At 34.1% G+C, this 71,149-nt stretch overlaps 7 protein-coding genes and 1 long non-coding RNA gene across 11 annotated transcripts; 7 read left to right on the top strand and 1 right to left on the bottom strand.

The window, feature by feature from the left end:
• The first annotated feature begins 2,595 nt into the window (after positions 1–2,595).
• Positions 2,596–4,848, top strand: LOC122604540. Its single transcript, XM_043777426.1, has 10 exons — positions 2,596–2,673; positions 2,760–2,873; positions 3,315–3,389; positions 3,483–3,542; positions 3,645–3,719; positions 3,959–4,084; positions 4,306–4,401; positions 4,497–4,616; positions 4,704–4,767; positions 4,844–4,848. The coding sequence occupies exons 1-10, from the start codon at positions 2,641–2,643 to the stop codon at positions 4,846–4,848; spliced, it is 768 nt and encodes a 255-aa protein (XP_043633361.1). The 5' UTR covers positions 2,596–2,640.
• An 839-nt stretch (positions 4,849–5,687) lies between these two features.
• On the top strand, positions 5,688–6,606 carry LOC122602522. The gene is made up of 4 exons (XR_006324294.1): positions 5,688–5,755; positions 5,857–5,931; positions 6,034–6,093; positions 6,352–6,606. It is a non-coding gene; the product is annotated as an uncharacterized LOC122602522 (long non-coding RNA).
• A 3,886-nt stretch (positions 6,607–10,492) lies between these two features.
• LOC122604539 lies at positions 10,493–14,495 on the top strand. The gene is made up of 13 exons (XM_043777425.1): positions 10,493–10,656; positions 11,543–11,615; positions 11,849–11,974; positions 12,190–12,285; positions 12,381–12,500; positions 12,588–12,651; positions 12,773–12,950; positions 13,045–13,175; positions 13,289–13,413; positions 13,557–13,643; positions 13,745–13,819; positions 13,922–13,981; positions 14,241–14,495. The coding sequence occupies exons 1-13, from the start codon at positions 10,493–10,495 to the stop codon at positions 14,247–14,249; spliced, it is 1,308 nt and encodes a 435-aa protein (XP_043633360.1). The 3' UTR covers positions 14,250–14,495.
• A 5,734-nt stretch (positions 14,496–20,229) lies between these two features.
• On the top strand, positions 20,230–24,310 carry LOC122604537. The gene is made up of 16 exons (XM_043777424.1): positions 20,230–20,262; positions 20,351–20,467; positions 20,907–20,981; positions 21,073–21,132; positions 21,234–21,308; positions 21,552–21,677; positions 21,895–21,990; positions 22,086–22,205; positions 22,293–22,356; positions 22,476–22,653; positions 22,748–22,875; positions 23,017–23,141; positions 23,285–23,371; positions 23,473–23,547; positions 23,660–23,719; positions 23,999–24,310. The coding sequence occupies exons 1-16, from the start codon at positions 20,230–20,232 to the stop codon at positions 24,002–24,004; spliced, it is 1,425 nt and encodes a 474-aa protein (XP_043633359.1). The 3' UTR covers positions 24,005–24,310.
• Positions 24,311–28,307: 3,997 nt separating this feature from the next.
• Positions 28,308–31,632, top strand: LOC122606337. 3 transcript variants are annotated; one of them, XM_043779292.1, is made up of 9 exons: positions 28,308–28,546; positions 28,842–28,880; positions 29,085–29,089; positions 30,244–30,361; positions 30,431–30,501; positions 30,687–30,771; positions 30,853–30,935; positions 31,042–31,142; positions 31,346–31,632. In XM_043779292.1, the coding sequence occupies exons 1-8, from the start codon at positions 28,514–28,516 to the stop codon at positions 31,133–31,135; spliced, it is 528 nt and encodes a 175-aa protein (XP_043635227.1). In that variant the 5' UTR covers positions 28,308–28,513; the 3' UTR covers positions 31,136–31,142; positions 31,346–31,632. The 3 variants fall into 3 exon arrangements, with proteins under 3 accessions (XP_043635227.1, XP_043635225.1, XP_043635226.1); XM_043779290.1 differs by having other exon boundaries at positions 29,037–29,089; XM_043779291.1 differs by having other exon boundaries at positions 29,037–29,089; positions 31,252–31,632.
• Positions 31,633–34,943: 3,311 nt separating this feature from the next.
• LOC122606336 lies at positions 34,944–39,260 on the top strand. Of its 2 annotated transcripts, none has more exons than XM_043779289.1 (16): positions 34,944–35,154; positions 35,243–35,356; positions 35,865–35,939; positions 36,033–36,092; positions 36,195–36,269; positions 36,527–36,652; positions 36,872–36,967; positions 37,063–37,182; positions 37,270–37,333; positions 37,459–37,630; positions 37,725–37,852; positions 37,994–38,118; positions 38,262–38,348; positions 38,450–38,524; positions 38,637–38,696; positions 38,965–39,260. In XM_043779289.1, the coding sequence occupies exons 1-16, from the start codon at positions 35,122–35,124 to the stop codon at positions 38,968–38,970; spliced, it is 1,416 nt and encodes a 471-aa protein (XP_043635224.1). In that variant the 5' UTR covers positions 34,944–35,121; the 3' UTR covers positions 38,971–39,260. The 2 variants fall into 2 exon arrangements, with proteins under 2 accessions (XP_043635224.1, XP_043635223.1); XM_043779288.1 differs by having other exon boundaries at positions 34,946–35,154; positions 37,453–37,630.
• Positions 39,261–42,723: 3,463 nt separating this feature from the next.
• LOC122605911 (short-chain dehydrogenase ptmH-like) lies at positions 42,724–46,792 on the top strand. Its single transcript, XM_043778871.1, has 3 exons — positions 42,724–43,066; positions 44,339–44,498; positions 46,344–46,792. The coding sequence occupies exons 1-3, from the start codon at positions 42,724–42,726 to the stop codon at positions 46,678–46,680; spliced, it is 840 nt and encodes a 279-aa protein (XP_043634806.1). The 3' UTR covers positions 46,681–46,792.
• A 4,857-nt stretch (positions 46,793–51,649) lies between these two features.
• Positions 51,650–55,184, bottom strand: LOC122604536 (apoptotic chromatin condensation inducer in the nucleus-like). Its single transcript, XM_043777423.1, is given in 5 exon segments — positions 51,650–52,242; positions 52,245–52,307; positions 53,170–53,321; positions 53,408–53,605; positions 54,422–55,184. Coding segments are annotated over 5 exon segments (1,554 nt in total). The 3' UTR covers positions 51,650–51,864.
• Between the last annotated feature and the right edge of the window lie 15,965 nt (positions 55,185–71,149).

The raw sequence follows: 71,149 nt of genomic DNA, 5'->3' as shown, positions 1-71,149 counted from the left end.
GTGGGATGCTGGTAGTGCTACTAACTTAAATCTTCTTTGCTGCTCGTTATGCAAAAAGGGGCCTGATTCGCACGATCATCTTTTTTTCGAATGTTCATATTCCTTACAGGTTTGGTACTCAATAAGGCACTTGGCTAATATGCAACATATCTCAGAGTGTTGTGTTGGGATGACATTACTGCTTGGCTGATACCGATATCTAAGAGCAAATCGGGTAATAGTGTCACAGGTAGACTTTTGGTGGCTGCTCTTGCTTATTATATTTGGCAGGAACGCAACAACCGCATGTTTACCAACCGGGAACGAAATCCAGACCAATTGAAAGAGGTCGTGGAAAGCACTGTTTGTCTTAAGTTAGTGAGCATGAAGTTTAAACAATCCCAGAAGACGGATCGCTTACTAGAATTGTGGAAGCTACCAAAAGAACAAGATACAAGTAAGTAAAAGTTTTTGAGGTCGACTCAAGGGTTGATCAAGTTGCTGCTCTGTGGATGAATCTTATAACTAGTTTATTTTTATGCACACATATCGTCTCTTTTACAAGACCAGGTGATAGCTTGTTAGATTGTTGATCCTATGTTCACTCATATATGGCATGTCATGTATGAGAACCACATTACTGGTAAATTTTTTTTTTTTGATGTTGAAATATAGTTCAGCGGGGTAAACCCTTACCCAAAAATAACATTTATCAAAAAAAGAGACAAAGCTTTAGAATATGGTTCTTAAAAAATATATGAAGATATAAAATATGATTGATTGATATATGTAATAGGATGGAAGATATATGAAAAGATAAAATTATATTATAACTAAAGCATGTTTTCACTATTAACTTAATTAAAAACGTCGGTCAAGTTCTTTTCGCATTAGTATTGTTTGTAATTAAAACAACGGGTTATTAAACACATAATATTACCATTACCATGAACATATATTTTCAAACGGATTTAGCACAATAACTAAAGATAATGTATAATTTAAGATTATAGTAATTTTAATAATTTAATAAACAAATTTAAAAAAGGAACATGATGTAAGCAAAACAATCTACAAGCTATAATTTAATTTTGCTTTGCATCCAAGGGTTATGGTTTTTTGAAGATTGATTTTAAGGGGCTCTTTTATAATTATTAGAAGATAATAAAATTATCATGTGCTTAAGTTTAGGTATATATATATATGTATATATAAATGAGTAATGAAAATACGTGACTGTCATGTATTTAGTCACGGGTATAAAAGTCTCATAAGTCAGATCTTAATGTTTCAATCTATAAAATATATGATAACCCAATCATTTATTCATTACACAATAGATATTAAAAAATTAATATGTGAAAGATTTTACATCTAAACAGTTTAAGTATATAACTAACCACAAATTCATTTTTCTCTACATGACACCTAAACTTTTAGGTAGTAGATTGCCAACTTAGGTAATTTCTTTTTAATTTAGATATTTAAGAAGAAAAGTAAGATAAGACAACTTGGGTTTCTTTATCTTTCAATAAGGATAAGTCATGTTCAGGGTGTGAAATGGGAAAGAAGAAAAGATCATCTTTCAAGACTAAACAAAGTTTCAGCATCACTGAGCCGCTTCATATGAATTTATTTGGTCATGTGAACGTTCAGACAAGAGCTGGGAAGAAATATACCCTTGTAGTTGTTGACGAATATTCAAGGTATTGTTGGGTAATCTTCCTCAGGACCAAAAGTGAAGCTACTGCTGAAATCATTGCTCTCATCAAACAAATTAAACTCAAACATAAGCGAAAAGTACGTCAGCTCAGAAGTGACAATGACACTGAATTCAGAAATTCTGCTTTAGAATCCTTCTGCACTGACACTGGCATCTCCAAGAACTTCTCCTCAGCTCATACACCTGAGCAAAATGGTGTAGTAAAAAGGAAAATGTCTAAGTTAAGTAGATGCCATAACTAATGCAAGTATGAGTTTTTATGATAGTATATGAAATTTTTTTATTAGATAGGAGCTTTTTTTTTAAAAGCTTGAAGCTCCTAAAAGCTCTTAAAAGTTTAAAGCCAAACAAACCGATTGTTTTCATATATGTTTTGGTTTCTCTAGTTATAACCAAATACATATATCATAGAAATTTTCGAACTCTACCAAAATTCAAATCTCCATGAATCATGTCATTTTAAGGTTCAAACCACTGACAAAGTAACACACCATTCTAAAAAAATATATATCAATTTTGTTTTTTACTGAACGACAAATTTAGATTCAGGGGCATGCTTATTTGTATACCCAACTCCAATTTTAGAAAAAACTCATATTGAGAAACCCCGTCTCCATTACTGGGATCATTTTGTTCACATCAATTCGAGATGGGAATCTCCCGCCACTGGGCGCGCGCGGTGGTTTTTATTACTCATGATTATTGAGAGATGGGAATAATAATTCGAGAGCATAAAATATCCAACAATGACCCAATTCATTGCCGGTTCTTTTCTCCGAGAGCATAATAATTATTACTCCGTTTACAGATTTGGTAACTTTTCTCCGACCCAATTCCGAAAGAAAATAAAAAGTAAAAGGGTAAAACCCCTGTCGTTCAACTTTTAGGGCATAACTCAATTTAATCTTATAATAATAATAATAATTTATTAAATATATATGGCAACTAGAAGCAGCAGGAAGAAATCCCTGGTATTAAAACTCTCCTCCTCGTATATTTAATTCATTAGTTTCTGTTGCATATTAAATTTTTTTTGAACGTTGTTGTTTTGATGCAGGGAGGTGGAGATGGATCTCCTTCTGAAAATGGTGATTCTAATTGGCTACCTGATGGATGGAAGGTGGAATTCAAGGCCCGAAAAAGTGGTTACAATAAAGGAAAGAGATACAAGGTAAGATATTGCTCCGATATAATTTAAGTTTTTTTTTTTTTTTGTTGATAATTCTCAATTTTGATCAACTATATTCGTAACAACAAGCTAGGTATATTATGAAAGTAGACATCTTTGACAAAAAGATTGTAAAATTTATGCAAGTTCACACCGAAGATTCAAGATTGAAACTTTTTTTAAGGGTTATTTTTTTTTAGTTTCACCCGGATTAAATTTGGAGCTTTTGAAAACATAGGCTCTTATAAGCTCCTGCCGATTATCCTTTTTTTGTTTTTGTATTTGTTTGAAAATTTGATGTTTTTGGACACAATTTCAAGGAATTAGCACTTATATACCACTGTCATAGTAACAAATGTTGACGTGTTCTTTTATGTGGTCACTTATTTTCCAGGATATCTTATTAAATCTATATGTACGTTTGTGGTGGTGTTGTTGTTGTAGTGCTACGTTGATTTCCATGGACACAAGTGTTATTCTAAGTCGCAAGTGTTGGCTTATCTTGACAAGATTCGCACTGTAAGTCCTACATCTCAGATACACTTTGCTTTAATATTTTCTATATGGAACTGCTGTTTGCGGGTACACTTAAGTTTCTGTTTTTATTTTAAGGATAATAATGCCTTTATACGGATACCTGATGAAGCTAAGCGTGACTGCATAAAATTTATGGTATTAAAACTCTACTCGTGTATTTATTTCATTGGTTACGGTGGTTTCTGTTGTATATTAGATTATGCTTTTGAACATTGTTTCTTCATTTGTTTTCTATAGGCGCGGTATCAAGAATGGGGGATGAGAATATCTAAGAGAAGAGAGCAAAGTTCTGAAAAAGTTATAGTACGTAAGGTAATTGAAGAAAGATATTGCCGATATATGGTTTGTATTCACTAGCACGTTTTTTTTTTTATTTTTTTTTATTTTATATATATATATAATTCTTAATTTTGATCAACTATAATCTTATTAAGTATAACAATTATACAATTAAATGTATCTTCTAGTTTGTCGCAAATCTACTATCGTACTAGTTGAGATGATAACCCTCTAATTCTCTTAACATTTTCTTGATTGTTCTGCTACTGCAGATTATCAAGGTACTAAACTATCATGAGATATGTGTGGAATCGGAAATGCCGGACAATGACTGGCCGGATTGGCTACCTGATGACTGGGTTTATAGTATCTTTAAGGCCGGTGGAAAAAAAACCAAAGTAAACATTCTTTTTTCTTTTAAGTTTTTTACATTTGTAGAGTTTTTTTTTCAGTTTTTTTAAAAATTTTATTTTGTATTTTTTTTTTAGGTTTAGTTTTATTTTTTATCTGAAATTAGTACCTGCATGTTGATTTTTGTAAGTGTAAACGTGTTCTTTTATGTTGTAACTTATTTTTGGGGATATTTTATTAAATCTATATATGTGTGTTGTTGTTGTAGTGTTACTCGACTCAAGGAGCACCCTCGTTTAGGTATAGATATCAAGTGTTGGCTTATCTTGAGAAGATTGGTAGGAAAGAAGCTCATGAGAACACTGTAAGTCCTGCATCCCGATACACTTTGCTTTAATATTTTCTGCGTGGAACTGCTGTTTGAGGGTACACTTACGTGTATGTTATTATTATTATTAGGATGATGCCAATAGATCAACTTTAGACTTGTCGATGGAGCCAGAAAATGAAGTTATTGGATCTTCACCTGGAGAACCGCCTGCGAAACTGGCAACTAGAAATAGCAAGAGGAAATCCCTGGTATTAAAAATCTCCTCATGTATTTATGTCATTGGTTCTGCTGTATATTAGGCTATATATAATAAATATATGCTGTTTCTTCATTAGGCGATGCAGGGAGCCGAAGGTGTTTCAGCCAGAGAATCTGGAAGTAGCAGTGTGAAAGAATCTGGTATTTTGCATTTCCCATCTATTCCTTATTTTTTTTGCCATTTTTTTTTATTATTTGATGGCCTGCTATCAATTAGTATAACAAGTTTGAAAGTATTTAAAATTTTCTATTTTATTTTTAGGAGCAGTTAAACTGCCCTGGATTATATTTTGTTGTGCCGTCGGGGCCCTTTATTACAGAAAAATCTGGGAGGAAGACCCAAAAGATGAGAAGCTGAAGGAAAAATTGGAAGTGGCCGAGGAAAATGTTCATCATATGAGGGAACGCTTCCCGAAAGGCGTGCCAGAAGACTGGAATTAGTACGTTCCATGCTTTAATTCTAGAAGCTTCTAACCTGTGAAAGCGAGTTTCTTACGTTGCCTTATACATCATATTATCCCTTTTTATTTGCAGCCACCATGAGACTGCCAGCAACATTGTCTGCAGGAGAGATGGAGATAGTGGAGGAGAGCTGATTTCTATTGCTACCGCTCTGGAGGAAAAGATAAATGAGAAGCATAACAGAAGGAGAATAATTGTTGTTGTATGCATTGCCTGTCTTTTAGCCTTGTCCTTCTTGACGTTAAATTGCAAATTTAGCATGTTCTTTAACTTGTTTTTGTTATTGGTTAATATGCTCACCGTTTCTTCTTCAGTTAAGAGATCTGAGCGAGCGAACCGCCGGTTCGGGGCCGCGCTACGTTGTCAATGGGCAGAATATCGTAAGACACTGCGTGTTGAAAATTTGCATTTTAGCACGGATGAAGCGGACTTCACGAAGGTACACTGTCTATCCTTTTATCTGGAAAATGTTTGATTAAATAGGCGATCCCAAGTTCTACCGGAACATAGGTTCCAATTTTTGCTCTTCGACTGTGTACGCATTCTTGTCTCTGAGTATCCATTTCTTGATGCTTATGCAGATATTTGAAGCTTTTGGCCGGTGTTGGATGTTGAGTTCCCGAAGGATCCTGAAAAAGGACATTGTAAAGGACTTGCGTATATTGAAGTATGTGTTCCTTTTGATTCCCTTCTGTATCTTTCTTGTTGGTCACTTGCTTTGTTTTCTTTGACATTAATGTGTAACCGGTTTCTCTTTTATCGTTTAAGTTTGATAAACTTGAGCATGCAAAGACAGCAGCACAACGTTTAAATGGGACAGAGATAGCTGGGCAGACTATTAAGGTAAATTTTGATGCTTGTGACTTTTATTACTAACATACATTCTGATGAGTTATATTTAAAATTCATAATGTTCATATTATATTTAATGTTTGTTGTGTGTAGATATTATCATGTGCTGATTATTTTAAGGCACAACGCCAGGGAAAAAAAGCAGCAGGTTTGGTGAGTCCGATTGCAAAATACATACTTCGTACATTCATTTGAGATGGCCAAAAATCTTGAGACCACCTAAATCACAAATGATAAAGTGGAGAATGGTTGTTGACATTCTGTTTTATCTTTGTGATTATACACAAACTGACATTTGATAAATGTTTTATCTCTGTGTTTCTTATTATAAGCTGTTTCAACATTTGATGAATGTTTTGTTTATTTCAATTGGATTTTAACTTTTTTTTTTTTCTCCTACATAAAATCCAGCTACCCTAGGAGTAAGATGCCAAATTCAAAAGTGCAGTTTGATCATGTTGACATCTCTCTGCTGCACGATAATTTCAGCCTCAAATTCATTGCCAACTTTTGCTTTTATAGGTTATTTCCTTGTGTGGGGTACATACTACAGTTCTGCTTCATATGTATGATGATCCCTAAGTTGTTCTTTTGGCCTCAGCAGATCATATCTAATGTTTATGCATCTATCTGAATTTTAATTTAGATGAAGTCAAATATTTTGAATGGTTGTGGTTTGAATTTTCTCTAATACCAATTCAACTTTGTGTTTCATTGTGATTTAATTTTATCCCCTCGAGTAAAGTTAAAGTGTGGTGAGTTGGTTGCTATAAATTTCTCTGTATAAGGGAGGTATTCAGGAGTGTATATTTAAGTGTTTATGACGTACGACAGCCCCTTGAGGCTAATGCCTTCCCTCTGGTTCTCTTTTTGGTCCACATTTGGTTGTTTTGGGCTGTTCCATCGTTTGTTTGGAGTTTGGACATGGCTTGCACAATGACATATTGTGGTTTCTGGCCGGTTCAGAGATGTTTTCAAATCAGCTCCGTCTTGAGGATGGTTTTAGGCCAGACTTGATAGTTGGAGACTTGGAGGTGATATTGAGGTTTTGTGTCTATTTGGTGTAGGGGTGTCGATGGATAGGATCAAAATATATATATATATATATATATATCCATTAATCCATTTAACTATCCAATAAATAGATCCATTTATCCTTTTAAAGACTTGGATTGATCCATGATCCATCCGAATTGATCGCTACATCATAATTTCATCAAGTCAACAGCTCAAGGATTCAAGTTTATTCATTCAAAAAACTATGCCTTCGATTTAGTCGTTCTTGTTCATCAATGCTCTACTTTTTTTTTGATTCCACATCCAATCTCCACCCTCAAGATAATTTACTTTAATGATGAAAGTACATTCTCTAATTTTTGATAATATATCCGAATGTCAGCTTACATTGGTCTTAGATAATATGTATGAATGAGTTTAGTTTATGATTTTTAGTTTAGATATTGTAAAAAAATTTAGATATTTACAAAGTGTTTAATGAAATGCTTCAATGAAAATTTTAAATTCAGTTTGTTGTTCCTTTTTTACTTCTTATTCGTGCAAGTTTTGGCACCTATTAGTATGCAATGTTTAATTTTGACGCCTATTGCAATGTTTTGCTATCTATTATTATATCATTATATGTATGGTATTTAATTGTACTGGGCAGTTAAAAGGTATGCAATATGTTCATTATACATAAAAAGTCTTCATTAAATTACTCGCTATAGCCATTTGAATCTCTTTAGACTTGTCTCTAGAGCAATTAATTTTAGCCATTTTATTATTGTGTTGCATGTATAAAAAGATACGTATGGTAATTGATATTTGCCATTTAAATGAAAAAATTAAATGGATCGATCCGGATAATGATCCGTTCATTTAAAATTATTTGGATATGAATCAGATCATCATGATCATATATCGGATCACGATCCATTTAAGTTGGCCGGATCACTAAATTATCCATCCATTGGGTCATTTTTTTTCCCTATTATGAACTCCCAAAATGACGTTACACTAAAATGATTATTGGGGATGACTACATACACTAGATTAGTAAGTAAGAAATCATTTAATAATACAAATTAAATAAATATAATAAAAATGATTTGTCCTAGCTACTTCACATTACAAGCTTACTTAGCTTATTATACCTTGATTATGATCCGCTTAATGATACTTACAAACTACAACATACATTAATAAACAATAACAAAGTATAACTATTTCAACAAAACTTGTCTCTTTCCTTCTTCTTGCAACCGTAGACAAGGATCAAATAGTAATAAAATAATAATAATAATAATAATAATAATAAATAACTAGCTTATTCACCCTTTAAGCACCTCCTTCTTCCTTGATGTTGACAAGGAGCTTAGGGTGGACGGGGTGGGGCGGGGAGCAAATAGGTACCGGTTTGGTACCTTAGGGAACACCGCCCCGTCGTACTGGTACCGGTTGGGTGGGGAGAGAGTGGGGAGGGTCATGCCCGGGTCTCTCACCACCTAGCTATCCATTTTTCGACCGTTACTGGGGAGGGGAGGGAGGGTTGGCGAGGTGCTCCTAACATTAGGGGAGGGGAGGAGAGAGAAGAAAAATCGGGGAGGGGAGGGGAGGAGTGGGCAAGCCTTCCCCCCAGCCTTACAGGCAGCTCAATCATCATCTATTTGTACTACAAGAACACCCGCGCGATGCGACGACTATAATTAGAAAAAATAGTTAAATGTGTAATAAATAATAGTAGCAGACATTTTGTTTTTTAGTAATAAATAAAAATAAGAATTGATATCAAACAAAATAATATGAAAGTTTATTCTATGAACAATACATTAAAAACACCTTTATTAATAACCAACATTTTATAGTTAGAATGTCACAACCCAATACTATCCAAAATAATTATAGTAGAGATTATCGGCAATTTCTTTCAAGGTATAATTGCGTTAAACAATTAACCTGAATCCCTTTTGATGATCTTCAACCAAATTGATTTCATCATTTTATGTTAAACATAAGCTCTTTTCAAATCAGCTTCGTCATGAGGATGGTTTTAGGCCAGACTTGATAGTTGGAGACTTGGAGGTGATATTGAGGTTTTGTGTCTGTTTGGTGTAGGGGTGTCGATGGATATGATCAATATCCATATCGAATCCAATCCAATTAAAAGTATTACTGGATCAAAATAAATATCCATTAATCCATTTAACTATTTAATAAAATAATAAATAAATAAATCTATTTATCCATTTAAAGACTTGGATCAATCCGAATCGATCCGGATCGCTATTATATAAAATTGTTTTATATGGCTACATCATATGTTCATCAGTATATTTTATTCTTCAAGTCAACATCTCTTTAATTGTGATTCCACATTCAATCTCCACTCTCAAAGTAATTTACTTTAATGGTGAAAGTACTTTTTCTAATTTTTGATAATATATCCGAATGTCAGCTCACATGGTCTTAGATAATATGTATGAATGAGTTCAGTTTATGATTTTTGGTTTAGATATTGTAAAAAAAAATTAGATGTTTACAAAGTATTTGATGAAATGCTTCAATGAAAAATTTTAATTCAGTTTGCTATTCCTTTTTTACTTCTTACTCATGCAAGTTTTGGCACCCATTAGTATGCAATGTTTCATTGTGACGCCTATATGCAATGTTTTGCTATCTATTATTATAAGTACAATATTTAAATGGTATGCAATATGTTCAATACTACGTATTAAATACTTCCAAATATTTTATATGTCTTTATTTTATTGTAGTTGTTATGATATTATTTGTTTGTCACAACTCGTACATGATGTTTCAGTAATTAATGTCATCTAAATGGTTCTTTAATACCACCTAAAAGGCGTTTTCTCTCTCTTTCTCTCTTTTTTTAAGTATTTTATTTCAATGAATGAAGTTACTTTTTTAAATTTAACTTTTTTGTAATTCAAAGATGATATAAATTGGAAATGTTTATTGTATATTTAGTGAAAAACTAAAATAAGCATTTGAGAATTGAGATGGTCTAAAATTAATTTGGACCTTATCAACAACAATAACTAAAACCGAATGAAACTGTTGAACTAAATGTTGTACCGCCGTACCGAACCTACTTCTAGCACCTGGGGCCCCGACATTACTAACTCTATATATAGATACAGATACAACGCCCTGTCTCTATAGTTTTTACCACCAATCCCCGATCACAAATTTTACAATGTAAACTTTAAACAAAAACAAGTAGTTTTAATAACAGGTGTTCATCAGGGGCATAGGATATTAATGTTTCATTTATAAAATATATGATAACCCAATCATTTATTCATTACACAATAGATATTAAAAAATTAATATGTGAAAGATTTTACATCTAAACAGTTTAAGTATATAACTAACCACAAATTCATTTTTCTCTACATGACACCTAAACTTTTAGGTAGTAGATTGCCACTTAGGTAATTTCTTTTTAATTTAGATATTAAGAAGAAAAGTAAATAAGACAACTTGGGTTTCTTTATTCTTCAATAAGGATAAGTCATGTTCAGGGTGTGAAATGGGAAAGAAGAAAAGATCATCTTTCAAGACTAAGCAAAGTTTCAGCATCACTGAGCCGCTTCATATGCTTCATATGAATTTATTTGGTCCTGTGAACGTTCAGACAAGAGCTGGGAAGAAATATACCCTTGTAGTTGTTGACGAATATTCAAGTATTGTTGGGTAATCTTCCCCATGACCAAAAATGAAGCTGCTGCTGAAATCATTGCTCTCATCAAACAAATTAACTCAAACATAAGCGAAAACTACGTCAGCTCAGAAGTGACAATGACACTGAATTCAGAAATTCTGCTTAAAATCCTTCTGCACTGGCACTGGCATCTCCAAGAACTTCTCCTCAGCTCATACACCTGAGCAAATGGTGTAGTAGAAAGGAAAAATCGACGCTGAAGAAGCAGCCAGAAGTATGTTGAATGAATCTGTATTCCCAAGAGTTTCTGGTTGAAGCTGTCAACTGCTTGCTACAACCCAGAACATATCTATTTATGTTAAAAGACACAAAAAGACTGCCTATGAAGTTCCACCGAACAGAAAGCCAAATTTTAGATACTTCCATTTATTTGACCCAGTATAAATTTGAAGACTCCAGCCAGCTAGGAAATTTATGCAAAAGTTTGAAAAAGAGAGTTTTGGAGTAATTGGGTGGTATGTTAAGTATATGTGTATACATTTGCTTATATATTATTATTATTATTATTATTATTATATTTTAAATTATATTATTTTTATATTGTTGATGGAAAGGTATTGGCCATTGAACAATGTGTACTAACCGTCTAATTTGGCTCATCTTGGTAAAATTTGCAATTTAAGTCCTACATGTCATAGTTATTTTGTTGCAAACTGTCTATCGGCACTACACCCTTGTCCCTACACCAATATCTTCTTTATTTATACAGGATAGTTCTATGCATGCAACCAATACATAAAATATATCCGTTCATTTCATCGGTTATAAAGTATTTACAAACGAAAAGCTTGCAGCTCCTCTTTTACGTTGGGAAGAGTAGCGTTTAATTATGCTTTTTGTTTCTTTATTTGTTTGAAGCGCGGTAACAAAATGGGGGATGAGAATATCTAAGAGAAGAGAGCAAAGTTCTGAAAAAGTTATAGTACGTAAGGTAATTGAAGAAAGATATTGCCGATATATGGTTTGTATTCACTAGCACGTTTTTTTTTCTCTTTTTTTACCAAATATATATATAATATAATTTTGATCAACTATAATCTTATTAAGTATAACAATTATACAATTAAATGTATCTTCTAGTTTGTCGCAAATCTACTATCGTACTAGTTGAGATGATAACCCTCTAATTCTCTTAACATTTTCTTGATTGTTCTGCTACTGCAGATTATCAAGGTACTAAACTATCATGAGATATGTGTGGAATCGGAAATGCCGGACAATGACTGGCCGGATTGGCTACCTGATGACTGGGTTTATAGTATCTTTAAGGCCGGTGGAAAAAAAACCAAAGTAAACATTCTTTTTTCTTTTAAGTTTTTTACATTTGTAGAGTTTTTTTCAGTTTTTTTAAAATTTTATTTTGTATTTTTTTTAGGTTTAGTTTTATTTTTTATCTGAAATTAGTACCTGCATGTTGATTTTTGTAAGTGTAAACGTGTTCTTTTATGTTGTAACTTATTTTGGGGATATTTTATTAAATCTATATATGTGTGTTGTTGTTGTAGTGTTACTCGACTCAAGGAGCACCCTCGTTTAGGTATAGATATCAAGTGTTGGCTTATCTTGAGAAGATTGGTAGGAAAGAAGCTCATGAGAACACTGTAAGTCCTGCATCCCGATACACTTTGCTTTAATATTTTCTGCGTGGAACTGCTGTTTGAGGGTACACTTACGTGTATGTTATTATTATTATTAGGATGATGCCAATAGATCAACTTTAGACTTGTCGATGGAGCCAGAAAATGAAGTTATTGGATCGTCACCTGGAGAACCGCCTGCGAAACTGGCAACTAGAAATAGCAAGAGGAAATCCCTGGTATTAAAAATCTCCTCATGTATTTATGTCATTGGTTCTGCTGTATATTAGGCTATATATAATAAATATATGCTGTTTCTTCATTAGGCGATGCAGGGAGCCGAAGGTGTTTCAGCCAGAGAATCTGGAAGTAGCAGTGTGAAAGAATCTGGTATTTTGCATTTCCCATCTATTCCTTATTTTTTTTGCCATTTTTTTTTATTATTTGATGGCCTGCTATCAATTAGTATAACAAGTTTGAAAGTATTTAAAATTTTCTATTTTATTTTTAGGAGCAGTTAAACTGCCCTGGATTATATTTTGTTGTGCCGTCGGGGCCCTTTATTACAGAAAAATCTGGGAGGAAGACCCAAAAGATGAGAAGCTGAAGGAAAAATTGGAAGTGGCCGAGGAAAATGTTCATCATATGAGGGAACGCTTCCCGAAAGGCGTGCCAGAAGACTGGAATTAGTACGTTCCATGCTTTAATTCTAGAAGCTTCTAACCTGTGAAAGCGAGTTTCTTACGTTGCCTTATACATCATATTATCCCTTTTTATTTGCAGCCACCATGAGACTGCCAGCAACATTGTCTGCAGGAGAGATGGAGATAGTGGAGGAGAGCTGATTTCTATTGCTACCGCTCTGGAGGAAAAGATAAATGAGAAGCATAACAGAAGGAGGAATAATTGTTGTTGTATGCATTGCCTGTCTTTTAGCCTTGTCCTTCTTGACGTTAAATTGCAAATTTAGCATGTTCTTTAACTTGTTTTTGTTATTGGTTTAATATGCTCACCGTTTCTTCTTCAGTTAAGAGATCTGAGCGAGCGAACCGCCGGTTCGGGGCCGCGCTACGTTGTCAATGGGCAGAATATCGTAAGACACTGCGTGTTGAAAATTTGCATTTTAGCACGGATGAAGCGGACTTCACGAAGGTACACTGTCTATCCTTTTATCTGGAAAATGTTTGATTAAATAGGCGATCCCAAGTTCTACCGGAACATAGGTTCCAATTTTTTGCTCTTCGACTGTGTACGCATTCTTGTCTCTGAGTATCCATTTCTTGATGCTTATGCAGATATTTGAAGCTTTTGGCCGGGTGTTGGATGTTGAGTTCCCGAAGGATCCTGAAAAAGGACATTGTAAAGGACTTGCGTATATTGAAGTATGTGTTCCTTTTGATTCCCTTCTGTATCTTTCTTGTTGGTCACTTGCTTTGTTTTCTTTGACATTAATGTGTAACCGGTTTCTCTTTTATCGTTTAAGTTTGATAAACTTGAGCATGCAAAGACAGCAGCACAACGTTTAAATGGGACAGAGATAGCTGGGCAGACTATTAAGGTAAATTTTGATGCTTGTGACTTTTATTACTAACATACATTCTGATGAGTTATATTTAAAATTCATAATGTTCATATTATATTTAATGTTTGTTGTGTGTAGATATTATCATGTGCTGATTATTTTAAGGCACAACGCCAGGGAAAAAAAGCAGCAGGTTTGGTGAGTCCGATTGCAAAATACATACTTCGTACATTCATTTGAGATGGCCAAAAATCTTGAGACCACCTAAATCACAAATGATAAAGTGGAGAATGGTTGTTGACATTCTGTTTTATCTTTGTGATTATACACAAACTGACATTTGATAAATGTTTTATCTCTGTGTTTCTTATTATAAGCTGTTTCAACATTTGATGAATGTTTTGTTTATTTCAATTGGATTTTAACTTTTTTTTTTTTTCTCCTACATAAAATCCAGCTACCCTAGGAGTAAGATGCCAAATTCAAAAGTGCAGTTTGATCATGTTGACATCTCTCTGCTGCACGATAATTTCAGCCTCAAATTCATTGCCAACTTTTGCTTTTATAGGTTATTTCCTTGTGTGGGGTACATACTACAGTTCTGCTTCATATGTATGATGATCCCTAAGTTGTTCTTTTGGCCTCAGCAGATCATATCTAATGTTTATGCATCTATCTGAATTTTAATTTAGATGAAGTCAAATATTTTGAATGGTTGTGGTTTGAATTTTCTCTAATACCAAATTCAACTTTGTGTTTCATTGTGATTTAATTTTATCCCCTCGAGTAAAGTTAAAGTGTGGTGAGTTGGTTGCTATAAATTTCTCTGTATAAGGGAGGTATTCAGGAGTGTATATTTAAGTGTTTATGACGTACGACAGCCCCTTGAGGCTAATGCCTTCCCTCTGGTTCTCTTTTTGGTCCACATTTGGTTGTTTTGGGCTGTTCCATCGTTTGTTTGGAGTTTGGACATGGCTTGCACAATGACATATTGTGGTTTCTGGCCGGTTCAGAGATGTTTTCAAATCAGCTCCGTCTTGAGGATGGTTTTAGGCCAGACTTGATAGTTGGAGACTTGGAGGTGATATTGAGGTTTTGTGTCTATTTGGTGTAGGGGTGTCGATGGATAGGATCAAAATATATATATATATATATATCCATTAATCCATTTAACTATCCAATAAATAGATCCATTTATCCTTTTAAAGACTTGGATTGATCCATGATCCATCCGAATTGATCGCTACATCATAATTTCATCAAGTCAACAGCTCAAGGATTCAAGTTTATTCATTCAAAAAACTATGCCTTCGATTTAGTCGTTCTTGTTCATCAATGCTCTACTTTTTTTTTGATTCCACATCCAATCTCCACCCTCAAGATAATTTACTTTAATGATGAAAGTACATTCTCTAATTTTTGATAATATATCCGAATGTCAGCTTACATTGGTCTTAGATAATATGTATGAATGAGTTTAGTTTATGATTTTTAGTTTAGATATTGTAAAAAAAATTTAGATATTTACAAAGTGTTTAATGAAATGCTTCAATGAAAATTTTAAATTCAGTTTGTTGTTCCTTTTTTACTTCTTATTCGTGCAAGTTTTGGCACCTATTAGTATGCAATGTTTAATTTTGACGCCTATTGCAATGTTTTGCTATCTATTATTATATCATTATATGTATGGTATTTAATTGTACTGGGCAGTTAAAAGGTATGCAATATGTTCATTATACATAAAAAGTCTTCATTAAATTACTCGCTATAGCCATTTGAATCTCTTTAGACTTGTCTCTAGAGCAATTAATTTTAGCCATTTTATTATTGTGTTGCATGTATAAAAAGATACGTATGGTAATTGATATTTGCCATTTAAATGAAAAAATTAAATGGATCGATCCGGATAATGATCCGTTCATTTAAAATTATTTGGATATGAATCAGATCATCATGATCATATATCGGATCACGATCCATTTAAGTTGGCCGGATCACTAAATTATCCATCCATTGGGTCATTTTTTTTCCCTATTATGAACTCCCAAAATGACGTTACACTAAAATGATTATTGGGGATGACTACATACACTAGATTAGTAAGTAAGAAATCATTTAATAATACAAATTAAATAAATATAATAAAAATGATTTGTCCTAGCTACTTCACATTACAAGCTTACTTAGCTTATTATACCTTGATTATGATCCGCTTAATGATACTTACAAACTACAACATACATTAATAAACAATAACAAAGTATAACTATTTCAACAAAACTTGTCTCTTTCCTTCTTCTTGCAACCGTAGACAAGGATCAAATAGTAATAAAATAATAATAATAATAATAATAATAAATAACTAGCTTATTCACCCTTTAAGCACCTCCTTCTTCCTTGATGTTGACAAGGAGCTTAGGGTGGACGGGGTGGGGCGGGGAGCAAATAGGTACCGGTTTGGTACCTTAGGGAACACCGCCCCGTCGTACTGGTACCGGTTGGGTGGGGAGGAGAGTGGGGAGGGTCATGCCCGGGTCTCTCACCACCTAGCTATCCATTTTTCGACCGTTACTGGGGAGGGGAGGGGAGGGTTGGCGAGGTGCTCCTAACATTAGGGGAGGGGAGGAGAGGAGAAGAAAAATCGGGGAGGGGAGGGGAGGAGTGGGCAAGCCTTCCCCCCAGCCTTACAGGCAGCTCAATCATCATCTATTTGTACTACAAGAACACCCGCGCGATGCGACGACTATAATTAGAAAAAATAGTTAAATGTGTAATAAATAATAGTAGCAGACATTTTGTTTTTTAGTAATAAATAAAAATAAGAATTGATATCAAACAAAAATAATATGAAAGTTTATTCTATGAACAATACATTAAAAAACACCTTTATTAATAACCAACATTTTATAGTTAGAATGTCACAACCCAATACTATCCAAAATAATTATAGTAGAGATTATCGGCAATTTCTTTCAAGGTATAATTGCGTTAAACAATTAACCTGAATCCCTTTTGATGATCTTCAACCAAATTGATTTCATCATTTTATGTTAAACATAAGCTCTTTTCAAATCAGCTTCGTCATGAGGATGGTTTTAGGCCAGACTTGATAGTTGGAGACTTGGAGGTGATATTGAGGTTTTGTGTCTGTTTGGTGTAGGGGTGTCGATGGATATGATCAATATCCATATCGAATCCAATCCAATTAAAAGTATTACTGGATCAAAATAAATATCCATTAATCCATTTAACTATTTAATAAAATAATAAATAAATAAATCTATTTATCCATTTAAAGACTTGGATCAATCCGAATCGATCCGGATCGCTATTATATAAAAATTGTTTTATATGGCTACATCATATGTTCATCAGTATATTTTATTCTTCAAGTCAACATCTCTTTAATTGTGATTCCACATTCAATCTCCACTCTCAAAGTAATTTACTTTAATGGTGAAAGTACTTTTTCTAATTTTTGATAATATATCCGAATGTCAGCTCACATGGTCTTAGATAATATGTATGAATGAGTTCAGTTTATGATTTTTGGTTTAGATATTGTAAAAAAAAATTAGATGTTTACAAAGTATTTGATGAAATGCTTCAATGAAAAATTTTAATTCAGTTTGCTATTCCTTTTTTACTTCTTACTCATGCAAGTTTTGGCACCCATTAGTATGCAATGTTTCATTGTGACGCCTATATGCAATGTTTTGCTATCTATTATTATAAGTACAATATTTAAATGGTATGCAATATGTTCAATACTACGTATTAAATACTTCCAAATATTTTTATATATGTCTTTATTTTATTGTAGTTGTTATGATATTATTTGTTTGTCACAACTCGTACATGATGTTTCAGTAATTAATGTCATCTAAATGGTTCTTTTAATACCACCTAAAAGGCGTTTTCTCTCTCTTTCTCTCTTTTTTTAAGTATTTTATTTCAATGAATGAAGTTACTTTTTTAAATTTAACTTTTTTGTAATTCAAAGATGATATAAATTGGAAATGTTTATTGTATATTTAGTGAAAAACTAAAATAAGCATTTGAGAATTGAGATGGTCTAAAATTAATTTGGACCTTATCAACAACAATAACTAAAACCGAATGAAACTGTTGAACTAAATGTTGTACCGCCGTACCGAAACCTACTTCTAGCACCTGGGGCCCCGACATTACTAACTCTATATATAGATACAGATACAAACGCCCTGTCTCTATAGTTTTTACCACCAATCCCCGATCACAAATTTTACAATGTAAACTTTAAAACAAAAACAAGTAGTTTTAATAACAGGTGTTCATCAGGGGGCATAGGATATTAATGTTTCAATTTATAAAATATATGATAACCCAATCATTTATTCATTACACAATAGATATTAAAAAATTAATATGTGAAAGATTTTACATCTAAACAGTTTAAGTATATAACTAACCACAAATTCATTTTTCTCTACATGACACCTAAACTTTTAGGTAGTAGATTGCCAACTTAGGTAATTTCTTTTTAATTTAGATATTTAAGAAGAAAAGTAAAATAAGACAACTTGGGTTTCTTTATTCTTCAATAAGGATAAGTCATGTTCAGGGTGTGAAATGGGAAAGAAGAAAAGATCATCTTTCAAGACTAAGCAAAGTTTCAGCATCACTGAGCCGCTTCATATGCTTCATATGAATTTATTTGGTCCTGTGAACGTTCAGACAAGAGCTGGGAAGAAATATACCCTTGTAGTTGTTGACGAATATTCAAGGTATTGTTGGGTAATCTTCCCCATGACCAAAAATGAAGCTGCTGCTGAAATCATTGCTCTCATCAAACAAATTAAACTCAAACATAAGCGAAAACTACGTCAGCTCAGAAGTGACAATGACACTGAATTCAGAAATTCTGCTTTAAAATCCTTCTGCACTGGCACTGGCATCTCCAAGAACTTCTCCTCAGCTCATACACCTGAGCAAAATGGTGTAGTAGAAAGGAAAAATCGAACGCTGATAGAAGCAGCCAGAAGTATGTTGAATGAATCTGGTATTCCCAAGAGTTTCTGGGTTGAAGCTGTTGCAACTGCTTGCTACACCCAGAACATATCTATTTATGTTAAAAGACACAAAAAGACTGCCTATGAAGTCCCCAGGAACAGAAAGCCAAATATTAGATACTTCCATGTATTTGGATGCCCAGTATACATTCTGAATGACTCCAGCCAGCTAGGGAAATTTGATGCAAAAGCTGAGAAAAAGAGAGAGGTGGAGTAGTGGGTGTGTATGTGTAAGTGATATGTGTATACATTTGCTTATATATTATTATTATTATTATTATTATTATTATTATTATTATTATTATTATTATTATAGATGGAAAAGGTATTGGCCGATTGAAACTAAATGAGTACTACACCGTCTAATTCGGCTCATTTTGGTAAAAATTTGCAATTTTTTCTCTGCCACATGTCATAGTTATTTTGTTGCCAAACTGTCAATAATCGGCACTACACCCTTGCCCCTAACCAATATCTTCTTTCCATTTATACAGCGAGAGTTCTATGCATGCAACCAAATACATAAAAATATATCCCTTCATTTCCATCGGTTATCAAAGTAATTTACAAACGAAAAGCTTGCAGCTCCTCTTTTAACGTTGGGAAGAGTAGCGTTCTAATAATGAGCTTTTTGTTTCGATTTAAAAGTTTGAAGCTCTTTTAACCAAACGAAATTTTTTTATTAGATAGGAGCTTTTTCTTTAAAAGCTTGAAGCTCCTAAAAGCTCTTAAAAGTTTGATGCCAAACATACCGATTGTTTTCATATATGTTTTGGTTTCTCTAGTTATAACCAAATACATATAGCATAGAAATTTTCGAACTCTACCAAAATTCAAATCTCCATAAATTATGTCATTTTAAGGTTCAAACCACTGACAAAGTAACACACCATTCTAAAAAATATATATCAATTTTGTTTTTTACTGAACGACAAATTTGGGTTCAGGGGCATGCTTATTTGTATACCCAACTTCAATTTCAGAGAAAACTCATATTGAGAAACCCCCGTCTCCATTACTGGGATCATTTTATTCACATCAAGATTTGAACTAATACCTTTCCGTCTCAGATTTCACAATATAGCAATTCAAGATGGGATTCTCCCGCCACTGGGCGCGCACGGTGGTTTTTATTACTCATATGATTATTGAGAGATGGGAATAATAATTATGGAAATAGCAATTCGAGAGCATAAAATATCCAACAATGACCCATTCATTGCCGGTGGAAACTCCGTTTACGAGAACATAAAATATCAAACAAATCAATATATACCTCTCATTCGCTAATAAAAACCCCTGTCGTTCAATTTTTAGGGTTCGAAACAATGATAATAGTAAATTATAACTCAATTTAATCTTATAATAATAATAATAATAATTTATTAAATATATATGGCAACTAGAAGCAGCAGGAAGAAATCCCTGGTATTAAAACTCTCCTCCTCGTATATTTAATTCATTAGTTTCTGTTGTATATTAATTTTTTTTTTTGAACGTTGTTGTTTCGATGCAGAGAGGTGGAGATGGATCTCCTTCTGAAAATGGTGATCCTTATAATTGGCTACCTGATGGATGGAAGGTGGAATTCAAGGCCCGAAAAAGTGGTTACAATAAAGGAAAGAGATACAAGGTAAGATATTGCCCCGATATAATTTAAGTTTTTTTTTTTTTTTGTTGATAATTCTCAATTTTGATCAACTATATTCGTAACAACAAGCTAGGTATATTATGAAAGTAGACATCTTTGACAAAAAGATTGTAAAATTTATGCAAGTTCACACCGAAGATTCAAGATTGAAACTTTTTTTAAGGGTTATTTTTTTTTTAGTTTCACCCGGATTAAATTTGGAGCTTTTGAAAACATAGGCTCTTATAAGCTCCTGCCGATTATCCTTTTTTTGTTTTTGTATTTGTTTGAAAATTTGATGTTTTTGGACACAATTTCAAGGAATTAGCACTTATATACCACTGTCATAGTAACAAATGTTGACGTGTTCTTTTACGTGGTCACTTATTTTCCAGGATATCTTATTAAATCTATATGTATGTTTGTGGTGTTGTTGTTGTAGTGCTACGTTGATTTCCATGGACACAAGTGTTATTCTAAGTCGCAAGTGTTGGCTTATCTTGACAAGATTCGCACTGTAAGTCCTACATCTCAGATACACTTTGCTTTAATATTTTCTATGGAACTGCTGTTTGCGGGTACACTTAAGTTTCTGTTTTTATTTTAAGGATAATAATGCCTTTATACGGATACCTGATGAAGCTAAGCGTGACTGCATAAAATTTATGGTATTAAAACTCTACTCGTGTATTTATTTCATTGGTTACGGTGGTTTCTGTTGTATATTAGATTATGCTTTTGAACATTGTTCTTCATTTGTTTTCTATAGGCGCGGTATCAAGAATGGGGGATGAGAATATCTAAGAGAAGAGAGCAAAGTTCTGAAAAAGTTATAGTACGTAAGGTAATTGAAGAAAGATATTGCCGATATATGGTTTGTATTCACTAGCACGTTTTTTTTTTGTTTTTTTTATTTTATATATATATATATATATAATTCTTAATTTTGATCAACTATAATCTTATTAAGTAAAACAATTTTACAATTAAATGTATCTTCTAGTTTCTCGCAAATCTACTATTGTACTAGTTGAGATGATAATCCTCTAATTATCTTAACATTTTCTTGATTGTTCTGCTACTGCAGATTATCAAGGTACTAAACTATCATGAGATATGTGTGGAATCGGAAATGCCGGACAATGACTGGCCGGATTGGCTACCTGATGACTGGGTTTATAGTATCTTTAAGGCCGGTGGAAAAAAAACCAAAGTAAACATTCTTTTTTCTTTTAAGTTTTTTACATTTGTAGAGTTTTTTTTCAGTTTTTTTTTAAATTTTATTTTGTATTTTTTTTTAGGTTTAGTTTTATTTTTTATCTGAAATTAGTACCTGCATGTTGATTTTTTAAGTGTAAACGTGTTCTTTTATGTTGTAACTTATTTTTGGGATATTTTATTAAATCTATATATGTGTGTTGTTGTTGTAGTGTTACTCGACTCAAGGAGCACCCTCGTTTAGGTATAGATATCAAGTGTTGGCTTATCTTGAGAAGATTGGTAGGAAAGAAGCTCATGAGAACACTGTAAGTCCTGCATCCCGATACACTTTGCTTTAATATTTTCTGCGTGGAACTGCTGTTTGAGGGTACACTTACGTGTATGTTATTATTATTATTAGGATGATGCCAATAGATCAACTTTAGACTTGTCGATGGAGCCAGAAAATGAAGTTATTGGATCGTCACCTGGAGAACCGCCTGCGAAACTGGCAACTAGAAATAGCAAGAGGAAATCCCTGGTATTAAAAATCTCCTCATGTATTTATGTCATTGGTTCTGCTGTATATTAGGCTATATATAATAAATATATGTTGTTTCTTCATTAGGCGATGCAGGGAGCTGAAGGTGTTTCAGCCAGAGAATCTGGAAGTAGCAGTGTGAAAGAATCTGGTATTTTGCATTTCCCATCTATTCCTTATTTTTTTGGCCATTTTTTTATTATTTGATGGCCTGCTATCAATTAGTATAACAAGTTTGAAAGTATTTAAAATTTTCTATTTTATTTTTAGGAGCAGTTGAACTGCCCTGGATTATATTTTGTTCTGCCGTCGGGGCCCTTTATTACAGAAAAATCTGGGAGGAAGACCCAAAAGATGTGAAGCTAAAGGAAAAATTGGAAGTGGCCGAGGAAAATGTTCATCATATGAGGGAACGCTTCCCGAAAGGCGTGCCAGAAGACTGGAATTAGTACGTTCCATGCTTTAATTCTAGAAGCTTCTAACCTGTGAAAGCGAGTTTCTTACGTTGCCTTATACATCATATTATCCCTTTTTATTTGCAGCCACCATGAGACTGCCAGCAACATTGTCTCCAGGAGAGACGGAGATAGTGGAGGAGAGCTGATTTCTATTGCTACTGCTCTGGAGAAAAAGATAAATGAGAAGCGTAACAGAAAGAGGAATTGTTGTTGTATGCATTGCCTGTCTTTTAGCCTTGTCCTTCTTGATGTTAAATTGCAAATTTAGCATGTTCTTTAACTTGTTTTTGTTATTGGTTTAATATGCTCATGCTTTTGTTATCAGTTTGATATGCTCATCGTTTCTTCTTCAGATAAGCAATCTGATCGCGAGTTGCGCTGGTTCGGGGCCATGCTAAATTGTCAATGGGCAAGTTTTCGTAAGAAACTTCGTGTTGAAAATTTGCATTTTAGCACGGATGAAGTGGAGTTCACGAAGGTACAGTGTCTATCCTTTTATCTGGATAATATATGATTTATTAGGTGATCCCAAGTTCTTCCGGAACATCGGTTCCAATTTTTGCTCTTCAACTGTGTACGCATTCTTGTCTCCTGAGTATCCATTTCTTGATGCTTATGCAGAGATTTGAAGCTTTTGGCCCAGTGGAGGAGGTTCAGTTCCCAAAGGATCCTGAAACAGGACATTGTGAAGGACTTGCGCATATTGAAGTATGTGTTTCTTTTGATTCCCTGCTGTATCTTTCCTGTTGGTTACTTGGTTTGTTTTCATCGATATTAATGTGTAAACGGTTTCTCTTTCATCATTTAAGTTTTATAAACTTGAGCATGCAAAGGCAGCAGCACAAAGTTTAAATGGGACACAGATGGCTGGGCAGACTATTAAGGTAAATTTTGATGCTTCTGACTTTTATATTAACATACATTCTGATGAGTTATCTTCAAACCTTGTGCTAAATTCATATTGTTCATATCATATTTGATGTTTGTTGTGTGTAGATAGAGTCATATGCTGATCATCTTAAGGCACTACCCCAGGGAGCAAAAGCAGCAGGTTTGGTGAGTCCGGTTGCAAAATACATACTTTGTACATTCATTTGAGACGACCAAAAATTTTGAGACCACCTGCTAAATCACAAATGATAAAGTGGAGAATGGTTGTTGACATTCTGTTTTATCTTTGTGATTATACACACAATGACATTTGATGAATGTTTTATCTTTGTGTTTCTTATTATAAGTTGTTTCAACATTTGATGAATGTTTTGTTTATTTCAATCGTCTGACGGATTCTAACTTTTTTTTTTTGTGCTCCTATATACAATCCCGCAACCCTAGGAGTAAGATGCCAAATTCAAAGGTGCAGTTTGATCATGTTGACATCTCTCCGCTACACGATAATTTCAGCCTCAAATTCATTGCCAACTTTTGCTTTTCTAGGTTGTTTCCTTGTGTGGGGTGCATACTACAGTTCCGCTTCATATGTATGATGATCCCTAAGTTGTTCTTTTGGCCTCAGCAGATCATATCTAATGTTGATGAATCTATCTGAATTTTAATTTAGATGAAGTCAAATATTTTGAATGGTTGTGGTATGAATTTTCTCTAATTACCCAATTCAACTTTGTGTTTAATTGTGATTTTATTTTATTCCCTCGAGTAAAGTTAAAGTGTGGTGAGTTGGTTGCTATAAATTTCTCTGTTTAAGGGAGGTATTCAGGAATGTATGTTTATGACGTACGACAACCCCTTGAGGCTAATGCCTTCCCTCTGGTTCTTTTTTGGTCCACATTTGGTTGTTTTGGGCTGTTCCATCATTTATTTGGATATGGCTTGCACAATGACATTTTGTGGTTTCTGGCCGGTTTAGAGGTGTTTTTAAATCAGCCTCGTCATGAGGATGGTTTTAGGCCAGACTTGATAGTTTGAGGTTTTGTTGTCTGTTTGGTGTAGGGGTGTCAAATGTCAATGGATAGGAATAGGATCAGTATCTATATCCAATCCAATCCAATTAAAAGTTTTATTGGATCAAAATAAATATCTATTAATCCACTATCTAATAAATAGATCCATTTATCCATAGACTTGGATCAATCCATGATCGATCCAGATCGCTATTATATAAAAACTGTTTTATATCGATACGTTCAAGTCAACAGCTCAAAATGATTCAGGTTCATTCATTCAAAAGACTATGCCTTTGATTTAGTCGTTTTTGTTCATCGATGCTCTACTTTTTTTGTGATTCCACATTCAAATATTCAATCTCCAATCTCATGGTAATTTACTTTGATGAAAGTACTTTTTCTAATTTTTGATAATATGTCCAAATGTCAGCTCACATGGTCTTAGTTAATATGTTTAGTTTATGATTTTAGGTTTAAATATTATAAAAAAAATTAGATGTTTACAAAGTGTTTGATGAAATGCTTCAATGAAAATTTTAAATTCAGTTTATTGTTCCTTTTTTCCTTCTTACTCGTGCAAGTTTTGGCACCTATTAGTAAGCAATGTTAATTTTGACGCCTATATGCATTGTTTTGCAATCTATTATTATACCATCATATGTACAGTATTTAATTGTACTGGAGAGTTAAAAAGTATGCGATATGTTATATGTTCATCATACATAAAAATCTCCATTAAATTAGTCCAGTATAGTCATTTGAATCTCTTTAGCTATTTTGCTCCATGCTTGAGCAATTAATTTTAGCCATTTTATTATTGTGTTGCATGTATAAAAGACTAGAAAAAATCATGCCGTGCTAAAATTATTATTTTAGATAAATGTGAGAGATTTTTTTTACGACATATAGAGACGTATGCGACCATCATGAACCATAAATTAAAAAAAAAGGTTCTTTTTAAGTTATGGAATTTAGATATTTAAAGTTTCTATGTACTTCCTAGTTAGTTCAAGTAGTTGAGCACCTGTCTTACAAGCAGGAGGTCTTAAGTTTAAGACTTCGGAAGTACATAGGAAGTCTTCCTATGAAGATTTGACTTGGGTATACCCAGGTTCAAGTGTGAGGAGGCACGGTTTACCCCTATTGATCGTCGTGCCTTCGGGCGGATTAGTAGGGGCCCCCCCATCGGGTATTTGAAATAGACATTTCTACTTCGAGGGAGCTCTCTAGCGCGGACCCGGTTAAGACAACGTATGCTAGACCTCCCGCTGTCGAATCGTGACACGAAGTTCTCAAACGAAATTCATCTTTCAAAAAAAAGATATTTAAAGTTTCTATATAAATATTTGATCATTTATACTTCTATATTTTGTATAAAAATTGTTCATCCCATTATATGTCCAATGATCATTATCTTTTTATTGTTTATAATTTAAACAGTTTCACTTAAAATACCTATAATATCAAATATAAAACCTTCAAAACTTAAAATAACTATACGATCTCTTTCGTCTATTTTACATCAATGCCAGGCAAAATAATTTTTATAAGGGGACAATTTTAAAAGTTGTTTGTCATACTTATAATATTGCAATCACATCATTCGTCTTGTTTTATCAAGGTGGATGATTAAACGTTTAGCCACTCATGATCAAAGAACAATAATAATCAAAATAATGGAAAAACATTTTGTACTAATCGTTTGAGAAAACAGAATATTGCAAGACAGTAAGTATTACGATCTAGATGGGTGCCCGTGAATCTTCGATGAGTCCGCCTAAGAAAAACTTGCTTGGAGATCGAAGAACCCTTGTAGAATAGCTCCTAGAAAAACTTTTGATAAGTTGAGAATTAGGTCATGGTTTTCTATTTATACTCTTCCAAAATCTGATGCAAAAATCGTCCAAAACCTTCAGGCCCCGTGCAGCCACTACGGCGCAATGGGCAAGTGATACACCCCACTGTGGCGCAGTCATCAGCCTTGACTAGGGACTCCGTTGACTTTCAAAGGACTGCAGCGCAGTGGCTTATGAATACCTTCACTGCGGTGCAACCCGAATCTACGTCTTAAATTCTTGTTCTATTGACTGCAGCGCAGTCTCTCTGTTGCAATCCCCAATGCGGCGCAGTGGGGAACAATCAATCTGAGGCCGTGGATATGTACTGCGGCGTAGTGGACATGGTTCATCCCCACTGCGGCGCAGTCATAAGCATATGTACAATAATCTTCTTTCGACCTTGAAACTTGCTGATCCTAACCATCTCTTCACTTAAAACAACTCTCGATATTACAAATCAACTTCTGGCCAATGAATCTTCCGAAAATGTACCAAATGAATGCGTAACCTATTTAGAGCCGGAAAACACTAACAAACACCATAAACGCGCCAAATGCACATAAAATCGACTTAAAACACATAAATAAATGGCCAATAATGATGTGGGCGATGAGTATAAATTGGTCACATCAATGACCACCGCCACCACGACTTACACATATGTAAGTTATATGAACCTTTTTTTACTCAAATTAATCTGGACTCAAAATAAATGAATAAATGTTAAATTAAAGGCTCAAAGCTAAAAGCCTTAATGTTACTAGAAAAAGTTTATGCTTTGTAAACTCTTATTTAGTCTTTGAATAACTAGTTGATTCTTATATTAGAGTATTTGTTTGGTTGTTATATATACTCCCTAATAAAGCAAATCCTCGCCCATTCCTATTAATTAATTCTGTCTTTGAAATATCTTATTTGCCATTGGACACTTTTTATTCTCATAATACTCTCTCCACCTTAAAATCAGACACGCTCCAACCATTGTTCTTCTTTTGTAACCCGCAATTTTGTTAATGCTGATATGAGTATTACTAACATCAACCGCTGTCAGTTTTCCCTTCGCCGCAGTATACCGCCGCTGCATCGCGCGGGTATTCATCTTTCAAAATAAATAAAAATATATACAAATTATTTGTTAGAATTAAATTTTAACATACTTACCAAATAAGTGAATGACATGGTAATGATTTAAAATTTGAAGTACGATGGATGATGTATACATATACATTATCATATCATGACTTGATAAGTTAAATTAAAGTTTGAATACAGTCTAAAAAATGCACTTCATTAATTTACTTGTCTATTTTGTACTTTCTTTCAAAGGAACCGAATCCTACTTTAGTTTTAGTTATATTATTAAATCTTCAACGGTTTATGATAACAAATATTTTATAAACCTCAATCCTACATCTTTACATTTTGTTTTTCTAAACATATATGAGCATATATGAGATGCTGAGAAACTTAGTTTTCACATTTGGTCTTTGCTTTTCATCATTCAAACTTTAAAATTTACCCAATATTCATACTTGAAACCAAAATGTCGATACGAAATGAAAGGTCACATTATATCATATACTATCATAAATTGTCCCTGTGGTTTACCAAAATTTGCGGTTTCCATCCCTGTCAAGAATTTTTAGTCTTTTTCATCCTTTTGGCAAGAATTTTTAGCGATTTACGTCCTTATTATTAACGCAATTACCTTTTTGCCGTTAAAAGGAAGCACGTGCCTCCCACGCAAGGACTGTTCTGTCATTTTGCTTGTCAGAGGGACGTTTTCTGCCAAAACTCTTGTATTATGAAAAAACTCTTTGAATTCTCATTTATCCCCAAATTCGCGTAAATATATACCCTAAACCCTAAATATATACCCAGATACCCAATTAAACCACCCCGTTCATTTTCAATCCCTAAATCGACAACCAAATCATTCAATGAAATTTTAGGGTTTATAATTCACGATGACAACTACATGGAATATACGAACAAACAATAGATTCAATCCTACATGAAATTTTAGGGTTTATAATTCAATGAAATTTTAGGGTTCGAAACATTGATAATAGTAAATTATTATAACTCAATTTAATCTTATAATATATATGGAAACTAGAAGCAGCAGGAAGAAATCCCTGGTATTAAAACTCTCCTCCTCGCATATTGAATTCATTAGTTTCTTGAATTCTTGAAGTAGGTGGTATTTGTAATTTTGTGGGTTCTGTTCATTTGAATGGTCTTTGCATTGTTTTTGGTCGAGTTATGTAGCATATCACCCCTTAAGGTCGAGACTGCAATAAAAACATCACAAAATAGTATAGATATTACTTTGTTTTTGAATGTGCGTTTTAATCAATTTTTTAGATGGTTGATTTGTTAATTAATCGAACTATAGATATTAACTTACTAACAATTATATTAATAATTGTATAGGCACCTGTAGCTATGGAGTCTGCGGGATCTTCAGATAATGTATGTACTTAATTTTTCATATACTATCATACTTGAGAATTAATAAATACAACTTGTATGTTCATTTGCAACTATTTAATAACCTCAAATTATCGTTATTAATTTTTTTTTTCTTTCCTTTTTTGTAATTTAATAACTTGTATATTTTTTGTGTAGGATAAAAGTGTAATTATGACGAACCTCCCTATGTTTTTGTTTTTGAAGGCACTGTAAGTTTTTCTCACCAAGGCCGAGTTTTATGAATTTTTAGGATATTTGTGATCTTTTGATAATGGTTTCCGGGAGAACAAGGGTTTCTCTATGAATGACTTCTCTAATATGAAAAGGATTGTTTAAAATGGATTTTGTTGATATTCTATGCGTTCGAACGCCCGTTGTTAGGACATCCAATTTTTTGAAGGACAGGGTGTGTGTTTCTTGGTTGTGGGTGTGATTGTGAGCCTCTTTTTTTTTTTTTTCTTTGGGGGGTAGGAGTGACAACTACAAGAAAAAAACTGTAACCAGTAGATATCCATCCTTCATGGACGAGTAATTTTGGAAAATTTACCCTGGATACTAACTGTCCCGTTTGCGCGTTGCGGATGGATAATGAATATATCATATCCGTCCTGGATATATCCGTCTCGCGAATACGTCATATCCATAAGTAAAACCCATTGATATATTCATTAGATAACTCGTCAAACCCGCATATTATTTATTTATATGTAATAAGTATTGGTAAATTATAAATTTATTTAAATCAAATCTTTTCCACTTTTAAAAGTTTGTTTTGAATTCCGATTATTATGTTAAGGATATGTTTCCAAATTCTAATTCCAATCTACATGACATTATCAGTGACACATAACATTATCACTGTCAACTTGCTGTGGCTTTAACATTCTACCATAGTCCATTACCCTTTTCAAGCTCTCCAAGTCTCCAACGTACCTGTTTGCGAGTTAGCCGGATTGTCTTAGGCCCAACTAGGCCGCCATTTTCCAGAACCATATAGAAGGCCATAGGCCTTATTAGATGAGCTGCTGAGTCAGGCCGTATTATTAGGTCCGGTTATTGTTAACTTGGGGAGCAAGTTTGCTTGCCCTAATATGTAGTCTATAAATACTATTGTTAGGTCCGGTTATTGTTAATATGGGGAGCAAGTTGGCTAACTCTATTATGTAGTCTATAAATACTATCTCTTGTACATGTATATTTTGCTTGATTACACTAAAGAAAATTACTAGCCCCCCTCCCCCCTTCTGGATTAGTTCACACACAGCCGTGTGTGAGATTCCACATTAAAATCTTGGTGGTGTTCTTTAATTTCTGCATATGTTGTTGAAAAGATAGCCAACTCACATATTGGGTTCTCTCACAGGAAGAGGGGGTTAGTAAATTTTGACAAGGTCATCAAGGTGCGGTTTCTCCACCGCATGGATTACACATATACTAGGGCATGCATTCTTGTGATGGAATCCCGTGATGCGGCAAAAAAGGTACAACTAATCACTTGATTTTTTTTTATTCTGCTGCTAATTTTGTTCCACATTTTAAATGTCCATCAGATCGTGAAAAAATGGGAAAAATCTCCGGTCCATTTCAAGAATAATATAGAGGTCAAACTGGAAATGTACAGGTTGGCTAAACTTCATTTGGTTGAATATCATAGTTTTTTGTTATAAAACTTATTTAGTACAAGAAGCAAAATTAGGCAGAAAAACTCTTGAGTAAAGATGTTGCTCCAACTTAGGTTACGCACAATCGTTTCATATATTTAACTGCTAATGACTATAGTAGTTTGAGTGACAAATGTTTTTACAGTGAAACTCTCCATGAGCTTGTGAAAGAAAAAGGAAGGTATAAGGCATGGGCTAAGCTAAAGAGTAAACCGGGTGAGGCGTACCAGGTAACTTTTAGGTTAAACCTTGCTCTTAACGTCCCTGGTTATTTTATGTGCTTACTCATTTATTACATTCATGTGAGGTAGGTTTATGAAAAGCTGGAGTACCTCTTACAAAGTTGTTCTCCCACAGATTACCGAATCTATAAGATGAAAGGCAAATGCACGGGGTATGTATAATAGTATTGATATTCTTCTCTTAGGGATTGACAATTATATGTAGATAGTGGCAAGTAAAAACTCGAAAGTACTTAAATTTCTGCAACTTACATGCAGGCATGTTAAGCTCCGGTTCAAAACGCAGGATGACAAGGACAAAGCGGTTGAGATTTTTGAAATGACAGGATCAGAATGGAAATTTCGCGGTTAAGATAAAGGTAACATATTCACTCTAGTATTAGTTTAGCCAAAAAAAAAACTATTTCACTCAATGTTACATGGGAATATGGGACCTGCATAATGTTCACATCTTTCTTGATTATCCAGGGCCTTGTTAGTCGTATCATCTATGATATGCCTTACGGTGAACTTATGATTTTGTTGCCGCTTTTATTCCAAAAAATTGCTGCTGTGTTGCCAGGGGTGGAGACTCTTTATTTGACATGATTTTGGAATCTACAACAAATACGAACCAGTAAGATCAGCAAGGCGGAGGCTGTGCATGCTATAAACTTCAACTAGTCACATTCACTTCTAATTATTGGATTTTGGAACATTTCTTGCGCCTTTTATTTCTTGATATTTCGATGTGATTTAGACTAAACCTTTATTCCTTAGGTTTGTTAATGGGTGATGAAACCGGCATTCTGTTATTTGGTACAACACCATATGCATATTATGGTATATAGATCTAAGTTTTCCTTGAAACAGATTATTAAACGCTCTCTAGTTACTATGAGGAACGCGGGTGAGATTAGAACAAATACGTTATGTAAAGTCTATGGGGTTGCAGTTGGATGAGTCGGCCAAAAACTGGTGAGACTGACCGGAAAGGAATCGGTTCGGTTTTTGGCTTTAGATCATTTAAGAAAACTGTCCGTTTCGGAAGTCCCAAGGCATTCGTGTAGCTTAGAAGTAGGATGTCGTTTTATAATGAGTAAATAAATAATCGTATTGAGCCGCTTTGATGCTTTAGCATAAACACAAGCTGACATTCTGAAAGCCCTTTTGTTAACTACCTTAAAGACGGATTGATCCTGATAAATGACCTTATGCTAAAAATCATCCAAATTTCATGCTAGCCAAGAAAATATCAAATTGGCTCCCTGTTCAATCAATGCAGTTTAGTAAATTGTTATTCTGCATTCGTAAATGTGCTCAGCCAAGGCTCAATTGGAAAGACTCCTGATGAATTTCAAGCTCGCAAAAATGCCACATCACTCTTAAAAGAATTTTTTTTTTTTTTTTTTTTTTTTTAAGGTTTTATAAGAATGTCTTCTCATTGAATGACTTAGAAAACTCAAAGCCTTTGTATTAACAATCTTTGAATAAATCTCGGCTTTTGCAATTTGCTCCCTCTAATTATTTGAACCTCTTTTCTTGTCGAAAAATTAAGGAAGCTATGGTTCTTTGGAGAATACAAATCTAGTACTGTTTTTATTATATAGTAAACTTTATCTTTTTTCGTTCTTGAAAAAGAAAGGTCTTGAGTTCGAAGAACGGTCTTGTCGTTCGTCCTTTCCAAGACCTCCATCAAGCTAGAGGTGTACAAAAAAACCGGGTTGGAACCTGAAAACGAACCCAAACCCGAATCTGGTCAACAACCGGGTTTGACCCAACCCGGTTCGGGTTTGACTCAACCCGGCGGTTACTAACCGGTTTGGGTTTTCGGTTTTATTTTCGGTTAGAGACCGGGTTGAGATCGGGTCGGGTTCGGTTTTTTGTCATAAAAACCTGGTCAATAACCGGTCAAAGTCTGACCCCAAACCGGTTTCAAACCGATTCGGGTTGGGTCAAACCCGGTTTTGGTTCCGTTGACCAAAAAACCGGTTCGAGTTCAGTTTCGGGTCGGGTTGGGTAGAAACCGATTTTTGTTCACCACTACATCAAGCACATAAAACTCTCCACGTTGACCGGTTGCTCAAGGTCCGAAAAAGAACAATTACAAAAGAAATAAAGTTCACACTAAGAGCATTTCCAATGATGTTAAGCTATTAAAGAATTTTTTTTCAATATCCCTACTATTAATTTATAATATTAAATTATAAGTATTAGTTAAAGGTATGAAAAATATTTTAATAAATGAAATTCAAAAGTTAATGTGAGTGTATAAAAAAAAGTCATTGATCAAATAGGTTGAGTATTATCAACCTTTTGAAGAAAAAAGCTATTGACTCCAATGATAATAAGCTATTCAAAGACTTTTTTATTCAAAAAAAAAACTTTTTATCAATCTCACGATGCCCTAACTTAAAAAGCAGCTATATGCTTTACAATTTAACAAGGGCACAAAATCAAAATAATTTAAACTCCAATAAAACTAACCTTTAAAATTAATTACAAATTATACATTATTATCTATATACTATTTACTAAAACCAACTCATTTTTTTTACCTATTTTAAAGCTATAGGTACAACTACTTTATGCATATACTTGGTACAATTCTATAAAACATAAAATACAAGTTTTGACTTTCTCAGATACATTTGATTATTTGGTACAACACCATATGCATCTATCTTCGTCTTCGACTAATCTATCTTCATCTTCTTCCTTTGAGTTCATCGACACTCACCGGAAAACACCGTCTGTACATTTTTTTTATGCATAGTACAAATTTTCTATGCACAAGTTTACTAACTTTTCCTTTGAATGTGTTTACATTCTTTTTTGCATCCGGTACACCCGACCAAATTTCCGCTTCCCCATTGTCGGAACCGTTGTCTTTGATTACCAACAAAAACAATAATCAAAGGTAAAAAGGTAACTTAAAGTACCCGAGAAGCTTTTGGATAAATCAAATGCTAGAGAAAAATATCAAAGGAAACCATTTTTCTAATTAGTACAAGATCAAATAAAAATATATGTGAAGATTTCGTAATATTATTACTTACAAATACATTGACTATGAACAAATAAGAATATAAAGCATAAACCAATAAGTTTCCCCATAGAAGTCAATCTATAATATAACTAAACGATGGGTTAGAGGTACACTTGGCACCCCTAATTTCCCTCTTAGAGTCTAATCCTCTCTTCTTATTAATACTTTATGTTTTCAATATTAATCTATATTAATTTACACTTTTTGGTTTTACATCATCAATTTATACTTTAACCCGATCTAAAATAATTAATTTACATTTGTTGGTTTTCCATCACCAAACTATACTTTAACCCAATTTAAAAATAATTAACTTACACTTTTTGATTTTCCATTACAAATTTACACTTTAACCCAATTTAAAAATAATTAATTATACTTTTTGGTTTTCCATCATCAATCTACATTTAAAAGTAATTAATTTACACTTTTTGGTATCCCAATTTACATTTTCACACAATTTAAAATAATTAATTTACACTTTCCGGTTTATTGGTAATCTATAATATAATTCACGTACGACAAAAAAAAAGAAGCTACGATCAACTATAGAAAGGGTTTTCTTTTCATATACTTTGCATATAATAAATTGTTATTATTATTTAACATTGAATTCTTATGTTATTGTTATTATTATTTCTTTTAATTTAGTTTGTTGTCTATTATAAGTTTGTTATGATTTCTTTTTCAACAACAAAAATTATGACCACATTAGTTCATCTTGAAGATCATAAGCCAACACATGTTAACCATCATTTACGATTCTGAGTTGTGCATGTATGGTCTTTAAAATAAACAGTGGTTAGAGTAACAGATAATCGAAACTAAATTATAATAAATAGTTATAACAAATATAATATATGTTTAGTTAGTGTTTTGGATTTATCTTAAATTTAGAATCACATTAAATTCGGAACTTGTAAATATAGTAGATGACGACAAATAACCTTATGATTCCGAATCATCAACTTAAAATTTTAAAGTCTGCATATTAATAACTTATTATAATTATGGAAATAGCAATTCATGAGATGACGAGAGCATAATTATAAAATATCCAACAATGACCCATTCATTGCTGGTGGAAACTCCGTTTACAGATTTGGTAACTTTTCTCCGACCCAATCCCGACCCAATCCCGACCCACTTCCGAAAGAAAATAAATATATACCTCTCATTCGCTAATAAAGACCCCTGTCTTTCAATTTTTAGGGTTCGAAACAATGATAACTCTATCCGAAAGAAAATAAAAAGTAAAAGGGTAAAACCCCTGTCGTTCAATTTTTAGGGTTCATAACTCAATTTAATCTATGGCAACTAGAAGCAGCAGGAAGAAATCCCTGGTATTAGAACTCTCCTCCTCGTATATTTAATTCATTAGTTTCTGTTGCATATTAAATTTTTTTTGAACGTTGTTGTTTTGATGCACAGGGAGGTGGAGATGGATCTCCTTCTGAAAATGGTGATTCTAATTGGCTACCTGATGGATGGAAGGTGGAATTCAAGGCCCGAAAAAGTGGTTACAATAAAGGAAAGAGATACAAGGTAAGATATTGCCCCGATATAATTTAATTTTTTTTTTTTTTTTGTTGATAATTCTCAATTTTGATCAACTATATTCGTAACAACAAGCTAGATATATTATGAAAGTAGACATCTTTGACAAAAAGAATGTAAAATTTATGCAAGTTCACACCGAAGATTCAAGATTGAAACTTTTTTTAAGGGTTATTTTTTTATAGCTAAGCATATTATAAGGTCAATCGAGTTTTAGAAGCTTTATTTTTAGTTTCACCCGGATTAAATTTGGAGCTTTTGAAAACATAGGCTCTTATAAGCTCCTGCCGATCATCCTTTTTTTGTTTTTGTATTTGTTTGAAAATTTGATGTTTTTGGACACAATTTCAAGGAATTAGTGGACACAATTTCAAGGAATTAGCACTTATACACTGCCATAGTAACAAATGTTGACGTGTTCTTTTATGTGGTCACTTATTTTCCAGGATATCTTATTAAATCTATATGTATGTTTGCGGTGTTGTTGTTGTTGTAGTGCTACGTTGATTTCCATGGACACAAGTGTTATTCTAAGTCGCAAGTGTTGGCTTATCTTGACAAGATTCACACTGTAAGTCCTACATCTCAGATACACTTTGCTTTAATATTTTCTATATGGAACTGCTGTTTGCGGGTACACTTAAGTTTCTGCTTTTATTTTAAGGATAATAATGCCTTTATACGGATACCTGATGAAGCTAAGCGTGACTGCATGAAATTTATGGTATTAAAACTCTACTCGTGTATTTATTTCATTGGTTACGGTGGTTTCTGTTGTATATTAGATTATGCTTTTGAACATTGTTTCTTCATTTGTTTTCTATAGGCGCGGTATCAAGAATGGGGGATGAGAATATCTAAGAGAAGAGAGCAAAGTTCTGAAAAAGTTATAGTACGTAAGGTAATTGAAGAAAGATATTGCCGATATATGGTTTGTATTCACTAGCACGTTTTTTTTTTTGTTTTTTTTATTTTTTTTATTATATATATATATATATATATATATAATTCTTAATTTTGATAAACTATAATCTTATTAAGTATAAAAATTTTACAATTAAATGTATCTTCTAGTTTGTCGCAAATCTACTATCGTACTAGTTGAGATGATAATCCTCTAATTCTCTTAACATTTTCTTGATTGTTCTGCTACTGCAGATTATCAAGGTACTAAACTATCATGAGATATGTGTGGAATCGGAAATGCCGGACAATGACTGGCCGGATTGGCTACCTGATGACTGGGTTTATAGTATCTTTAAGGCCGGTGGAAAAAAAACCAAAGTAAACATTCTTTTTTCTTTTAAGTTTTTTACATTTGTAGAGTTTTTTTTCAGTTTTTTTTTAAATTTTATTTTGTATTTTTTTTTAGGTTTAGTTTTATTTTTTATCTGAAATTAGTACCTGCATGTTGATTTTTTTAAGTGTAAACGTGTTCTTTTATGTTGTAACTTATTTTTGGGGATATTTTATTAAATCTATATATGTGTGTTGTTGTTGTAGTGTTACTCGACTCAAGGAGCACCCTCGTTTAGGTATAGATATCAAGTGTTGGCTTATCTTGAGAAGATTGGTAGGAAAGAAGCTCATGAGAACACTGTAAGTCCTGCATCCCGATACACTTTGCTTTAATATTTTCTGCGTGGAACTGCTGTTTGAGGGTACACTTACGTGTATGTTATTATTATTATTAGGATGATGCCAATAGATCAACTTTAGACTTGTCAATGGAGCCAGAAAATGAAGTTATTGGATCGTCACCTGGAGAACCGCCTGCGAAACTGGCAACTAGAAATAGCAAGAGGAAATCCCTGGTATTAAAAATCTCCTCATGTATTTATGTCATTGGTTCTGCTGTGTATTAGGCTATATATAATAAATATATGCTGTTTCTTCATTAGGCGATGCAGGGAGCCGAAGGTGTTTCAGCCAGAGAATCTGGAAGTAGCAGTGTGAAAGAATCTGGTATTTTGCATTTCCCATCTATTCCTTATTTTTTTTGCCATTTTTTTATTATTTGATGGCCTGCTATCAATTAGTATAACAAGTTTGAAAGTATTTAAAATTTTCTATTTTATTTTTAGGAGCAGTTGAACTGCCCTGGATTATATTTTGTTGTGCCGTCGGGGCCCTTTATTACAGAAAAATCTGGGAGGAAGACCCAAAAGATGAGAAGCTAAAGGAAAAATTGGAAGTGGCCGAGGAAAATGTTCATCATATGAGGGAACGCTTCCCGAAAGGCGTGCCAGAAGACTGGAATTAGTACGTTCCATGCTTTAATTCTAGAAGCTTCTAACCTGTGAAAGCGAGTTTCTTACGTTGCCTTATACATCATATTATCCCTTTTTATTTGCAGCCACCATGAGACTGCCAGCAACATTGTCTGCAGGAGAGATGGAGATAGTGGAGGAGAGCTGATTTCTATTGCTACCGCTCTGGAGGAAAAGATAAATGAGAAGCGTAACAGAAAGAGGAATTGTTGTTGTATGCATTGCCTGTCTTTTAGCCTTGTCCTTCTTGATGTTAAATTGCAAATTTAGCATGTTCTTTAACTTGTTTTTGTTATTGGTTTAATATGCTCATGCTTTTGTTATCAGTTTGATATGCTCATCGTTTCTTCTTCAGATAAGCAATCTGATCGCGAGTTGCGCCGGTTCGGGGCCATGCTAAATAGTCAATGGGAAAGTTTTCGTAAGAAACTTCGTGTTGAAAATTTGCATTTTAGCACGAATGAAGCGGAGTTCATTAAGGTACAGTGTCTATCCTTTTATCTGGATAATATATGATTTATTAGGTGATCCCAAGTTCTTCCGGAACATCGGTTCCAATTTTTGCTCTTCAACTGTGTACGCATTCTTGTCTCCTGAGTATCCATTTCTTGATGCTTATGCAGACATTTGAAGCTTTTGGCCCAGTGGAGGAGGTTCAGTTCCCAAAGGATCCTGAAACAGGACATTGTGAAGGACTTGCGCATATTGAAGTATGTGTTTCTTTTGATTCCCTACTGTATCTTTCCTGTTGGTTACTTGGTTTGTTTTCATCGATATTAATGTGTAAACGGTTTCTCTTTCATCATTTAAGTTTTATAAACTTGAGCATGCAAAGGCAGCAGCACAAGGTTTAAATGGGTCACAGATGGCTGGGCAGACTATTAAGGTAAATTTTGATGCTTCTGACTTTTATATTAACATACATTCTGATGAGTTATCTTCAAACCTTGTGCTAAATTCATATTGTTCATATCATATTTAATGTTTGTTGTGTGTAGATAGAGTCATATGCTGATTATCTTAAGGCACTACCCCAGGGAGCAAAAGCAGCAGCTTTGGTGAGTCCGGTTGCAAAATACATACTTTGTACATTCATTTGAGACGACCAAAAATTTTGAAACCACCTGCTAAATCACAAATGATAAAGTGGAGAATGGTTGTTGACATTCTGTTTTATCTTTGTGATTATACACAAAATGACATTTGATGAATGTTTTATCTTTGTGTTTCTTATTTCAACATTTGATGAATGTTTTGTTTATTTCAATCGTCTGACGGATTCTAACTTTTTTTTTTGTGCTCCTATATACAATCCCGCAACCCTAGGAGTAAGATGCCAAATTCAAAGGTGCAGTTTGATCATGTTGACATCTCTCCGCCACACGATAATTTCAGCCTCAAATTCATTGCCAACTTTTGCTTTTCTAGGTTATTTCCTTGTGTGGGGTGCATACTACAGTTCCGCTTCATATGTATGATGATCCCTAAGTTGTTCTTTTGGCCTCAGCAGATCATATCTAATGTTGATGAATCTATCTGAATTTTAATTTAGATGAAGTCAAATATTTTGAATGGTTGTGGTATAAATTTTCTCTAATTACCAAATTCAACTTTGTGTTTAATTGTGATTTTATTTTATTCCCTCGAGTAAAGTTAAAGTGTGGTGAGTTGGTTGCTATAAATTTCTCTGTTTAAGGGAGGTATTCAGGAGTGTATATTTAAGTGTTTATGACGTACGACAGCCCCTTGAGGCTAATGCCTTCCCTCTGGTTCTCTTTTTGGTCCACATTTGGTTGTTTTGGGCTGTTCCATCGTTTGTTTGGAGTTTGGACATGGCTTGCACAATGACATATTGTGGTTTCTGGCCGGTTCAGAGATGTTTTCAAATCAGCTACGTCTTGAGGATGGTTTTAGGCCAGACTTGATAGTTGGAGACTTGGAGGTGATATTGAGGTTTTGTGTCTATTTGGTGTAGGGGTGTCGATGGATAGGATCAATATATATATATATATATATCCGTTAATCCATTTAACTATCCAATAAATAGATCCATTTATCCTTTTAAAGACTTGGATTGATCCATGATCCATCCGAATTGATCGCTACATCATAATTTCATCAAGTCTAACAGCTCAAGGATTCAGGTTTATTCATTCAAAAAACTATGCCTTCGATTTAGTCGTTCTTGTTCATCAATGCTCTACTTTTTTTGTGAGTCCACATCCAATCTCCACCCTCAAGGTAATTTACTTTAATGATGAAAGTACTTTCTCTAATTTTTGATAATATATGCGAATGTCAGCTCACATTGGTCTTAGATAATATGTATGAATGAGTTAGTTTATGATTTTTAGTTTAGATATTGTAAAAAATTTTTAGATATTTACAAAGTGTTTAATGAAATGCTTCAATGATAATTTTAAATTCAGTTTGTTGTTCCTTTTTTACTTCTTATTCATGCAAGTTTTGGCACCTATTGCAATGTTTTGCTATCTATTATTATATCATTATATGTATGGTATTTAATTGTACTGGGCAGTTAAAAGGTATGCAATATATTCATTATACATAAAAAGTCTTCAATAAATTACTCGCTATAGCCATTTGAATCTATTTAGACTTGTCTCTAGAGAAATTAATTTTAGCCATTTTATTAGTGTTGCATGTATAAAAAGATACGTATGGTAATTGATATTTGCCATTTAAATGAAAAAATTAAATGGATCGATCCGGATAGTGATCCGTTCATTTAAAGTTATTTGGATATGGATCAGATCATCATGATCACATATTGGATCACGATCCATTTAAGTTGGCCGGATCACTAAATTATCCATCCATTGGGTCATTCCCCCCCCCCCCCCCCCCCCACTATTATGAACTCCCAAAATGACGTTACACTAAAATGATTATTGCGGATGACTACATACACTAGATTAGTAAGTAAGAAATCATTTAATAATACAAATTAAATAAATATAATAAAAATGGTTTGTCCTAGCTACTTCACATTACAAGCTTACTTAGCTTATTATACCTTGATTATGATCCGCTTAATGATGCTTACAAACTACAACATACATTAATAAACAATAACAAAGATAGTATAACTATTTCAACAAAACTTGTCTCTTTCTTTCTTCTTGCAACCGTAGACAAGGATCAAATAGTAATAAAATAATAATATTAATAATAAATAACTAGCTTATTCACCCTTTAAGCACCTCCTTCTTCCTTGATGTCGACAAGGAGCTTAGGGTGGACGGAGTGGGGCGGGAAGCAAATAGGTACTGGTCCGGTACCTTAGGGAATACCGCCCCGTCGTACCGGTACCGGTTGGGTGGGGAGGAGAGTGGGGAGGGTCGTGCCCGGGTCTCTCACCACCTAGCTATCCATTTTTCGACCGTTACTGGGGAGGGGAGGGGTGTCGAGGTGCTCCTAACATTAGGGGAGGGGAGGAGAGGAGAAGAAAAATCAGGGAGGGGAGGGGAGGAGTGGGCAAGCCCTCCCCCAGCCTTACAGGGAGCTCAATCATCATCTATTTGTATTACAAGAACACCCGCGCGATGCGACGACTATAATTAGAAAGAATAGTTAAATGTGTAATAAATAATAGTAGCAGACATTTTGTTTTTTAGTAAAAAATAAAAATAAGAATTGATATCAAACAAAAATAATATGAAAGTTTATTCTATGAACAATACATTAAAAAAACTTTATTAATAACCAACATTTTATAGTTGAATGTCACAACCCAATACTATCCAAAATAATTATAGTAGAGATTATCAGCAATTTCTTTCAAGGTATAATTGCGTTAAACAATTAACCTGAATCCCTTTTGATGATCTTCAACCAAATTGATTTCATCATTTTATGTTAAACATAAGCTCTTTTCAAATCAGCTTTGTCATGAGGATGGTTTTAGGCGAGACTTGATAGTTGGAGACTTGGAGGTGATATTGAGGTTTTGTGTCTGTTTGGTGTAGGGGTGTCGATGGATATGATCAATATCCATATCGAATCCAATCCAATTAAAATTATTACTGGATCAAAATAAATATCCATTAATCCATTTAACTATTTAATAAAATAATAAATAAATAGATTTATTTATCCATTTAAAGACTTGGATCAATCCAAATCGATCCGGATCGCTATTATATAAAAACTGTTTTATATGGCTACATCATATGTTCATCAATATATTTTATTCTTCAAGTCAACAGCTCTTTAATTGTGATTCCACATTCAATCTCCACTCTCAAAGTAATTTACTTTAATGGTGAAAGTACTTTTTCTAATTTTTGATAATATATCCGAATGTCAGCTCACATGGTCTTAGATAATATGTATGAATGAGTTCAGTTTATGATTTTTGGTTTAGATATTGTAAAAAAAAATTAGATGTTTACAAAGTATTTGATGAAATGCTTCAATGAAAAATTTTAATTCAGTTTGCTGTTTTTTTTTACTTTTTACTCGTGCAAGTTTTGGCACCCATTAGTATGCAATGTTTCATTATGACGCCTATATGCAATGTTTTGCTATCTATTATTATATCATTATAAGTACAGTATTTAAATGGTACGCAATATGTTCAATACTACGTATTAAATACTTCCAAATATTTTTATATGTCTTTATTTTATTGTAGTTATGATATTATTTGTTTGTCACAATTCGTACATGATGTTTCAGTGATTAATGTCATCTAAATGGTTCTTTTAATACCACCTAAAAGGCGCTTTCTCTCTCTCTCTTTTTAAGTATTTTATTTCAATGAACGAAGTTACCTTTTTTAAATTTAACTTTTTTGTAATTCAAAAGTAAGATGATATAAATTGGAAATGTTTATTGTATATTTAGTGAAAAACTAAAATAATGTCTAAAATTAATTTGGACCTTATCAACAACAATAACTAAAACCGAATGAAACTGTTGAACTAAATGCTGTACCGCCGTACCGAAACCTACTTCTAGCACCTGGGGCCCCGACATTACTAACTCTATATATAGATATAGATACAAACGCCCTGTCTCTATAGTTTTTACCACCAATCCCCGATCACAAATTTTAACTCAATGGAAACTTTAATGAAAAAACAAGTAGTTTTAATAACAGGGTGTTCATCAGGGGGCATAGGAAATGCCCTCGCACGCGCATTCGCAGCACGGAACTGTCTGGTTGTTGCGACTGCGCGTGCGATCAGTTCCATGTCTGATTTAAATGGAGACCCAGATGTGTTTTTTCTACAAGAACTTGATGTGTTGTCGGATCATAATGTTTTACAAGTTGTATCGAATGTTATTGATAAGTTTGGACGGATTGATGTTGTTGTTAATAATGCTGGTGTTCAATGTCTTGGACCTCTTGCCGAAATTCCTTTGGATGAAGTTCAACACACGTTTAACACGAATGTTTTCGGTATGATTTGTTGTTGATTTTGTTATGTTTGATTTGATAGAAAAAATGGTAATTTGTGCATATATGCCACTTTTATAGAAAGTTTGATTTATATATGTTATTATACTCACTTGTTCTTTCCCCTGTTGGCTGAATGTCTTTATCGAAGCAGTTGTTTTACCGTTGGCTAGAGGCAAGACTGTTTACATCCCACCTTCCCATACCCGCTTATGCAGGGATTGGGTATGGTATAGTAGCTGTTGTTGATTTATACTTGTTAAAAGAAATTGATGCACATCTATCTTGTGTCGCTTTCTTGTTCGTATCTAATTAATTTATTTTATGATAATTGAATGATTATTTGATATTAACGGTATATAGTGTATTTTTGTTGTATATTTATTGTGCAAAAACCGATCCAACATGAAAAGAAAGAAGGGAAATTTGGTAAGCTTATAAGGATCATGGGCTCGATATTAGGAGGGAGTTTGAGTAATTGAGTCTGTAACTATACTTGTCTTATATGGAAAGAAAAGTTAAGTGTGATCACCTTATGAAGCTTGATTTGTGACTTGTAATACCTTCCTCTATGGTACTAGACCAAATCATGACTTTGAGTTTTTAGCTTTAAGGTGTTATGTTGCATCTATATATTTTAATTTCTTAGTTTCTTAATGCTTTTCATACCGCATATCCTAGATGAGAGTTCATTTCCCAAATTAATACTTTCAACGATCTGGAAGGACAACTTGATCAAATAGTGGATGGAACTGAAAGTGAGGTAATCGGCCAGGGCTATGAGAATGATGTACCAAGTGCAATCTGACAGCTGGGACAATTCTGCAAAAATCTATATTTAAGTGAGTCCCTTTCCCATATAGTGGGGAAGGTTGTCGTGATAAATGATTAATCGGTTATAGGATTCAAGTAAGATGAATCGAATAACGATAAGTTTTCGTGTGATAGTAAAAGTTGAAAGATAAGTTCTATAGATTAAAGTAAGATCTGCATTCATGTACAAAGCAGAACCCAAGATAATGTATGCACAATATTTATAACACAAATGTTAATAAAATTTGTGGCAATACAGTAAGGGCTATGGATTAAATATAAAAGTTATGATACTGTTAGGGTGGACTGGCACTTCAGATAGTACCATTTTGTAATTTATTTTTTGTGTCACTTTTTACCCCCTCATCATATAGTTTGGGAATAGTATATATGTATGAACGTATTAATGTTGAGTATTACTTTAATTACTTCATAACGACCATTTTCTTGGATTGAATGTAGGTTCAATGAGGTTGATCCAAGCAGTTGTTCCTCACATGGCATCAAGAAAAAAGGGAAAGATTGTGAATATTGGAAGTGTGACTGTTATGGGACCTGGACCGTGGTCAGGAGTCTACACTGCATCTAAAGCTGCTATACATGCGCTAACGGATACATTAAGGTTTGTTTTCATACAACTTCTACCTCATGTTTCGCCTCTCCCTCAATTAGACAGATTTAGCTTCTTTTTTGGATTTAGATTTTAGATTAAAACGATCATAACCAAAACCATTCAAGTCACTCTCATGTATTAGAATGCAAAAGCTAAGTTGAATCTATGGCAGATGTAATTCTAAAGGTTACTGGGATGTGATCTTCCAAGTCACTTATGAGTAGCCCTCTCATTTTGATTACATATCTAAAAGAGATTTACCCACTTAAGAATCGTGAAATTTATGTCACTCTTGTTCAGTTCAAGCTGTGCGATTGGTCAAAGTTAGGACAAGAATACACCAGATGAAGATTGTAAAGGATCAAAGATTAAGATCCCAAATTTCTATGATGACTTTTGCACATAGATTGATTAATAGGGGATGGAAATGATCTAATTAATACTATTACTAGAGTACAAGTAGGTGATTTATTAGTTTTTAGGCAGGTATTTAGTTGGAAAAAAGCGTGAAATAACATCTATGTAAATCTATGTTCCTGTGAATGACGGGTGAGAAGTAAACTCAATTTGGATTGCTTGTATACTTCGTTACAAAGATCCAACACACACAAAACGTACTTTTTGGTTCTATTTCCATGGCCATATCCATCTATTTCTACCTAAAACATAGAATCAATGGCATTGTTTCGATGTTTACACTTCCAAGTATAGTTCCTTTGGGTTGTCAGAGAAAGTGGCCATACTTATAAGATCATAGGCCTAAGAGATACAACCTCTCAAAGCCTCTAAACCTTGGTGGTTCCATCGACAGTGGAATTTGAGGTAAAGCAATCATCTAAGAATATATCGTGCTGGCAGGGTTGCTCTGCGGTATCACAGCCAAAGGTCTTAGTCTCAGAGGTAGAATCTTGTAATCAGTTGGTTAATGCCCAAAGCAAATTCAATCAATCACATATGTTTGTTAGTAGGTGACATTAAATGACACAACCATCCATCCATCAGCCATGGGATACCACCTATAATTATTTAGTTTTATTTTATGTACATTTTGTTGTGCTAGTTATTAGATTGAAAGTGCTTGTAGAATATACTCCTCAAGTCATTTTGTGGTTTTTTACAACAACTGGCCCAAGTATTTTATACTTGTGATACCAGCAGATACATTGATGGAACGTCATATGTATCATACATGATACTTGTAAGCTTTAAAATGTCATATAAATTATCAAGGGCCAAGCCTATTACCATTATCTGCTGAAACGTTTAACCATTTACATCTTTTGAAGAGTAAACTTGAATGTATTCTTTCATTGGCATCGAAATTTTTTTTAGAAACTACTAAAGTTTGTAAGCTTCTAGGGCTGTAGGACTTGAGCCAATAACCTAACAAATTACTCAGAATTCTGCATTTGGAAGTATTAAAATGGGCATCAATTCCTTGTTTGTGTAAGAAATAAAGGAGTTAGCACTTGCAGGCAATCTTTTATACTTTTTCCCCTCTGTACTTATAGGCTTACATGAGATACATTAACTTATGGGCTTCGGTTGATTAAAGTTAGCAACCAGCCTCGGGTAGCTTATGTGAATTTCATTTTTTTTCCCTTTAATCAACTGAAGGTGAATACACCAAGGAAGTAAAATTTATGATCTTTGCTTGTTGATGCGCCTTCTATTATCACTGTGGAATGGCCTGCCTTGGACTTATATTGCCTACCGGATCATTTCAAATTTTATTAATTTATTGAAAATCATAACTAAAATCATAACCAGGTAATCTCTTTCAATAGTTGGAGTGGGCATACATAATCAGTTGTCTATTTTAGATAACAACTAACCAACTTTTGAATTGAACAGGTTGGAACTGAAGCCGCTTGGTATCAATGTAATCAACGTTGTACCTGGAGCAATCAGATCAAATATTGGAAATTCGGCTGCAGCAAACTACAATAGGTTTCCTGAATGGAAACTGTACAAGAAATATGAAGCTGCAATCAAAGAGCGGGCCTATTTTTCACAAGGTCCAAAGGCAACCCCAGCGGAAGAGTTCGCAAAGAAAACAGTAGATGCAATCATGAAAGAAGATCCTCCTTCTTGGTTCTCTTCGGGTCAATACTCCCCTATAATGGCTATCATGTACCACATGCCTATATTTGTTAAGGATTTTCTTCTAAAAAAGGCTATGAAATGTTAGTTTCTATTTCTGTAACATGTTTTGCAGCATACTTGTACATTTCTGTAACATACTCTAGTGTCTGGATAAATGTGTTGCTAAAAGTTGCATTTTAGCAGGTACATTGCTCAAACGTAATGACGTGTTCATTGTTTCGTAATGTTACTCTGGAAATCAAGTTGTAAAGAAAATATTTTGCATAATTGAACATTGTCCCCATAAAATTTATGTTTCTTGCCAATGAAACTTATATCCAACACTTTTTATAGTTGTTCATTGTTGATCACATAGTAGTGACATAGACATTCGTCCCATTTATATAAAATGGGTCAAATTTTCATCTAATTTTAACAGAATAAACTAAAAATTCCATCTAATTTTACTAGATATTTATTTAATATTTTACAACTATCTTTTGGAAGCATGGTCGAAAGCAATCACTGATCGAAGAGGTACCATGACTTTTGTGCTGGTGGATGTGCCATGAATATGATTTGGTGTAATTTTCTTTTAATTACTGTAAAGTTTTAAAGTAAACCCTTAAAAACAGATCTCAAATCTCATGAAAAAGACTTCTGGTTCGTTTTTTAGTCATTAATCTGAGTGTATTAAGTGTACAAATGTATACTTAATGTCTGTATTAAGTAGTTATTTTTGTTTATTAAGTGAAAAAAGAAACATGAAATTTAACATAATTATTAAGTTTTTAACTATTAAGTTTATCAAATAAAAAGTAAACGAGGCCTTTGTGTTCTTAACTCATTATTCTTGTAAGTAAAAGATTGGACTGCTCGTCAAAAGAAACAATAATGAATCATACTCTCACGATACTCGGACCGAGGCACTCGCAATTCATCCACGAGTTATGTAATCTTATTTGGTTACTTTTTCTTGTAGAGCACCTAATAATAATTATTTATGCATCAATCTTAATTTGCGATCTTAATTTGGATAGGCATACATAGGTTGTCTTTTATTTTTAATAAATATAAAGATCAATGGTAACATAACATGGGTTAATTTGTTTTCAAGTTAGAAGGTAAGTTGTTAAACTCTGAGTTGACTCATACTAGTAGAGTCAGAACAAGTTGAAGGTTATAACCAATGACGGATCCAACCCTCTAGCAAGGTGGGGAATAGACCGCCCTCAAAACTTGTTTATTAGTGTTAAAGAAAATTTATTTTTATTAGACCCTTTAAAGAAATAGCTGGAAAAAAAGCTATAACATGATTTTTAATGGAAAAGAAAAAAATTACAGATGGTTTTTGGTAAAAGAGATGACATGTTTTATGAGCTTTTTGTTTACACCCCTTATAGTTTATGACAATATCAATCTGACTCTCACTTTATTAGACATTTGACGTATATTACCCTTGCCCAAATCTTTTACCAAAATCAAATGTACAACCTTATTTATTAACAGCAGTTTAGGCTAACTAAACCTCTTTAAGTCACTGATTATTTTTGCTCGCTAGGGTTTTTTTTTACACATAAAAGTCATACAAAAATGATTTAGAATTAATGTCAAAACATAATGTAGAATTTGTATAATATATAATTTTATAATCAATAAAAAATCATGAAACAAAAAAGTTAATATTACTGTAATAAATATTATAGAAATCAAAATCTTATGAAAAAAAAGTAACAAAATTGTCGAAAACTTTATGTAAAGTATGTGTAACTTTTGACATAGTGTTTATCTCCACATTTTGTAAGTATACAATTTTTTTTCACGACACAATTTGTAAGTATAACTATATCATTGTGTTGTTTGTCTAAAAATATAATAGGGCATATATTTTCCGTGTCGCCCAGAGCATCAAAAAGTTCAGGACCAGCCCTACGATTTTGGTGTTGATTGGTAAAAATTTTTGGTGCCCCTTATACTCAGATCCGTTACTAGCTAGTGACGGATCCAACCCTCTAGCAGGGTGGGGAATAGACCACCCTCAAAACTTAGCTATTAGTGTTAAAGAAAATTTATTTTTATTAGACCCCTTAAAGAAATAGTTGAAAAAAAAGCTATAACATGATTTTTAATGAAAAAGAAAAAAGTTATAGATGGTTTTGGTAAAGAAAATGACATGTTCTATGAGTTTTTGTTTACACCCCTTATAGTTTTTGACAATATCAACTCTTACTTTGTTAGACATTTGATGTATACCTTGCTCAAATCTTTTACCAAAATCAAATGTACAACCTTATTTATTAACAACAGTTTAGGCTAATTAAACCTCTTTAAGTCTATTTTTGCTCATTAGGTTTTTTTTAAAACATAAATGTCATACAAAAATGATTTAGAATTAATGTCAAAAGATAATGTAAAATTTGTATAATATATAAATTTATAAATCAATAAAAATTCATGAAACAAAAAAGTTAATATTAATGAATATTATAAAAATCAAATCTTATGGAAAAAAAGTAACAAAATTGTCGAAACCTTTATATAATTTGGTATGTCTAACTTTTGACATAGTGTTTATCTCCACAAATTGTAAGTATACAATTTTTTTTTGCACCACACAATATGCAAGTATAACTATATCAATGTGTTGTTTGTCTAAAAATATATTAGCATCAAAAAGTTCAGGATCGGCCAGGCTGTTTTGTTGTTGATTGGTAAAAAACTTTGGTGCCCCTCATACTCAAATACCTAGATCCGCCACTGGATCGATCCACCCGTTCCTTAGCATTTCCCTATGCTTGGTAAAAATCTTGATCATCGCTTCACTATATGCATCCTCCAGTTTATCTTCAGAAACATCATGGTCGTTGTCGCCATTATTGTTAATGAACCTATCAATGACAACATCATGGTGATCATCCGCCATCGTCAGTATAAAGAGGTATACCCCCTTCATCACGTAACCTGAAACTGGCAATTCTAACACAGGAATGGAAAACCGATTCATCCTCATAAGTGGTAAGCCGGCCCTCACCATCTGAATTAGATGTTCACTGGGATAGCATTCCCCCTTCCTCTTGAGCTCGGTAAGTTTTTCACGACCAAAAGAAACCGTCCCCTTTTTATCAGAAGAATGCGTAACGCAAACCTTTTCCAACAACGGAAAATCAACACTGCAATTTATTAACACCCAAATCCTAATATCATATCAGTAAAACAAGCATGTGCAAGGCTACGTTTCTTCGAATATAACCCCAAACTATAACTTTCTTCCGGACTCCCAGTATATAATCCTCTTCCTCTATATAACAAAAGTCCATTATTATCGTAAATTGAATTCGGAGACAGGAATACAAATGAATCGACATTGTTTTTTCTGTACCCGACCTTCCACTTGAACAAAGTACGACTAGCCTCAATACCTTTGACGCATGCAGGAAGCTGGATGTGTAGATTTCGGAGTTAGACGAAAATTACACATAAACATATATGCAAAGCGAAAGGATTTGTTTCCAAAAAGATCAATACGCTTTATACCCGAGAGGAACTTAGAAGGTTTCAATAGCAAAAGTGACTTCTTAGTAGATGATGATGATATCATCAATGGTTTCCGATAGGACAAAGAAACAGCTTCCACCTTAGTATTATTTACTATGCTATAGAAACGTCTCGACACAAGTTTGCAAAAGCATAGGCTTTTCAAATCTATTAGTTTGCTTTTCGAATCTATTAGTTTGCTTAAAATTTCGAGTAGGATATCGTCTGGCAAAAGAGAGAAAAAATCAGTTGGTTCGTCTGCTGCTGGAATATGCGACATTGTCTCCATTCTTCAGATGATTAATTTTTATGTGCGTGTGTGTATACATATATGGAGACAGAGATAAGGATGTGTTGGACATGGATACGGATGTTCAACATAAACAAAGTCCCAGTATTAGTAGAATTTGATATTATATCAAATTCTTTCTTTCATTCTCATCGACTCATCGTACTTGGGTTTTTGGTAGGAGTGAATCAAAGAGAATGAAAATATAATAGAGAATGAATATAGTGGGAAAGAGAATGAGTGTTTGGAAAGAGAATGGATTCCGTCGTTTGGTATAAACAGAGAATGAATATAAAAAAAACACAAAATTTTGAATAATAATTAAATTTAATATAGGGTTATTTACTGAAATGATACCTGGATTATCCACCATATTACTGGTTTCATACCTATAACTTTAAAATTACTCTCATCATACCCCAACTTATCAATTTTTTACTCGGACGATACCTGACTTGACGGGCGTCAGTTTGGCCGTTAAGTTGGGGTATGACTACCGTAAATTTTAAAGTTTTAGGTATGAAACCAGTAATATGGTGGATAGTCCAGATATCATTTATGTTATTATTATTATTATTATTATTATTATTATTATTATTATTATTATTATTATTATTATTATTATTATTATTATTATTGTGTTACACTTACACATTTTTCGAGGGTTGGGTTTACAAATTTTGTATTTTTTGTATATTCATTCTCTGTTTATACCAAACGACGGAATCCATTCTCTTTTCAAACACTCATTCTCTTTAATAGTTGTTAATATATATATATATATATATATAACATCTCTAAACCAAAAAAAAAAAAAAATTTCCATTCCCATCAATTCTCTACATTTTATAGGGAATTGAGGGAATGGAATCGATTCCCATTTCTCGATTCTCTTTCTCATTCTCCATTGCAACCAAACATGAGAAGTCTTTCTCATTTTCTTTCCACCCTTTCCATTCCATTGTACCAAACACCCCCTTAATTTTATGTTTATCCAAAATAAAACTTTTTTGACACAGTTTCTATAAGATAAAAACGTTTTTTAATTTTATTGAATGATGATACATTACGTCACACCTCAATTTCACACATGAAAAAAGAAAAAGTTCAACGTGCAAATAAACCAACTTGATTGGTCCAAGGTAATACAGATTGGTCCATATAAAAAGAAACAATCTCTAGTTCGAATTGTAAACATTGTGACTTTGTGAGACAACGCTCAAAAAAAGGAAAAAAAAAAAAAAAACCTTAATAGAGAAAATGTTAATTGGCTCCGCTCAAACAAAAAGTCTCAGAAAAAGGAGATCCAGATCCAAACTCATTTTGGCCTGGATAAAACTTGTTCATATTACTGAACTAGCTCCTCATGGACCACCTTTGCTCGAACAGTTCCTTCCTAGCATCACCTGCAGACCTGCAAACACGTGATTATATCATACTACTACCATTATCTTACATTGAACTAATCTAATGCTTCACAGGTTTCCCCTGAGCATTCAGCTTTGCTGCAACTTGTTCATCAGAAAGCGGTAAGTAGTAGATACGAGGAGTGGCTCTCGTCTTTTTAAACAGATCATCCAATGTAACAATTGGAGGATCAATTTTCTCGGGAGCAGGAGGCACACGGGCTCTTGCTAGTGGTGCATTGGACAATGGTGGCGGCGGTGGAAGGGTGGGTGGGGGAGGGAGCTGTTGTTTCTGTCTGGGTGAGGGCTGTGGTGGCTGCTTGGTGGTGGCTGGAGGTATAGTGGTGATAGGAGGTTCCGAAGAAGGTGGAGGTGGGTCAACCCGATTCTTAACCTCTTGTGGATCCACAAAGTCAGCCATCAGAAGACGTCCACCATACACGCAGGCCATTGTAGGTTGCATACAGCATTTCGTGTCTCTATAGCTTCTTCCACAGATGCATACTGTACAAGAAAAAACATATATCGAATCAGAACAGCCAAATTTTGTTTGTTGCTGGGTATTTAGCCATTTGACAAACTTAACTGTATTTACTTAGTATGAAAGTCCTGACTAAAACACAGGACGGGTTCCTGCTGTCCAAAACAAATATACACAAAAAAACAAAGCACTGAAAAATTGATAACTGTCCAAAACAAATATACACAAAAAAAAACAAAGAAACGCTGAAAATTGATAACAACAAATTACAAGCATTAACTCTCTCGAACCAGAAATAACAACAAATATAAAAACATTTATAGGAAATTTCACCGAATTTATAATTATATTTATAATATATATTTTTTTTTTCTTCTAACATATTGACATTCAAAGGACTTGACATGCATGAGTTAATGCTAGAGGTTGAAGATGGGTAGAGGTTTCATAACAGGCCCAGAATGAAAGCAAGTAAACATTAAGTCATTAACACAAACTGCCCAAAACTTAAAAGTCCGGTGTCTTTGAACTTCATGAAAATTTACTGCACGAGGTTGCATTCTTACAAAAAAATTCCTATTTCAGAAAATGGTAAAAATGCTTATAAATTTTATAATTGAGCATTTTAAATCTACAATATCAACGTAACATTGAGATTAATATCACAATTGAAGAGTTTGGTAACATTTTAATGCATTAAGTTCTACAAAATCAAAAATTTTATATCTATGCATCTATTGGAGAGGCATTTGCACCAAACAAGCACAAAAAACTACTTTATTAATAACATATAAAAAATCAAACCCAATTATCTATATACATAAAAGTGTTACTTTTGAAAATTTCATGAGAGCATGCTAGATCAAGAGAAATGCTAGGACTTACTGTAACATAGCAGTGAGTTTTGATCTGATCCATCCAAAAACTAACAACTGTACCCGTTTGGCCAAGAAGTTCTTGCACGGCCTTTAACGTGAAAGGACGCAGAAAATGATTAATTCGAAGAGATGTAGTTGGAGGATTCGATGTAGGGGGAACTGAAAGTATTACAAACGAAAAAGTTTAGAGATCAAAGCTTATGATTAATATCAATGTGCAAAAAAAAGGCAAGGTCATAGCATACCAATGCGTTCCTTGGGCGAATCTTGACTAACTATAGACTCGGATCTTGAAAAGGTGCGTTTCGCAAGAGTCTGAAATGCATCCTTAGGTGTAGCAGAGGCAGAATGGTTAGGTAATACTTGTTCAGGCACCTTGAGACTTTCAGAATTCCATCTGCGCTGCCTTTTCACCACTTCGCTGTTTTCTGAACCTTCATGATCTGTCATGATAATATAAAGAAAACTTGGCAATTAAACTAAGATTTTCTTGAAAAGTATAAGCAAGATATCAAAAGCTGAACATCATCCCGGCCTATCTTTGGGCATTCATTTTAGGTTTTTCTCATGCCAGCCAATTGCATCTAGTTAAAATACACTTCGCACTAGGTGGGCTGTCGACTTGAGCCAAGCCACATAAAAATGAATTTTAAACATCATAGTGAATTGAAAACATAAAAGTCTCAATCACCAAATCTACGGTTACAATCAGGAGATCAATTTACAAGTCCACACATGTGAAGCAGAATATATTTCAATCTTCAGCAGACAAAGAGCAACTGAACGGAGACAATAAATACACGTTGAGATGCATTTTGAGCCATTTACTTAAGAATAGATGAATTGTTCACTTTGGCTTATGTATATCTCTAACAGATACAGTGAGAATAAAACATCGGCTTAAAAAGATGCGGGAAAAATGGGCCATACATCATCCAAAGTGTGTTTCTGATGCATAAAACCTCAATTACATTCTAAATTTCTAATTAAAAAATATATTATGTAGTCGACAAGCCACCTATTTATAAGATTAAAAAAACAATATATTGGACTACAGTTATTGTGGGTCAACCCATCATGATGACCCAAACAAAAACTAAATGGTTTCAACCTGAATCCAATTTGACAAATTACACAACCAGCCAAACCAGTCCATAATTTCACCTATAATATTGAATTTAGAAGAGTATGTACGATAATCACAATCCCATTCCATAGGAATAAAAAGGAATATTTTGCTTATATAATGAAAAACATACCATAAGGCTTTCTTTTTGTGGAAGGCACACTAGGCTCCATTTTATCTTCACCTGCAGCAAAGCTCTTATCAGCATTTTCATCCTCCACCATACCATGCACAGAACCATCTTCTTTTACTCCAATTTTCTCACTTTTGTCTCCCACTTCATCAGAACTGAACTTTGAATCAATTTGCTTACTCTCTAGGATATCTTCCTCCATTGAATCATCACCATCCAAATTCAGCTTTTCCGGAGATCCCACATCTCCACTGTCATTTTTCTTGCAAATATCTACATTTTCAGTATTGAGATTTTCCTTGACTGGCTCATCAACTCCAGTTGATTCTGTTAATGGCTGCAGCTCCTCAACCTTAGCATCCAGCTCGACATCATCAGCAATTACATCATCTTTCTCGTTGTGAATATCTGTGCTGTTAACAATATTGGCATCTTTCTCTTCCACGGCAGGCTTGTCCTCATGTTGCTCATCAACTTCGACCGATTCTGAATTGTTACGATCTAGGATCGTCTCAGGCTTAACATCTATCTCTAATTTGACATCATCATCAATTACATTATCTTTTATTTCATTCTTTTCAATATTTGTGATAGTATCAATAGAATTAGAATCAGATTGTACTTGGCTGACCTCATCTACCTGGTTGCCACTAATGAGATCTGATGAGCCAAGCTCAGGCAGTTCTTCAGGAGATTGTTGTTGAGGCTTTGGCTCCCCATTCTCTTGATTCAGACCCACATCCGTGTTCTTGATTTCAGTCATCTGTGATTCTTGACCACCCAAATTTTCAGATACTAAAACAGTGGTTTCTACTGAAATCTCTCAAACTACGCTAAAAGATTCCACTTGAGTCGTAACAACACCACCTTCACCTTCCGTAACCACTTTTTCAGCTAATGACTGCAAACCGTCATTTTCATGAACCATATCCATCTCAACATCTTTATTACCATCGTTTTTATCATCCAATCCCTCATTTACCCCCAAAGTCTGGTCCATGACATCTGCAGTTTTCTCTGCAGCATCATCTGAATGGACCTCAGGTTGAGCCTCGCTATTTAAATCGTTCTCAAGATTTTTCTTAGCATCATCGATTTCAGCTCGTACAGCCGCATCTAACCTCTTAACAAGTTCTTCTTTCAACCCCTTTGTCATCAATTTTCGTTTCTTGAGTTCCTCTTTCAACTCGGTTACTTTCCACTGATCAAGGGACCGGTTTTCAAGAACAACGTATGGGGAAGACCCCTTTTTACTATCAGACTTTTCTCCCATTTTTCAATCTGAACCCTAGTAAGCAATCAAATACAGAAATTAATTACTTGGCCAAATTCAAACTGACATCCAACATGAAATAAACATAACACGATAAAAGAAAGAGGTGTTCTTCAAAAACAAAACTATATATCAACCTTGCTATTTTACTCTTTTAAGCAATAAAACTTTAAACTTTGGCCTGTTTCGGTAATTACACCTTCTTTTAATCACCTTTAGTTGTTATAAGTTTCATAACGACCCAGTTGTCTAACAAAAGTTCCTAATTACCAATTTTTTTTTGGACTACATCAGTCCAAAAATATCAAACTCACAATTTAATAAATGTGCAGTTACTGCAACTTTTACATAATAGAACCTATTTTTCGCCCTCACATGTTAAAAACTATTGACCTCAAAAAACAAAGGTTGCAATAACGGTACTTAATAAACGCGAAAATTGAAAAATATATATGCTCTACTAATTTAGTGCTGCAGGATAATTCGGTAACGAATTAATCGGAAAATAATAAGCTGGATAACAATTCAGACGGATGTATAAAGTATCATGTTTTAAGTTCCAAAAAGCTTATAATTATCGAAACGGAATGAACCTAAACTATCATTACCAGAACGTAATTAACTAATATAAACACTTTAATAAATATATAGATAAATAAGAGTGAATTCGAGTACTCACGGTGATAATCGATAAACACGAATCCTGCGAAAAACAACAGAGAATATAATAAGTCCCAAAAATTAATCGGTAGAGGCGTAAAAATTGAAACCCTAGCACACAAAAGCAATCATCAGCTAATATCTAGAAAACATTATCATTTACAGTTTAAAAAAAAAGAATAATTTAAGAGCAGTAAAAAACGAAGAACAAATACAATATTGCAAAAAAAATTATTTATTAGGGTACAAAAGTCTTTCTTTTTATTTTTTGATGAAAAAATAATGAACAGATTGTTTTTGTAAAAAAAATTGCGAAACTAAAAGTACAAAAAAGTTTATATTAATGAGAAATTATGAATTTTTGGGGGAGAATTCAAAAGGGGGGCGTTTTTATTGGATGGAACGGAGAGGAAAAGAGTAGGGTAACAGGAGGTTGTTATAAAATTAGGGTTTTGTTATTTAGATTTTTGGGGGAGAGAATGACTGATGGCGCGGAATGCAAGGCAATCCGGTAAATCTAGTTTTTACGTATCTTTTATTCTGGTAGTTAAATTTAGGTGTATATATATGGAGAGTGTCTATATGTACCCCTAATTTACTAAATGTACCCCCTTATTAAAATTTATTAAGGCGTCTGGTGACCTAACCACTTTTTTAGTAAAATGACCACACTTTTTGCAGCGAGAGTCGCTGCAAAAAGTCCATCGTACATATCCGTACACTGTGGACTTGATGGTCCGCAATAGACTTTTGTTTTTATTCACTTTTTGCAGCGAGGGTCGCTGCAAAAAGTGAATAAAAACAAAAGTCTACTGCGGACCATCAAGTCCACAGTGTACGGGCAGTTCTATATATGTAAACTCGTAGCGTCATTTTCCCACAATCGTTTTCGTTTCAATTCTACGAGCAGTTCTATCATTTTCATTTTCCCACAGGTATGTATGTATATGTAAACTAGATATTATATTCTTGTTTTCCTTTGTGTATGTTCTTGCTTTTCTTGTTTTCCTTTATATATGAATGTTTTTCGTTTCAGGTATGTATATGTTCTTGTTTTCAATATATAGTTTTCAATATATATATGTATATGTTTTTGTTTTCCTTTATATATATAGATATAGATATACATTAGATTTTCAATATATGGCAGACTCTATACTATAAATGTAGATCTTTAGTATTATTATTATAGTTTATCATTTATTAATTTCTGTCAAAGTCGATTGATGCACATGGACACATGACACCCTCTCTTAAGTTTTTGTATCTGTGTCATTTATACATCCTCTAGTTTTTATTAGTTAATTAATATCAAACGAAATGTACATCCAAGTTAAAATTGAAGAGGAGGGATGGTAGTTTCTTTCTTACATACAAGGAATTAAAATAGGTGGTTACATTTTCAATTTAATAGAAAAACAAAAGTATAATAAAAAATCCATCCAAGTTAAAATTCCTCTTTTGCCCCCTGTTTACGTATACATATATATATATTTCAGATGGATTTTGAAAGTATATGGGGCGAAATGGGGGCGGAAGGTTTTGAGCTTCACTTAGAAGAACCTGATGAAGAATTTGAGATACCAGAGGCGGCCCCTCATTTTGACTACGACGCTAGGGTTTTCCACACCGATCAGGTATCCTTGTTAACTTTTATAATCACTTACTTTCCCACTTAATATAAAGAATACTTGCATTAAAAGAAATCACTTTACTTTTTATACCAAATATCATTAAACAATTTATATTTTAGTACTATTTAATTTGTGTTTCGTTGTTAAATTTATTGCATATTTAAAATGTTAGATATTTATAAGTATACAATTTAATGATAATTTATAAAAAAAAAAAACTAATTTAGGTGTTCGATTCACACGAAGAACTGTTCAACTGGGCCCAACTTAGCATTGGAGCTTGGTTATGTGTTAATCAAACGACGAACAAATTCCAACTTAGCTGGTGTAAAAAATAAAGTGACGATATTCTGTAATTTTTCTGGGAAAATGGATGATAGGATAATCGGGATCGTTAAAAAGACACTTAAATGTCAGTGCCCCTTTAGATTAATCGGTCGTTTGACTGATGATGGTTGGAGGGTAACTGTTATAGACGACACACATAATCACTATCCAGCTAAGAATCTGGAGGGTTACGCTTACGCAAGAAGGTTGACTGAAGATGAGAGATCATTTCTGGAAGATGAATATCATCACGGTATTACGCCCCGTAAGATGTTAAATCTATTGAAAGAAAGATTTCCAGGAAACTTGACCCGCAGCGAAGACATTTACAATTTCCAAAAAGCTATGCGGAGGAAGGCGGCCGAAAAACATGGGAACACTCCAATGCAGGTATATTATATCAAATTTACATATCTTTTTATGTATTTACTATGATAGAGTATCTAAAACGACATACGTATGCCATATTGCTCAACCGACACAGGTTATGTTCAGTTTGCTGCTTAAGGAGCATAATTACTTGTATTATCATACAACAAACAGTGTATCTGGTCGGTTGGAGAATCTGTTTTTTATACATCCGACATCATTTAAGTTGTGGAAAAAAAATGGGGGCTTTTTACGGATGGTGGAAAAAACTTTACGAGTCCCGCACACTAGAAGAGTACACCAAGAACGAAAAAGATTTAAAAGAGAAGATGGGTCCCCGTTTAGACAGTAAGTGAAGTGCTTTTGAAGTTTTTTATTTTTTAATTTTTGGTAAATCACATATACCCACACAAGCTAATCAAATGTTAAATTGACAGAGGTTTACAAGTACCTGCAGAAGGAGTGGCTTTTCCCGTACAAGGAAAAGTTTGTGTCCTTTTGGGTCGATCAGCACCTCAACTACCGTAACTACACTACCAACAAAGTTGAGGCTGAGCATTCACTCCTCAAGTCCGAGTTGCAGGGGAGATGTACATTTCAAAGAATAATTCAATGTGTTAATGATATCCTCCTCGGACAAGATACAGAAATCAAGGGCCAACGGGAGGAAAGCAGGATTTATAGAGCTGGTAAACACAACTACCCATGTTTGAAAGACCTGCTTTGTGTTGTATCTGTGACAGCTCTTGATATAATGGTCGATGAAATTAAACGTGTAACACCCCAACAAGGCGGAAACTTAAGGCATTAGTAGAAAAGCTCAGCGTGACATGGAAATTAAGTAGAGATGCTAAATGCATTCAAGGATTGAGTAATCCATACATAATTCAAGTACAAATACATGTTACGGATCAAATAATGCACAAGGAGCACAACACCATCAATAGTTTACAAAAGAGATAGTCCAAATGATGGCTAACGATCCTAGGCATAACCCATAAACGGATGCAATGAATCACGGATCCACAAAAGTCCAAGCTCAATCCTATCACATGCAATGAAATCATCCATCACGTCTTTGATTCACTTGATTACCTGAAAAGCGTACTAAGAAGCGTCAACATAAAGTTGGTGAGTTCGTAGGTTTTGACTATAAGAAACAAGTGTCGGGATACCAACCGTTTAACCTTGATACGAACATAATTAGATCATTAAATGATCATATAACCTTGAAACCTTGATTGGGTCATTAAATGATCTCATAATTGGGATCGTTAAACGATCATCGCATTCATAGCTGACAACCAATCCATACCCACGATTACATCAAAACTACCGATATCAAAAGGCATCAAATCTATGTAAAACGGGTGGTCACATAATTCTAGCACACAATCACGAACAACTTGACTAATTCTAGACAATCCACCATTTACCATTTCGAGTTCAAAATAATATGACAACGGGCTAAGACTAGCATCGATCAACGGGAGGAAATCATTAGAAATGAGGCTATAATCGGCCCCGGAATCAAATAACACGGTAGCATATTGGTGATTGAGAAGAAAAGTACCTGCTACAACATTGGGATCGACACGAGCCTCGACCGCATTCATGGCAAAAGCTCTTCCACGTGGTGCTAGTTGTTGACCTTGTTGTCCTCGATTTTGATTGGGACCGGCAATTTGCAATTGATTCGGGTGCACGGTCACTTGAACTTGTTGGCCAATGAGGTTGGGACACCTATTACGGTAGTGGTCTTGGCTACCACACTCGTAACAAGTACCCCGGGCCATAGAAGGATATCGTACATTGAGAGGCATAGGATTCAAAGGAGCGACACGAGGGTTGGTAGGACACATACTTGAAATATGACCCACTTGATTACAATGAAAGCAAGCATCACACCGAGTGTGAGCCCTATGATGACGATTACACCGAGGGCATAAAGGAATAGCCCCGGTGTTAGCCTCCCTTGCCGGCACGACCGCTGCAAACACTTTTCCACCTCTTGATGGCCTCTTTTGGTGGTTTCTTTCATCTTTCTTTGTGCCACTAGACTCGGGAACATCTTTCCTCTTGTTTTCATTCCTTCCTAGCTCACCACCCTTCACAAGCTCCATGGTGACACTAGCGGTTCGGGTGATAGCTTCATTAATAGTTAGTGGCATGGTAGGGTGAGTAACAAGCACCCTCACCTTATGGGGCAAACCGACAACATACTTCTCCACCTTTTGATCTTCGGGTTTAACTAGATGGGGTATGAGTCTAGAAAGTTGGCCAAATCGGCGAGTGTACCCCACATGATCGGCTCCCTTCATAGTGAGCTTAGTAAATTCTTCCTCCAAATTCCTCATTTCATAGGGTGGACAATACTTAGCATTGATCATTTGTTTGAAATTCTCCCAAGGAATGGAGTTAGCAAGATTGATCCCTAAGGAGTCTATTTCAAGGTTCCACCATTCAAGTGGATCACCACTTAACATGCCGGTGGCGTGTGAGACTCTTTGATCAAGAGTGCATCCACTTTTAGGGATCACGGATTCAATCTTCTCTAGCCACTCTAAACAACCGGTGGCTCCACCTTCACCCTTCCACTCCGGAGCTCCACAAGCCTTGAAGTCTTTAAAAATGCAACCTTGACGATAAGCATTGTTGTTTCTTTGTTGAACATAAACATCTTCCCCATTCGCATTCTCATTCTCATTCTCATTTTCAACATGAACCGCTTCATCTTCCGTTTCTTCTTGTTCATTCCTATCCATGGCCGCCGAGATTCGGGCCACAAGTTCCGGCATAAGCTCATTGAGAGCTTGAGTGATAACCTCGGTTCTTACCGGGGGATTGGCACCACCCCGGCCACCTCGACGACCACGACCTCCACGATTGCCCCTACCGCCTCTACCACCTCTTCCGCCACGATCTCCACCTTCATTCTCTTGAACAATTGGCTCTTCTTGCTCGTTTTGACGCCTATAGTTAGTGTTAGCTCTCTTTGGTCTAACCATCTTTCCTGAACACACGTGTTAGATTAACAAGTTAAGTTCCACAGTTCACACACGGATATCAAAATCGACCTTCAAGTAACACACAATTTCTACATCAAGTCCTTTTAAATCATTGCACGAATATAATTACCTCTACGGGGATATTAGCATGGCAATAATCTAAGGCTTCAACGATCACACAGTTCACAATCAACAATATAATCACAAATCAATTAATATCATATCAAGGGGGTCAAGTCATAACAAGGCCGGTTAAGCATAGTCCGAATCTAACTTCAACATTCACTACATTAAAGGTGTATGTATACAGGGTGTACCAGCGGCTAACCCTCCACACCGTTAATATAATGAATGGAGGTCAAGACTCGGTTCCTTTATGTCTTTTAAGTATTGGTCGGGTATGTATACAGGGTGTACCAGCGGCTAACCCTCCACCTAACCAACACTCATTAGACACACCGGGTTACCTACTATGCCTCATCCACAAAGCGCAATCCACGAGATCATTAACTTCCATATGACTTAGGGTAATCATGGATTCGTTGATCAGGCTCCTCTATGATTACCGAATGTCATACTTCCGCCAATGCCATCGTTTCACTTTGCTATGGACAAATGACAAATGGTTCCAATATTCCACACACCAACATTCATCACAATGATCCAACAACTAACGGTGTATCCTGACACTATTACGATCATCAATAAGCTTATCAAAACCCTACGAACTCCGATCAAACAATTCCACACATTCCAAACAATTCACATTGCACACATAATTTCCTATCATGCAAGCTAAATATGAAGTGTTTATGCAATGGTTATAGTCTAGGTCATTCCACCTAATTCTCTACAACCACGGCTCTGATACCATTCTGTAACACCCCAACAAGGCGGAAACTTAGGGCATTAGTAGAAAAGCTCAGCGTGACATGGAAATTAAATAGAGATGCTAAATGCATTCAAGGATTGAGTAATCCATACATAATTCAAGTACAAATACAAGTTACGGATCAAATAATGCACAAGGAGCACAACACCATCAATAGTTTACAAAAGAGATAGTCCAAATGATGGCTAACGATCCTAGGCATAACCCATAAACGGGTGCAATGAATCATGGATCCACAAAAGTCCAAGCTCAATCCTATCACATGCAATGAAATCATCCATCACGTCTTTGATTCACTTGATTACCTGAAAAGCGTACTAAAAAGCGTCAACATAAAGTTGGTGAGTTCGTAGGTTTTGACTATAAGAAACAAGTGTCGGGATAACAACCGTTTAACCTTGATACGAACATAATTAGATCATTAAATGATCATATAACCTTGAAACCTTGATTGGGTCATTAAATGATCTCATAATTGGGATCGTTAAACGATCACCAAGCCTTGAAACCTTGATTGGATCATTTAATGAACCTCATAACCTTGATACGAACGCATAACAATCATAGAACCTTGATTTACAAATTAGTCAGACACATAACCTAGATAACATAGCCAAACAATCATTCAACCTTGATTCACAAAGCCAAAGAACACATAACCTTGATAAACTAGCCCACGAATCATTTAACCTTGATTCATAAAGCAAACGAACACATAACCTTGATAAACTAGGCAAACAATCATAAAACCTTGATTTACAAGCAAACGAACACATAACCTAGATTTCTTACATAAACAAACACATAACAATCAAACAAACCAATGAAACAAGTTGTACACTTTTCACCCCAAAATCATGTAAAGAAAAGGGGCTACGAACTCACCTTGAGCGGCTACAAAAAGTTTAGATTAATCTACAAGCGTGCAATGTTCGCCACACGATCACAACCTATCAATGTACACCCCAATACAATCAAATTCAACTCTAATAACCCTAATAAGTTGGTCTAGCAAGTTTAAGTCGAGTCACAAACCCACTAACGCTTAAACAACTTTTCCGGGTAAGAACAAGACACTTTGACAAGACATTTTTAGAAATGGGAAAGGATTGACTTAGAGAGGATGATACCATGAGAAAGTAGACTCTCTCACGATTCCATCGATAGGTCACACGTCTAAAACGGACTTACGGATCAAAAGATACATGTATATATGTATATAGTTTGGCTTATAGATCTCAGGTTTGGTTCCAAAAGTGACTCACGACTTTGAATGAATGGTTTGTCTTGTGTAGAGCACCAATAAGGTCATAAGAGGACATTCCGGAAAGGTCGGGACGATCCTAGGATTCCAGAACCAAAGCTAGGAAAAAGTTAGTTGATTAAACACCCCAATTACGCCGCAACTTAATGTTGCGCCGCAGCTCAAAAACAGAACACTTCAGCTGCGCCGCAACTTGTATAGCTGCGCTGCAACCCACCCAGTTCAGCACCAGCACGAGCCAAACACCCCCAAAACACTCATTTTGACCCCATAGACGACTTAGGAGGATCTAGGACCTGATTTCAAGCTTAAATGCACACATTTGGACATAAACAAACTCAAATGAACACAACCCATTCCAAGATTTCACTTCAAAACATCAAATCTAGTTTCAATTTCGCTTTGACCCATTACAAACCCTAATTCGACTTTTGGCTCTATTTGTGACCCGAAAACACTTAAATATGACTAAAAACATGATTATAAACATGTAATGGTGAATATGAGATAGTTTTAACTTACCAAATCTTCCACCAAAGTGTCAAACCCAAAAATGACCCGAATAGGGAGTTTCCTAGCACTTCCAAACCCAAATTTTTAATATGAAGAAGAGATGATGATATTAATGAAAAGCCCTAACAAAGTCTTGCTTGAAACATTTAATTTGAGGTATTAAATTTAGAGAGAGATAGAGAGAGAAGTAAGAAAAGTCTTTCATTTAAGAGTGTGAGAGAGAAAGAGAAGTGTAAGAAATGAATGGATGGTTGGGAGGATGGCAAGACTTGGGGTGGGGATAGGGTTGGGTAGATGGGCATGGGTTTGGGTTAACCCATGGATAGTTCATTTACTTAATCAATCTAGTTACACCGCAAGTTAGCAATCGACCATTACATTAACGACCATTCGATCTCATAAAACACCTTGAATATCATGCAAACACAACTTGACTAAAAACGATCATTATATATATATATATATAAATGCACATTCACCTTGAACACAATTAAATCATAGCCAAACTCGATCATATATAGAGTAAACGATCATCATTAATCAAATGTACACAAAACTAACAGGTCAACAAAAGTCAAATTTCTCGAATGTTACAAAACGATTAAAAAATGAGATCGGTAAAGACTTGAGAAAGTGCGGGTGTAAGGTGTGGATTAGTTGTGGCCTTCCATGTGCCTGTCGTCTAGCTGCGTACATGCATTACAGTAAGTTTATTGAAATATAGGTAATTCATGTTTTTTTTTGGTAAATGCACAAATATTGTAATTATTTTTGGTCAAAAATATAGGCAACGTGTTGAGGTGCATAACATAAATGACTTTTGGAGAAAGCTAGACCTGACACTGTCGACATGCCTACCGGATAACGATCATCGAAAAGACTCTGACGCTGACGAAGCTATCGACGAATTAGTAGAGGATGTTAAAGTCCAGTTTAAGGAACAACCGAAGTCAAATCGTAAAAACTGGATTTCTAAATTAAAAGACATCGTCTATCCGGGGAGAACAAAAATACAAATCATATTATACCTTTTTTGCAAAATACAAATCATATAACAAAATTATCACAAATTTTATTACTTTTATATATATCTTTTTAACTTTATAATAATTTTTAGAACTCCGTTTATACAATATATATTTACTTTTATACTTTTAATTTTATTCTTATTCTTTTTACTTATACATTTACTTTTGTTGTATACTAATATATAGTTTACTTATATCTATGTCTTTATACTAACTTTTTAACTAAATTTTTTATACGTCATATTTTTTAACTTAATTTTTATATATAGTTTTATCTATATTATTATTGAACTAATTTTTTATACGTCTTAAGTAGTTTATTTAATCAATATTTTTACATAATCTTAGCAATTTAGTTCTATAATATATTTTTAAATTTTTTAACTAAATTTTTTACACATCATACTTTTTAACTTAATTTTTATATATAGTTTTATCTATATTTTTGTTAAACTAATTTTTTATAAGTTTTAAGTAGTTTTTTTTTAATCAATTTTTTTACATAATCTTGGGTATTTAGTTCAATACATATATTTTTAACATAATCTTAGCTATTTATTTTAATCAATTTTTTAACAAATCTTAATCTACGTAATTTTTCATCTAATAATATATTCTAACCAAACACTAAAACACCTAACACTAATGACAAATATTCTAACAAATCACTAAAAAAACAAATTAGTGGGCTCCTAACAAATCACTAAATTATCAACAAATCAAAACTAACTATACTAACAAACCTATTAAAATCCTATAAACAACTAATAATCCTAACAATACTAACAAATTAACAAAACTAGTATGTATACAAAAACTATACTAACATACCAATATAACCAATTAACTATCAAAAACACATATAATAAAAATCAAAAAGCATAAAATACATACCAGAATTTGAGATGGCCGGAAAATTTGGGGGAGGACGACAGGGAGGACGACCGGCCGGAATTTGGGGGAGGATAGCCGGAAAATCAAACGGCGGACGGAAAATAGCGGGCTCCTAAAAGTCCAAATGTCGCTGCTAATACTACTTCCCTGTAAGACAGACGGTGATGGCTGGCGGTGGCTGGCGGGGGTGATGATCCCGAAACTTCGCGGTAGCCGGATTGTTATAACAAGGGGACTGGATTGTTAAAATATGAGGTGTTTTGGTGGTGTCGTGGTGGCCGAATTGTTAGTAGCCGGAGGTGTTTTGGTGGATAGATTTGGTAGAAATTGTGAAGGAAAATCGGATGAAAATGATGGAATGGATGGGTGGATCGGTTTTATTTCGAAATTGGGTCCGGCATACTTATTGCAGCGACCCTCGCTGCAATAAGTGGATTAAAGTCGGTCAAACATTTAAAGCAGTGGTTAGTGGAAAGCTGACGTGGCGTAACTTTTTGCAGCGACCCTCGCTGCAAAAAGTGAGTGGTCAAAATACCAAAAACCCTGGTCGTGATACGGGGCGCGTCTATCAATTAGTCAACTTTCTATTTTAACACTAATAATTAATAATGTCATTAAATACCTCTTTATTTTTCTTAATCATTAAATATCTCTTTAAAAACACCCCATTTATTAGTTTTTTTTTTCTTTCTAATCATTACATAAAACATTTTTTATAATTTATTACATTAACACAATATATTTCATAATAAACTTACTTTTCTTAATAGTTTATAGATAATTTAATCTTTATATAAGTGAAACCGCTTGCATTTGTTTTAGATCTTTTAGTATTAATGACATAACCAAAAGAACGAGCCATTGTTCGCACCCAATTTGTCAAATCTTCACGTGACATGAATATTTACGACAATAATAATAATAATAAATAATAATAAAATAAATTAAATAAATTATTAATAATAATAATAATAATGTGTATATAAAATGTCTACCTTCTTCGTGAGAAATTCACTAGATCCGACATCTATAAAACGAAATAGTGGCCGGAGATTGTGTATGCGGTGGTGGCCGGAGATTGTGTACGACGATGGTGGTGATTCCTTTGTGTTTTTATAATTTGCCTCTACTTTGTACTTAAACTTTGTTAATGATTTGCTTATGAAATTTGAGAAAAAGATTGATATTTATAAATAAAGATAAATGTATTAGCATTTAATATGATATATTAAATGCTTGTTTGAATACATATAATTAGCTATTAATATGGAAAGTTGACTGATTAGTGTTAAAATAAAATTTTGATTAATTAATAGATTTTAATAGGGGGTACGTTTAGTAATTGGGGGTACATATAGCACATCCCTATCTATATACGAGATTAAGTACCCGCGCGTTGCGGCGGTGAGATGGTGGGGTGATACCTAGGTCATAGAGTATGATAGGTTATAGGAGTTGATATGTCATAGAGTATGATAGTCAAATGTCTTAGCCGTACGGGCTCCGCCCTCGGATTTAAAAATTTGTCGAAAGTATATCGAATGACATCTCTAATAAAAGAGCATGAAATTTTAAGAACACCCATACAATTTTTATAATTTATCGATGTACGGTTTTTGAGATAAAAGATTTTGAATGAATTAGATGAATAAATGATTTATGGCTGAGAGAGAAAAAAGATGATTGGTTGAGATTTAAGGGGAGAGAAATGGTATTATAGTTATTTTAGATAAATATAGAATAGATAGGAGGGGCATTTTGGGGAAGTACTTAAAATCAATATTGAAAATTTCAAGTTCAATGTTGAAAATCTAGGGAAAATCTGCTTTATAATATAGTATAGATATAAATATATATAAGGAAAAGAGAGTATAAGGTTGTCCGGCACCTAAGCTTAGGTGTGGAACCCCTCACATACTAATATATTTTTATTTCTTTTTTAATGAATAAATGCATAGGCCCCCATGATTTTTATGGATTAAAAAAACAATATGTGAGTGTTCCACACCTAAGCTTAGATACCCGACAGCCTTATATTCCCACCCCCCATATATATATATATATATATGTATATATATATAGGAGAGAGATCAAATAAGAAGGTGTGTTAAGGAGAGAGTGAACGAAGGTCCTATTGGCCAATCAGAGTGTGACACGTCGCCTCTAAAAAAAATGCGCGGTGGCATTTTTGTAAATAATTTGACTTCAAACCTAAGCTGACCCAATCCACCTCAAGCTGACCCAACCCAAGCTGACCAACCATAACCTGATTCAGCCCAAGCTGACCCAACCGAACCCCAACCTGACCAGACCCCAAGCTGACCCAAAACCCAGAACCCATAATCTACATTTGTATAGATTATGTGTAAATTGTGTCAAGCTAACTCAACCCCAAGCTGACCCAACCTAACCAGACCCCAAGCTGATCCAACCTAGAACCCAAGCTGACCCAAAATCCATAATCTACATTTATGTAGATTGTGTAAATTGTGTCAAACTGACCCAACCTGAACAGACCCCAACCCCAACCTGACCAAACTGATTATGCTGACCAACCAAGCTGACCCAGACCCAAGCTGATCAGAACCCAAGCTGACCAACCAAGCTGATCAGAACCCAAGCTGATCCAGACCCAAACTGATTGGAACCCAGGCTGATCACTTCAAAAAAGTTTGATTTATTTACCAAAATTTCACTGCGCATTTTTTTCATTTATACACATGTCGCGTTCTTATTAGTTCATAAGACATTCTCTCCCTTCTCTCCTTAAAACACCTTCTTCCAGGATCTCTACCCTATATATATATATATATATATATATAGGGCTAATTACTAGAAAAGTCCTTCAACTTGTCACTGAAACCTTTTCTGAGGTTCCAACAAAAAAAAGTTCTATTTGAGGGTATGAAAACGGCTAAAATTACTATTGTCGGACTGTGACCACTTTTTGCTGACGTGTACAGTAGCTAGCCGGTTTTATCCTTATTTTTAAGGGCTAATTACTTGAAAAGTCTCTCAACTTGTCACTAAAACCTTTTTTGGAGCTCCAACAATTTTTTTTTTCAAATTAGCCACTTTTTTATATTCCCTTGTACCATATGACATCTAGCCACTTCCATTTCAAAACCACTGTTGCCGGCGACATAAACTTTATGGTGGCGGCTATGGAGATTTGCGGTGGTGTTAAGTAAAATGTTCAAATCTTTAACTTGGGTTGTTTAATAAGAGTTGTACATGAGAATGGTTAAATGGGGACAAAGATACAATCAAGATTATTCAAATTGTTTCATGAGTTTTGTGGTCGGATCTTTGTGGTGGTGGTGTTGGGGTGGCCAGAAAATTTGTATGTTGTTTTTGATTTTCCGAGGATGTGATTATATACTAGTGATGTTGATGATGAGCTGACGTTACCATAGGGAATATGTGATTATGGCATCCCAAATCTGTAATGGCAAAAGGGTAGTCGGATTTAGGTGGTGTCGGCGGTAGGATGGTCGGAGGTTATGGAGATGGAACCCTATATATATATATATTATTTTTTGGTGTTTTGTATAGAGACATGACTTGGATTTTTTATGTAATCCATAAATGAAATAAAATAAAAGAGAAATTACATTTAAAATACTTTTTGACCGGCTACTTACATGAGACCCCACAATTGTAAATTTAGTCGTTTTCATACCCTCAAATAGAACTTTTTTTTGTTGGAGCCCCAAAAAAGGTTTCAGTGACAATTTGAATGATTTTCCAAGTAATTAGCCCATAAAAGAGATTTTAGCCGTTTTTCTTCCCCCCGAATAGAACTTATTTTTGTTCGAGCCCCATAAAAGGTTTCAGTGACAAGTTGAAGGACTTTCCAAGTAATTAGCCCATATATATATATTCAAAAGTTATTTTGAGAACCTTTTTTTTTGCGAGAACCTTTGAGAACTTTTCAAATCAAGCCCAACCGATGATTATTCTTTACATGAAAATTGTTTTTTGATTATTCACTAGAATAACTTATGTGTAATTTTGAAGTTTATAATTGTATGGAGGCATGGATTATCATCTGTTATACAATTATGTAGAGATTTGGATTCTTGATCACATGTGCACGAATATTGTTATGATTACATGTGATAGACTTGCATACATGTGATCGACTTGCATACATGTGATCATAGCAATATTCGTGCACATGTGATCAAGAATGAAAATCTCCACATAATTGTATAACGGATGATAATCAATGCCTCCACACAATTATAAACTTCAAAATTACACATAAGTTATTCAGAAAATAGTCAAAAAACAATTTTCATGTAAAGAACAATCATCGGTTGGGCTTCATTTGAAAAGTTCTCAAAGGTTCTCGCAAAAAAAGGGTTTCTTTTTATTTATATAAGTGTAAAACTTTAAAAAAGTTTATCGAGACTTAAAACTTAAGACTTTATAAGAAAACGAGCATGGTACCCGCGCAATGCGGCGGCGGTGGTGGGGAAGATGGTCAAGTGGTGTCGGTGTCGGTGTCGGTTTTATTGGTGGTGGTGGCGGTGTCAAGTGGTGTAGGTTGATGTAATTATGATAGTGAAAATTTTTAGAAGATAAAGGCTTAAAAGTGTTAATTATTAAAATAAATGTTTAAAGTGTAAATTAATTTATTAAGGACAAGATTGGTATTTTATAAAACTCTTTTCATAGTGGATGTTTAATTAAGGGTAATTTAGTAATTTCGTATGTAACTATTTCTAAAAATAGGGGGTGTGATAATTTTTATATAAGAATATAGATGATAAGTACATCTTTTTGATTAAAGCATTATAAAGGAAAATATGTTTGTTAAAGACTTAAATTTAGGATTTTTAGTTTCATGTAAAATTTTTT

This window comes from Erigeron canadensis, chromosome 6 (assembly GCF_010389155.1).
Source record: "Erigeron canadensis isolate Cc75 chromosome 6, C_canadensis_v1, whole genome shotgun sequence".
NCBI classification, from domain to species: domain Eukaryota; kingdom Viridiplantae; phylum Streptophyta; class Magnoliopsida; order Asterales; family Asteraceae; genus Erigeron; species Erigeron canadensis.
This window is presented reverse-complemented; position numbering and strand designations above follow the sequence as displayed.

Bases quoted from the DNA above. Each gene is read 5' to 3' on its own strand.
- LOC122604540 (XM_043777426.1), top strand. From the start codon at position 2,641: ATGGCAACTAGAAGCAGCAGGAAGAAATCCCTG. The intron at 3,543-3,644 runs GTATTAAAACTC...TGTTTTCTATAG, and splicing joins GTGACTGCATAAAATTTATG to GCGCGGTATCAAGAATGGGG. The intron at 4,617-4,703 runs GTATTAAAAATC...TTTCTTCATTAG, and splicing joins ATAGCAAGAGGAAATCCCTG to GCGATGCAGGGAGCCGAAGG.
- LOC122606336 (XM_043779288.1), top strand. From the start codon at position 35,122: ATGGCAACTAGAAGCAGCAGGAAGAAATCCCTG. The intron at 37,631-37,724 runs GTACGTTCCATG...TTTTATTTGCAG, and splicing joins GTGCCAGAAGACTGGAATTA to CCACCATGAGACTGCCAGCA. The intron at 38,119-38,261 runs GTACAGTGTCTA...ATGCTTATGCAG, and splicing joins ATGAAGCGGAGTTCATTAAG to ACATTTGAAGCTTTTGGCCC.
- LOC122606337 (XM_043779290.1), top strand. From the start codon at position 28,514: ATGGAAACTAGAAGCAGCAGGAAGAAATCCCTG. The intron at 28,547-28,841 runs GTATTAAAACTC...ATAATTGTATAG, and splicing joins GCAGCAGGAAGAAATCCCTG to GCACCTGTAGCTATGGAGTC. The intron at 28,881-29,036 runs GTATGTACTTAA...TTTTTTGTGTAG, and splicing joins CTGCGGGATCTTCAGATAAT to GATAAAAGTGTAATTATGAC.
- LOC122605911 (XM_043778871.1), top strand. From the start codon at position 42,724: ATGGAAACTTTAATGAAAAAACAAGTAGTTTTAATAACAGGGTGTTCA. The intron at 43,067-44,338 runs GTATGATTTGTT...GATTGAATGTAG, and splicing joins GTTTAACACGAATGTTTTCG to GTTCAATGAGGTTGATCCAA. The intron at 44,499-46,343 runs GTTTGTTTTCAT...TGAATTGAACAG, and splicing joins GCGCTAACGGATACATTAAG to GTTGGAACTGAAGCCGCTTG.
- LOC122604539 (XM_043777425.1), top strand. From the start codon at position 10,493: ATGGGAAAGAAGAAAAGATCATCTTTCAAGACTAAGCAAAGTTTCAGC. The intron at 12,286-12,380 runs GTAAGTCCTGCA...TATTATTATTAG, and splicing joins AAGAAGCTCATGAGAACACT to GATGATGCCAATAGATCAAC. The intron at 13,176-13,288 runs GTATGCATTGCC...TTTCTTCTTCAG, and splicing joins AAGGAGGAATAATTGTTGTT to TTAAGAGATCTGAGCGAGCG.
- LOC122604537 (XM_043777424.1), top strand. From the start codon at position 20,230: ATGGCAACTAGAAGCAGCAGGAAGAAATCCCTG. The intron at 20,468-20,906 runs GTAAGATATTGC...TTGTTGTTGTAG, and splicing joins ATAAAGGAAAGAGATACAAG to TGCTACGTTGATTTCCATGG. The intron at 22,357-22,475 runs GTATTTTGCATT...TTTTATTTTTAG, and splicing joins TAGCAGTGTGAAAGAATCTG to GAGCAGTTGAACTGCCCTGG.